We start from the raw sequence: 72,089 nt of genomic DNA, 5'->3' as shown, positions 1-72,089 counted from the left end.
GCACTGCAGGGTCTGTCATTAATAACAAGCCCATGTGCCTATCCCCAGCCAACATGGACAAGCTGTCATTCATAAAAATGAACCAGGTGTGGATCTCACAGGACTTGTCATGACCTTCCTGACTGAGGACACAATATATAAATCTATAGTGTTGGCAATGTTCAATGCATTAGAAATGACTATCACAGCATTTGGTGATACTATATACCTCAGCACTTAGCAACTCCACCTGGAAGCATTATGTCCCTGTGTTGTATCATAGTGACCTACTTACATTCTGCAGGTTGTCTTGAGTGGCCGAGCATTGAAGGTAAGTTTTTGGTAGATCATGTCAGCACTAATAGGTAGCGTCATTCCTAGCATGATATCTCCGGGTTGTCTTATTCCTTCCAAATCTGACGTAGGTGGCAATTGGCACATGTGACCCATGGAGTAGACAACTGACAATAGGATCAGTAAAAGTAGTAGAATAACCTTTATGTACATATGAACCATATTGAGGCAGTCATCCACTGCCTTATATCTGTGAAGAGGAAAGAAAGATTATCAGCGATACATACATATTTGTTTAAACTGGGGATGGTCCTCTTTCCTGACCTGTTGTTAACTGCATTTACTGTAGGTGTTACCTGCCATGGTAGGTAATACAATTTGAAATTTATTGTAATTCATTGTGCCCAATTTACTTTTAACCAATACGGTAATGCCCTACGATATACAGGTTTTAATGGAAGTGAACTAGAATTTTTATAACCTTAAATAGTTTGATAACTTTTTTGGCATCATAGATGCAATCATGTTTGGGTTTATATAGTTTACATTTCTTATGTTATTTTAAAGACTCTTTTTTATTTTTATAATTGCAATAGTGTGGCTGTCCTTAATTTCCTTTCCGTTATGAATGCTTACTATATTTCTTGCAGTACAATTGTCACACAAGTCGATGCTTGTTATGTGGGTGTTGGAGGTTAAGTACTTTCACCATCCACAACCACCAGTGGCACCACCAACCAGCAACTACTGCCACCATCCACCACCACCAGTGATACCATTAAAATCCCATTACTGCCACCATCCACCACCAGTGTCACCAACCACCACCCACTACTGCCATCATCCACCACCAGTGTCACCATCTACCACCCATTTCTGCTATCATCTGGGTGTTGACTGTTTCTGTCCTAATACCATAACCCACCAACAACTTCTACCTTCACCACCAAAAGTCCACCATCCATAGTGCTGCTGCTGTCTATCCTGGTCCTTTCAAAAATACAATATCCTATGTATTAAAAACTCTTTGAGGGATAATGTTTTCAAGACGTTTAATTTCTTCTTAACTGTACTAGGTATCAAACCATGTTGTTCCTCCCTGAAAGAGTCAATTTTTTTGGCTGCTTCATAAAAAAAAAAAAAAAAAAAAAACCTTTCTTCTCTACTGTACCGTGTTTCTAACCTGTTGCTTTAGAGTTCATTTTTGGCACTTTGTAAAAATCCATTTCACCTTCACCGTATCGGGTGCCACATCTGTCGCTCCTCCCTGAAAAGTGCAAATTTTACTGCCCTTTATAAAGAAACAATTTCTTCTTGACTGTACATTGTGTCACAGCTACTTTCTAAAAAGGAATAGAGATTCCATCAAATCCACCTAAGATGAATTGTTATTCCAGAGGAGTCTAACAATAAATAGGATGAACAGTATATTTGTATCTACCTTGTAAAACGAGTCACTTATAATTTTCCAGGGATCTCCTTATTTCTTCCAGCGCTGTAGCAACAATGAACAATTTACCATGAAAATGTAGAATGAGTCAGCGGTGACTGTAGAATTACGTACAGGATTATAGTAATACAGTCTTTGTATGTAACCAGTTGTAGGATTGATTGACTCACTCAGTCTTCTTCTTACAATTTCCCCAATGCTTCAGTTTTCACCATCATCCCCAATCATTTATAGACAGAGGCATCTTATACACTGGAGATGAGTAATTGTAAAGTATCCCCATAAGGGCATTGTATGATTGATCTATCACAGTGATAATATATAATAGTCCCTGAGATTTGAGTTTCTCGTAAGAAAACTTGTTACTTGCTCGCTAGGAAAATGCGATAAGTAAACAGATGTGACCTCCCTACTGTATAATTCTGCTCTCTAACCTTAAAGCTGTAGTCACAAACTGTTATGTTACCAAAAATAAATAAATAAAAAAATAACAAGGAAAATAAATTCATACAGAGTCTGATTGCTATTGACCTGGCTTCTGAGACCCCCAATAAACATATAATGATGGGACAACCCAATTATTGTATCCTATGGCTGTTACCTAGCAATTAGAGATGAGCAAACCGGGTTCGGTTCGAGTCGATCCGAACCCGAACGTTCGGTATTTGATTAGCGGGGGCTAGTGAACTTGGATAAAGCTCTAAGGTTGTCTGGAAAACATGGATATAGCCAATGACTATATCCATGTTTTCCACATAGCCTTAGGGCTTTATCCAACTTCAGCAGCCCCCGCTTATCAAATGCCGAACGATCAGGTTCGGATTGACTTGAGCATGCTCGAGGTTCGCTCATTTCTACTAGTTATAGGTTTGTGAATAAATATATTAACCCCTTCACGTCAGTGACATGAATACGTTCTTGCACTGACGGGGTTATTGATTAGAGCGGGAGTGCTGCAGAGAGAGCGATCCTGCTCTCATCAGTCTCCGGGGTCGCAGGTAATGAAAGTCAGCTGCGATCCCGCAGCCGACTCTCATTAACCCCTTAACGTTTCAAGTTTTACAAATTTTTACACATTATGCAACAGTGAAAATGGACCAACTTGGAGTACAATGCAGGGATATAAGGCAGGAGCATAAAGCAGGAAAAAGCTGGGCCATCGATTATGCAGGAAGAGATGTAGAGAAACAACAAACAAGCGGTGCAGGAATCTACAGGTAAGTACGCATAAACCAACAAAGAACAAACAGTGCAGAGCTACCAATAAAACCAATGCTGGCGTATATAATGCAGGAGCTTGCAGAAGAAAACACAAGGATAACCAATGTACAGCCGAGAATGTAGTGCTAGAGTCAGCTAGGAATCACATATGCAGTTGAAATGAAATACGCATGCCTAAGATACTGCTGGGAAATATCAGGGTAGGCTAAAACATGACCATAAGTAATCAGCAGGATGTAGAAAGCAGAAGCTCGCAGGTAAACTAGTATATAACCAACATGGGAAGGGGCTGCAGATCTGGGACAAGCTGAAAAGCATGCAGGTCACACAATACACCTGGAAAATGCAATGTAAGAAAAATGGCATAAAATAAGTAAATAGGTAGAAATAAATAGTACAATGCAAGATTGAGCAGAGAAAAGATAAGCAAACAATATATGGCCATGGGCAAAACCTTCAAACATGGTAGCTCAGGCAATGCGTATCTGCAGAAAAACATTAGTAGACATGTAGGCTTGGAACAGAAAAACAACTATTCACGCTGTGGGTGAGGGCTCAAAGTCCAACCCATGTCGAGGGGACATAGGAAAATGTAGGTCAGAAAAGTAAGTCAAGCACTCCATCTGTCCAAAGACACTTAAGATCAACCTGAAGTAAAGCGCCAAGACTTTAGCAGCTGCATTCCTTCCTCCGGGCTGATAATACGATGCTTAGTATCACCATAAAAGCATACACAGAATTTTTCCATTTGTATGGGATGCTTTTAGCTCTTAATACCTTGGTGAAGTCGACAAAGGATTTCCGCCACCGCAAAGTTCCAGGGGAGAGATCAGAGAACACACATACGACTTGGTAATCACCTGGAAGTTTCTCCAACTGCCTCGTTGTTGACCAGGACTATGACATCCCTAGGGGTATCTTGTGAGAGATGTTTGGGTTTGGGGTCCCTCCGAACCCAATGATCACTAACTCACGGTTAACAGAGGTGGGCAGGATATGCTTAATAAGTCTCTGAATATATGAAGACAAGTCAGGTGGTGGAATGGACTCTAGAGCCATATTTTTGCTTTTCAAATAATTTGCTTCCTCTTCCAGTTTCTGACAGGTAGCAGTGAGAGAGTTATAGGAGTCAATCAACTCCCCTAATTTTGTTTCCGCCAGTAGAACTCTGTCTTCCAGTGCTCTCACAAAAGATTGAATGGAAAGGACAATGCGATATAAGCCAGCTAAAAATGAAGCACAAAAAGAGGCCAGAATCTTCTCCAAAGATGCACTAGTTAATGGAGTATCAGTTAGTTGTGGCAAGTTACAGTGACCATCAACACCCAGACTCATGGAGGTAGTAGCTGTGAGAGATGAAGAGGATGCATGATCCAGAGCTGGGAGAGAGTTCGATGAAGGCTGTGATGTAGCAAGAGAAGGTTCAGATGCACTTGGGAGAGGAAGAGAAGATGAACAGCTAACACTAATGGCCAGTCTGCATGTGGAGCTGACAAAGACCGGTGCTGTAGGAGAGAGAGTGCCAGTCTCCCCAGTCTCCCCAGTCTCAGTGCCAAAACATGATATCGGAACAGTGTATGGGAATCTCCGGACAGGACAAGCCAGGAGAGGAAAGAGAAGGTGAAGGGATTCAGGTTGTAGTCGCTGTGGATTACAAGGACAGACAGGAGCGCTATGAAAACGCGTCTGTCCCCTTCGGCTTCAGGTCTCCGCCCCCCTTATTAACACCCTAAATGCCGCGATCTACAGCGATGGCGGCGTGTAAGTGCTCAGTGACAGTTCAAGCATCTGTCACTGAGTGATCGGGACCCCTGCAGTCATGCTGCGGTAGTCCCGATCGCATGTGCCGACAGATGGGGGTAAGCTTCTTAATAAAAAAGTTTTTAAAAATACAGTGGCACTTTGGATTAAGAGTAACTTGGTTTAAGAGCTCACTGTTTTTCAAAATTTTGACTTGGTTTAAGAACATTGCTTTTTTTAAGAGCTCCCGGTACTGGGTGGGAGCGCGAGTTATTAAATTACATATCATAAAAAATTCATAAAGAGCAATCAAAATTTTTCAGCTACACCAATATTTTATTAGTAAAAACTAGAGATCATGGTGGAAAAGTACTATGGGTCTTAGAAAGCGGGGAGGAACATTGCATTAATTTGACCCGGACTTTTGTGCATCAAAGGGCTCTGTCTTGAAGGAGTTAAACTTTGAAATGGAACATAATAACTAAACACATAGTGCAGTAGTAATCGATGGGTACCACCAGTCATGAGCAAAGCAGCTGAAAATCCATTTCCCGAGGTTCACGAATATTGGGTCAGAATCGCAAATATTTGCAAATCAAAATCAACCAAATTTCATTAAAACTATAGTAGCTACAATAGTGGGACTTTGTATTTATTTATTTATTTATTTTTGCAGATGTTCCTGTGGCAAAAATTGGAAAACAGCAATTTAAATAAAAAGTTAATCAGCCTGTAAATCCTTCAATTTTCGCCATGGACAGTGGTGGATCAACAGCGTAATATATTTTTTTTTTCCAGGACAGCACTGGATATGGATTATGGATAATCTGTTGCTCCCGCCAAGTGACAGTCATGTAAGATAACATGTGTGGCGGCCATTTTTAACCCTGCTGTTCTGTTCGGTTCTACTATACACATATAATGTTTTGGTCATATTTGACCGGGCCTATTAAGGTCTGGATTTTTAACTAACTAGTGTTTTATTTGAATGTCTTTTGCATTATTATACTGTATGTGAACATGGTTGTTTATAAACAAATGAAAAAATGAAATAAAAAAACTTAATTTATATATTTTTTGTGTAAAAAAAAATGTTAGGTGGCCTTATTGCATTATTCATGCATATTGCACATTTGCACAAAAAAAGTCTTTATAAAACTGTAAACTATAACTAGTAACATAAAAACTGCAATAGAATGCCGAGCCAGGATCGGCTCCATTATGGCGCAGGCCCCGGCGGGCACCAGACGCGGGGATCGCTCCTACGTGAGGTCACGGGTGGACGATCTCCCCACTAGACACCAGGTATGGGCTGCAGTAAGTCTTCAGATGCAGCTGTCAACATTGACAGCTGCATTTGAAGACTTAATTAGTGGGAACGGCGATCAGACTGTGCCCGCTAATAGCTGTGGTCCCGGGCTACATGCCGCACCAGGGACCACGGCAGTTCAGAGCGGGGTTGCCGCGCGGCCCCGCTTTGAACTCCCCCACCCGCGCGAGGACGTACAGTTACGCCCTTGTGCTGGAACGGGTTAAAACAAGTTTTTATTATAAACATATTTTAGCTATGTCTTTTCAATTGTTCCCACTTTACTGTTGATTTTATAAAATAATTGTAAAGTCGGGCAGATTATGTTCTGGCCACTAGGCAGGTAGCAGGGATTGGAGCATCACTAACTAGGCCCCAATACTGTATGCCAAATGGTTAGACAAAAGCAGGTAGAGACTTTGCTTGATTTCATGGCACAGAGTACCTCCAGTTCCACGGAGTTGTCTTCCATACACTACTCTGCTGTTGAAAGCATGGAAATGGGCAGGGGACCATCACGGGACATCTATAGTGATGATGAAACACAATTTCCAATTGCTGCAACTTTCTGCAGTGTGGAGACAGTGGCGGAGGGCAATGGAGAAAAGTGGGTGGAAGAGTATGAGAGGGGTCATGACGAGGTCCTAGAGCTGACATGGACTGAAGGACATGACAGTCTGAAGAAAGAGGTTGTGGTCACTCAGCCACAGCAACAGAGCAAAAGAGGGAGCAGGGGGCAAAAGCAAAGTGATAGGCCTGTGGTCAGTCAGTGCCTAGGCTAGTACTGCTCAATGCGCTAAGGGATTTTTTCCCATCAAACCATCATGGACATAACACAGGTCATTTGCTCACATTGCCACAAAGGAGGATGTTGCAGCACCACCAGCATTACCAGCTCCCATTAAGGCTGGTGGAGATAGAGAGTTTTAAGAAACTGATAGTAGCGGCTGTCTGACAGTACATCATTCCCAGCCACCAGTACTTTTCTAGACAGCCCATCCTTCATCTACACCAACAAGTTGTGGAGGAAATACAGTGTGCGCAGTTCAATGCCAACAGTGCCAAGGTCCACATTACCATTGATACGTGGACCAGTAAGCACAGTCAGGGACATAACATCTCCCTAACTGACCACTGGATGAATGTAATTGGCTGGGTCTGACACTTGAATGGTCTTAGCACATGTCTTACCATCTCTTATTATTACTGGACAGCAATCTTTGCCCCGCATGCCATCTCCTCCTACTCTGATTCTTTTTCTGCCACCTCCTTATCTGGAAAGTGAGGCCTATGTGTGTTTTCCCACCACTGGTGTTTTTGTCTCTCCTGTGCACCTGTCGAAAAGTCTTCTCCCTCAAGTAAAAATGGTGGTGAGATACTGTAAAGTTTCACCACTAGATGTCAGTGTTCTCCATGTATAAGTATTCCTATGTATAGCACAGCTGAAGTCAGTATTGGGTTAAGGATTTCCTATACTATGTGTTTTATGCTGACCAATAGGAGGTATTGTTTAGTTTAGTTGCAGTTTAGTTCTAGTCATATTCTCACAGAGAGAGGACACAAAGACTACAATCCTTGCTGTAGCTAAGCCAGGGCCTGGCTGATGCCAGGACCCCTAGCAGGAACCAAGCTCAGATGCAGCTAAAGACAAAGATTTATTCTAAGCAAGCAGCTAGTTCCATTATGCAGTGCTAAACAACAGGGAGGGAGAGGAGCCAACAAGGAAATCCTTGGCCGATGCCAGAAACTCCAGAGCCACTGCTGAGGGACTATTCTCTTCTCAAAACCCTGTATGAAACAGGAAGAAAACACTGCACAAAGCAGGAGGTATGTCTTTTCAAATCTCCAGCTGAAGGAACTTAAACAAAGCCCTTTATTCTCACAGTCTGGTGAGACAAAGTATATACACAAGTACAAGTAAGTTTTCACTACACAGATATCTTCAGGTTCCGGCAGAGTACATAGCTACGTTGGGTTGGGGCTCCTCTGGCCAACTCCTCTCCTTTCTGCTACCCCATTCTACTCTTCAAGCACAGCTACAACTACCTCTCTTACTTCTTCTAACACACCTTTACCAAGCACAAAGGTCAAGCACTAAAGTTCGTGTAAAGATTTATCTATTCTGGGAAACGTGTACTGTTATATTGAAAAGCTTGTCAGTAAAACTGTTATATTTTTTATACTACCGGGACTCTGTCATCTTCTGTCCGCATCGGCACCTATACACACAGCACCGCACACCTTGGGTCATTTTCCCCCTTTCTGTGGGTGGTGGTATTGACAGTCTGGGTGGGTCAGTTGCCACTCAGGACTGCTGTGACAAGAGCTTACGGGTCCCACAACAACCTGGCAGGTTACTGACCCTTTGGGGAGCACTACCGGCCTTATACAAAGCAGGTATCAACATCACACTTGTGTGCTGGACTTGCACTGCTGTCATGACAATTAACATCATTAGCCGCACACAACAGAATCTCAGGATACCCAGGCATCTCAACTACTGACTGAGTACCACATATGCACCACCGATTTCTGCACAGCTAGGGAGAGGCTTCACCACAAACTTTACATACACTGTATACTGTATATTCACCGGCTATACACTGTGGGGGCTATACTATGTGAGGGGGTGTATGGAGACTGTATATATACTGGCTATACACTGTGGGGGTTATACTATGTGAGGGGGTGTATGGAGACTGTATATATACTGGCTATACACTGTGGGGGTTATACTATGTGAGGGGGTGTATGGAGACTGTATATACACTGGCTATACACTGTGGGGGTTATACTATGTGAGGGGGTGTATGGACACTGTATATACACTGGATATACACTGGGGGCTATACTATGTGAGGGGGTGTATGGAGACTGTATATATACTGGCTATACACTGTGGGGGTTATACTATGTGAGGGGGTGCATGGAGACTGTATATATACTGGCTATACTCTGTGGGGGTTATACTATGTGAGGGGGTGTATGGAGACTATATATACTGGCTATACACTGTGGGAGTTATACTATGTGAGGGGGTGTTTGGAGACTGTATATATACTGGCTATACACTGTGGGGGTTATACTATGTGAGGGGCTGTATGGAGACTGTATATATACTGGCTATATGCTGTGGGGGCTATACTATTTGAGGGGGTGTATGGAGACTGTATATATACTGGCTATACACTGTGGGGGCTATACTATGTGAGAGGGTGTACGGAGACTGTATATACTCTGTGGGGGCTATAAACTATCTGAGGGGGTGTATGAAGGCTGTATATACACTGGCTATACACTGTGGGAGATATACTATGTGAGGGGGTGTATGGAGTTTGGTAATTTCCCCCCTAGGTGTGTGTATGTGTAGGGGGGGAAGGGGCATTTGCCTTCTCTGCCTAGGGCACCAAAACTCCTTGTTCCGGCCCTGGTCAAAAGGTTATTAGCAGAATTTAGGTAACCACAAAATAAATGCAGAGAAACTCTAGGTCAAGTAACTGGTGACTAGGTACTTTTTGAGCCTGTAGTCCCAGTCCCAGGTGTGATTGGGGCTGAGGCTTTGGGTCCTGCCCAGATACCGATAGCTAATTGGTGAGTAAGCTGTCAGTCAACAATCAGTGAACACACAATACACCTTATGCTGATCAACCAGGGAGAGCATACTGCTACAACAAGGAATAGCAGAGCAGATTAGAACTAAAACCTGATAAGTATTCTGGCTGCTATGGATGCCGAGCCGAATGCACGGCCTGAGTCCTAACACTCCATATGTCTTTATTATAAAGTCTCCTTAACCCCTTCCCTACCAGGCCAATTTTCATTCTTGTGTTTCTGTTTTTTCCTCCTTACGTATATTAGGCCATAGCAGTTGCATTTATTCACCTACAGACCCACATGAGCCCTTATTTTTTGCACCACTAATTGTAATTTGCAATAGCAGACTGAATTTTTGTATAAAATACGCTGCAAAATCAGAAAAAAATTACATGTGTGGTGAAATTGAAAATAAAATGCAATAATTTTTATTTGGGGTGGTTTTGTGTTTACATCATGCGCCCTATGGTAAAACTGACATGTTATCTATGTTCCTCAAGTTGGTATGATTACAACGATTGGCAACTTGCATAACATTTATTTTATTTGACAACTTTTAAAAAATGTAAACCTTTTAAAAAAAAAATAAAATTAACTTAACCTCTTAAGGACATATGCCATACCCGTATGGCATATATCCACAAGAGGAGTTCAGAGGGGGACCGCACCGCGATTCTGACTGCTATCTGCAGCACGGGACCGCAGCTATTAGCGGGAGCGGGCCGATCGCCGCACCCGCTAATTAAGACTGTAATGCTGCATTTACACAGAACGATTATCGTGCGAATTTGCACGATATCAATTGAATTGGAACGATAATCGTACGTGTAAACGTAGCGAATGAACAAACGACGAACGAGAAATCGTTCATTTTGATCTTTCAACAACTTCTCAAATCGTCGTGGATCGTTCTCAAAAAATTCGAAGATCGTTCCGTGTGAACAGTCGTTTGCCGATTTAACCAATGTGTAAGATAGGCTTAAGTGATCGCAAAACGATCGCAAAACGAATTTTCCATACGATATATCGTACCGTCTAAGCGCTGATCGTTATGAACAAAAAACGTTACTCCGACATCGTTAATCTTACAATCGGGCGAATTATCGTTTCGTGTAAACGTAGCATTAGATGCATCTGTCAAACCTGACAGCTGCATCTAACAGTCTTATTTGCAGCCCATCCCTCGTGTCTAGTGGAGGGATCCCTTCATCTTACTGAGCCGGGCGTCAGCGTCGGAATGACGCTAATCCCGGCTCGGTATTCTATTACAATGGTCTGCTGCAGACCAAAGCAATAGAGCACCGATCTAATAGATCGGAGTTGTATTATACAGCTACACTGATCTCTATGGGAGATCAGTGTAGTTGTATTAGGGGGACTTCTAATTAATGTAAAAGTGGAAAAAAAATGTCTCCATTTATAAAAAGCCCCCTCACTAAATAAAAGTCTGAATCACCCCCCTTTTCCCATTTTATAAAAATAAATAAATAAACATGTTTGTTATTGCCGCGTGCGTAATTGTGCAAACTATTAATTTATAACATTCCTGATCTCGCACGGGAACCGGCATAAGCGCAAGGACCCCCCCAAAATGCAAAAATTGCACATTTTTGGTCGCATCAAATCCAGAAACACTGTAATAAAAAGAGAGCAAAAAGTTGCATATGCGCAATCAAGATACCAATAGAAAGAACACATCAAGGCTCAAAAAATGACACCACACAAAGCCCCATAGACGAAAGGATAAAAGTGCTATGAGCATGGGAATAGAGCATTTTAGGGTACTTTTTTTCTGTAGAAGGTTATATTTTCTTAAAAGCCATCAAATAATTAATAATTTTAATCGTACCGACTTGAGGAACATGTATAACATGACAGTTTTTCCATAGGACAAACGGCGTCAAAATGAAAAAACCCCAAAGAAAAAGAATTGTGTTTTTTCACCGCGCATATAATTTATTTCTGGTTTTGAAGCATATTTTATTCAAAAATTCAGCCTGCCATTGCAAAGTACAATTAGTGACGCCAAAAATAAGGGCTCATGTGGGTTTCTAGGTGGAAAAATGCAAGTGCTATGGCCTTTTATGCACAAGGAGGAAAAAACGAAAATGCAAAAACAAAAAGTGGCTCAGTCCTTAAAATAGCTCTATTCTGATGCCTATAACGCTGTTATCCTTTGGTCTATGGGGCTGTGTGAGGTGTAATTTTTTGCGCCATGATCTGTTATTTCTATCAGTACCTTACTTGCGTATATGCAACTTTTTATGCTTTCAAAATTTTTTGCGCCTACGCCATATACCGTGCGAGATCAGGAACGGGACAATTTAATAGTTTAATAGTTCGGGCGATTACACAAACCGAGATACCAAATACATTTGTTTGTTTGTTTGTTTATTTTTATTTATAAAATGGGAAAAGGGGGATGATTCTGACTTTTATTAGGGAAGGGGATTTTTTTATTAATAAAAACACTTTTTTTTTTTAATTCTCACTAACATTAGTTAGAAGCCCCCCTGGAGTACTTCTATATACACAACACTGATCCCCCTGGGGACGTCTATATACACAGCACTGATCCCCCTGGGGGACTCCTATATACACAGCACTGATCCCCCTGGGGGACTCCTATATACACAGCACTGATCCCCCTGGGGGACTTCTATATACAAAGTACTGATCCCCCTGGGGGACTTCTATATACACAGCACTGATCCCCCTGAGGGACGTCTATATACACAGCACTGATCCCCCTGGGGGACGTCTATATACACAGCACTGATCCCCCTGGGGGACTCCTATATACACAGCACTTAACCCCTATATACACAGCACTGATCCCCCTGGGGGTCTCCTATATACACAGCACTGATACCCCTGGGGGACTCCTAAATAGAAAGCACTGATCCCCTATATACACAGCACTGATCCCCCTTGGGGACTTCTATATATAGAGCACTGATCCCCCTGGGGGACTACTATATACACAGCACTGATTCCCCAGGGGGATGTCTATATACACAGCACTGTGTCCCCTGGGGACTCCTATATACACAGCACTAATCCCCATGGGGGACGTCTACATACACAACACTGATCTCCCTGGGGGACTCCTATATACACAGCACTGATCCCCCTGTGGGACTTCTATATACACAGCACTGATCCTCCTGGGGACGTCTATATACATAGCACTGATCCCCCTGGGGGACATCTATATACACAGCACTGTGTCCCCTGGGGACGTCTATATACACAGCACTGTGTCCCCCGAGGACGTCTTTATACACACCACTGATTCCCCTGGGGGACATCAATATACACAGCACTGATCCCCCTCGGGGACTTCTATATACACAACACAACATCTCCCATTGAGATCAATACTGTGTATATAATAGAGCACTGATCAATTAGATCAAATCAATGCTCTATTATACTGGCCTGCTGCAGACAAGATACATGGAGTGCCGAGCCAAGATCAGCGTCATTCCGAAACAGTGTAACGGATACCCCCCCCCCCCGCCCCCCCGCCACTAGACACCAGGGAGAGCGGCCTTGCGGGACAGTTAAATGCAGCTATCAATGCAGTGGCCGAGGCAGAAAGCAGCCGGGATCGCAGCGGCTCAGAGCGAGGTCGCAGCGCCCCCCCTCTCTGAACCTCCCCACCCCCTACAGGACGTGCTGGTACGTCGTGCAGAGGGAAGGGGTTAATGAGAGTTAGTACCCCTTTATTGCACAGTGTCTAATAGAGATTGGTTCTGAGCAGAGGCCTACCTTCATGAAATCCACTTATCCTAATAGAGCACTCTATCTTGTAACAGAAACATAGAAACATAGAAGATTGCCGGCAGAAAAAGACCACTGGGTCCATCTAGTCTGTCCTTTTAGTATATCCCTTCTTATTATCTTAAGATAGATATATGTATATACCACACAGGCTTACATTGTGTTATTGTGGATTTACCTGCCACATCTGGTGGAAGTATGTTTCAAGTATCTACTACTCTTTCAGTAAAGTAATATTCTCTCCCAATCCTTCTGATCTTTCCCCTAACTAACCTCTCACTGTCTCCTCTTGTTTTTGAGTTTAGTTTTTTACTATAAACACTTCCCTCCTGAACCTTAATTGACCTGTAACATATATAAAGGTTTTAATCATGTCCCCCCCTTTCCCTTCTTTCCTCCAGTCCAAGTCTTTCCTAATATGTTTTATGTCTGACACCATTTATGACCTCCACCATTTTTGTAGCCCGTCTTTGGACCCGTCCTATTTTATCAATGTCCTTTTTTAGATGAGGTCTCCATATCCGGACATAGTATTCCAGATGTGGCCTCACCAGAGCTCTATACAGCGGGATCACAATCTCCCTCTTCCTACTGGTTACACCTCTGGCTATACACCCCAGCATACGATTTGCTTTCCCCACCGCCTGGTTGCACTGGTGACTCATGTTAAGGCTGTCAGAAATCACTACCCCTAAATCCTTTTCTTGGCAATGACTTCAGAAAAGGAGGATTTAGGGGTAGTGATTTCTGACAGCCTTAAAATGAGTCACCAGTGCAGACCACTTCCAGTCGGCAGAACATCTGAATTTTTTGCCCTTAAGAAACATTTCAAAAAACGAGTTAAATTTCATTGATAGATGAGGATGGACACACTCTTCCTGCTGAATCTCCGGATCACAACACATCTCAGGAGTGAGAGTCGGTGTGATCAGTAATTTTGTCAAAAGTTACTGCAAATGACAGCGTTGAAATGTCTTTCAGTGATCATTTCAGAATGTTAAGATTTTTTTTTCTAAGCACAATAACCATCGTATGTGTATATGTTTATCCTGTCTATAATTTGTTTGCTGTTTCTTTACCCTTATTATTTCTCATCATGAGGTATTCCCTGGAATTAATCTCCGGTCTAAACAGTAAAATGAAACATTTAGGGTAAAACATACAAATCACCAATGCCCAACTAGATACCAGGATGGCAAATACCTCCATGGTGACTGTATACTTGCCCTGGGTGCTAAGATAGGCTGGAATAAAAGATATCCAGACACACAGGAAGGCCAACATACTAAATGTTATATACTGGGCCTCATTAAAACTGTCTGGAAGTTTCCTAGCCAAGAAGGCCACTATAAAACTAATAGTAGCCAGAAGGAAGAGATATCCCAGCATGGCCCAGAAGGCGATGGGTGACCCATTATTACAGTCAGCAATGATAAGTTCTGGTTTATCTTCTGTGTTGTATTGTGGGAATGGAGGAGCCACCGATGTCCATGTAATACACAATAATAATTGTAGGAGGAAACAGATAGAAATGATTGAGTAGGAGACACTTGGAGTCGTCCATTTTCTTAGACTGCTACCAGGTCTAGTGGCCATGAAAGCGAAAACCACCATGATTGTCTTGGCCAATATACATGAAACACAGATAGTGAAGACCAGACCGAAAGACACCTGACGTAGACGACATTTATCATGATCAGGGTAACCGATAAATCCTAAAGAGCAGAAGAAGCAGAGACTGAGGGACATCAGGAGAAGACAGCTTAGGGAGTAATTGCTGGCCTTCACAAGTGGAGTGGTGTTGTGATAGAAGAAAAGTCCCAAGATAAAAGCTGGGACCATTGAGGACACGATGCTGGTTGCAGCTAAGCTGGCTCCTAATATATCTTCGTAAGACAGGAACTCTATGGGTTTAAGAAGACACCTGGATTTTTTAGGATTCGGCCAATGGTCCCATGGGCATCGAAAGCAGCTCAAGGAATCTACAGAGGGAAATAAATAAAATATTTTTTATGTTTGACCCACCTCAAGTCCATTGGCTACCATTGTGTTGGAGTTACGTGGGAATATACAGACTGTGTTTACTTATCCCCAGCTTTGTGTTTGTTTAGTTGTTTATTTCACATTTTACCACCGGTTATTCCCTGCTCTTATGGCGTTCTTTTTTCAGTCCCTGTTAAAATGTAAGACCTGTGGGAACCTTTGGGCCTGTAACCCTTATCGGCCTCCCTGCAAGTGACATTTAACTCTGTAATGACACCATATACTGTAGAAAATATGGCAAAGTTGGCCAAACCCTTTGATGTCAGCCAAACTGACCAACCACCATATGGGAATACTGGTAGTGGTGTTGTCCCGCTTTATTCAGTGATTGGTAGAGGGCAGTCACTGCCTATACAAGTATGTCTCAGAAGTAGTGGACAGAGTGTTTAACAGGGGACCAAAGACATGACAGGAAGACTCACTTGGGAGAATGTTAGTTGAGAATAGTATGAATGACCCTTTGCTTGGAAAATCAATAAAGCGGGTATATTGATAAGGTGACTACCAAATTACCTTTATTCTATAGATTCGAGCTGCCCCCCTACAGTTGATACACATTAATGGTTTATAGAGATGAGCAAATTGCTCATCTGAACAAAGCATATCGATTCTTTTAATCTGTGCTCCACTCATCAAGCTACCGGCCCTTCAGAGCTGCTCCGCTCCCTGCCATTCCTCCCAGGATGCTGGGAAAAGCTGGATCCAATCCTGAGTACCTTCTCCCAGTTTCCCAGGATTAAATCCAGCTTTTTCACGCACCCCGGGTGGAGAAGGCAGGGATCGGAACAGCACTGAAAGGCTTGGTGATCGGACCGCAGATCAGATGATCAGCGGTTCTCTTTGTTTATATGAAAGATTTGCTCATCTCTAATAAATTAATAAAAACTAGTTAAAATATTTACACAGTTCTTGTTGGGAATTATCCACTTTTTTAGACTTAAAGCGACTCTGTACCCACAATCTGACCCTCCCAAACCACTTGTACCTTCGGATAGCTGCTTTTAATTGAAGATCTGTCCTGGGGTCTGTTCGGCAGGTGATGCAGTTATTGTCCTAAAAAAATACTTTTAAACTTGAAGCCCGTGCTAAACGGGAGTATCCGTGCCCTAACTTTGCACCACCCCTCCGACTCTCCTCCCCACCCTCTATTAGAAATGCCACTGAAACATTTTCTCCATGCTGAACATTGCACAGGTCCTTAACGATCCAGCCCATGTGCCATGCTGCCATAGGTGGGAAATAAGAGGCAATCTGCCTGGAGCTTTCCTAATGATGAGGAGGGCGGGGAGGAGGGACGGAGGGGTGGTACAAAGTTAGGGCACAGATACTCCCACTTGGCACAGGCTTCAAGTTTGCAAGTATTTTTTAAGACAATACCTGCATCACCTGCCGAAGGGACAACAGGACAGATCTTGGATTGAAAGCAGCTATCCGAAGGTACAAGTGGTTTGGGGGGGGGGGGGGGGGTCAGATTGTGGGTATAGAGTCGCTTTAAGTCTGGGTTAGGGAGTTTCTGATTGGAAATACACAATTACTATTGGGAATATCACCTGTCTGATTTGAGATCTCCCTTTGTAGACATGGAACACAGGCATAACAACATGGCGGCTTCCCTTGTACCGAGGCTTTCCTGTATCCTATGCTGCAGCCATCACTACAACTTGAGGAAGGGACCTGGAAACAATAAAAAATAATTTTGAAACATCATAAATTACGTATATAAAAAACAAGTATATAATCAAGTGGGGAGTACAATCTGTAGGTAAACATCCGAAGTAAGGAGGGGGGGATGTAAATTTACTACTCCGTATAATATTTGTCTATCTGCCCTTTTCCCTGAATAGTCAGATACGTCTGTAATTAATTTCAAGAAGAATTTTCTCTCTATAGCAATACCCTAGTAATACTGTATTTTTTCCCCCATACTTTTTTACCATTGTTCCTTTTCCTCTTATTGCTCCTTATTTCCTTTGCTGTCTTTCCATCCTTCTGACCCTGTGTTGCTTTCTACTTCCTTTATTTTTCTCATTCAGAGGCCCTTAAATCAAGACCCCCAAACCCTGAAGTCACCCCCATCCAGCTCCCAGGATTTTCATTATTATCAGTGTTTCTTCCCACCTGTTTACTCCCCAGTTTCCACACAATCAGACTTGAGTCCAGGGTCAGAGTCCGAGAAGGAGGAGCTGTAGCATTATAGTTTCCTATCTTTACATGTGTCAGGGTCCCATCTGCCTTCAGCTGCCAGTTGATTATGGGGTAGACTCCGGGAGGATCCCCGTTCTCATCAAAATATCTCCCATTCCCCACATTTAGGTTAGGCCGGACCCTCCTGATATAGTATGTGAGCTGAAGAGGGAGAGAAGATCTGATTAAAAATATGAATGACGTTATTGTGAATGATTGACGGTGACGGTGAGCATGGCAGTCGCTGGGAAGGCAGGGGGTCGTACCATAATACCAAGCAGGCAAGGAGGGTGGAGGTAGTTAGATGCACGGGAACCTCTTTCCCTCCCTGTTTGGTGCCGTCCATTTGAGGAGCAAGTGCCCTTTATCCCCAAAGTATTAAATAAAACTATTCCATCAGTAAAGCAAAGTGTACTGTAACTACTCACTAAAACCAAATTACATAAAGTTCCATACACAATACACTACATAGACTTCTACATTTAATGCGCCCCCTGCTGGACACTCCATGTGAATTTAACCTGATTCGTGACGCTAGTGATAAGCGAGCATGCTCGTCCGAGCTTGGTACTCGTTCGAGTATTAGGGTACTCGATGGTACTTGTTACTCGGACGAGCATATGCTGCACTGTTTGAAAGATTCGAGTTCGATAAAACAGCTAAACAATTGTTTAGCTGTTTTAATTAAGTTTCTGCTCCCTAGAAAAGCAGGGAAGTAGTATTACAGTGAACGGTATTATCTGCAATAGGAATTGCCGGCAATAATTCCGCACCCAGTAATGGTTAATATTTAATAAATAAAACTCATTTTTGTTTTAAAAAATATATTTTCATTGTTCAATAGCATAATTAAAAAGCATGGATTAGTTTTAATTAAGATATTAAACAACGAAAATATCTTTGTAAGAACGAAAATGTGCTTTATTAATTAAATATATTTACTGTTAAAGGGAGGTCTATTAATGCCGGCAATTCCTATTGCCGGTAATACAGATCAAATTAATACTTAATTAATACTTTACTTTAATTAAAACAGCAAATGTTTCTTCTAATTATTAATTTTTTTTTTTTTTATCACAATAGCAAAATTAGAAGAAACATTTAGATTTATATGTCTGCCCAGCTTAACCACCTAGGGGCCAGATTGTTCAGTATGGCACCCAAAGGGTTAAGGGGGATGCAATGGATCCTCCTTTAACCCCTTGGGGGCAACACTGTAAGCAGCGATCTGTAAAGATGCTGCATACTGTAAGGTGCACAAAACCGCTCACAATGATGGGTGTTGTGCTCCTGTTTGTGTGTTTTTTGTGTTTTTCTCACTTTTTGTTTTTCAGATATCGGTATCCTGTGGATTACGATGGCTGACCAGCGGTTGTTTGGATATATATATATATTTTTTTTTTAAAGTGATCAACAAGGGGTGTGGGGGTGTTTTCATTTGAATAAAAAATATTTTTCACTTGTGTCTTGTCTTTATTTCTTTACTATATAGACTTAGTAGTAGAATCTGACTAATAGACGGAATCCATAAGTCAGAGCTTAGTGTTAGCCGGTATAAAATGGCTAACACTAACCCCCCCCCCCATTATTACCCCAGTACCCAATGCCACCAGGGGTACTGAAAAGAGCCGGGTGCCAGTGATCCCGAAGCGTCAAAATTGGTGCTCCCGGAGCGTCAAAATTGGCGCTCCCGGACTGGGCGGCAGCAGGCCGTAATATTAGGCTTGTAATATTAGGCTGGGGAGGGCCAAAACAAATGGCCGTTCCCAGTTTGATGTTACTAGGCTGCTGTTACTAGGCTGGCTGGTTATAAAAATAGGGGGAACCCTATGCATTTTTTTTTTAATTATTTATTTATTTTTTAACACTATTTAACACTTGGCCCTGACTTAGTAATGGATTTCATTTATTAGACAGCTTCTACTACTAAGTCTGATAGTAAAGAAATAAAGACAAGACACCGGTGAAAAATATTTTGTATTCAAACAAAATCACCCCCACACCCCTTGTTGACCATTTTATATATATAAAAAAAAAATCCAAACAACCGCGGGTCATCGCCGTAGTCCACCGAATCCGCCGTAATCCATAGGATACCGATATTCGAAAAACAAAAAGGGGGAAACACACAAAAAACACACAAACAGGAGCACAACACCCATCATTGTGAGCCTTGTTGTGGACTTACAGTATGCAGCATCTTCACATATTTCTGCTTACAGTGTGGCACCCAAGGGGTTAAGGGAGGATGCATTTCGTCCCCCTTAACCCTTTGGGTGCCATACTGAACAATCTGGCCCCCAGGTGGTTAAGTAAGGGTCCCCACTAAACCCCTTGGGGGCTAGACTGATGTCAGACTGCACCCTTCCCAGCAAAGAAGGGGTTAAGTGACCTCCCCCTTCCTTGCTGGGATGGGTGCAGTTTAGGGGATGGGGAAGAGCTTTCTACTAACCCTCCCAGGTGTTGTCTCTTCTATCTTCTCTCTTCGCCGGTCCCCGGCACAATGAGCTCAGCATGACGGGACTGGATCTGCTTAGCCAATAAGCTGGGTGAACATATAAATTTAAATGTTTCTTCTAATTTTGCTATTATGATAAAAAAAATAGCATAATTAGAAGAAACATTTGCTGTTTTAATTAAAGTAAAGTATTAACTAAGTATTAAATTGAAGTGTACTACCGGCAATATGAATTGCAGGCATTAATACAGCTCCCTTTCATAGTCAATATTTAATTAATTAATTAAAAAAAAAAAAAAATATATATATATATATATATACACTTTATTACATGGAGCTGTATTATTGGCGGGGATCACGGCATTTGTGAGATAAGGCAGCCTCAGAGGCATGGTGCCACTGCTGTTTCCTTTCCATTTCCGTTGTGTCTCAATCATTTTCTGAGGTTCTCACACGACCTTCCCTCTACCGAACTTGGGTCCCCTGCAAAAATGCTTGAGTTTCCCATTTACTTCAATGGGGTTCGTTACTCGAAACGAGCACGCGAGTATCGGGAAATATTCTTCTCGAGTAACCAGCACCTGAGCGTTTTAGCACTCGCTCATCACTAGTGATGTAAGGTTTTTTAGAGAATCTGAAGATTGCCTGATCTACTAAATTAAGGGAAATAGCACTATATGTGTACGTGTGGTACGTGTGATCCCACCCTAAAAAGTTAGTTAGCATCTTTGGTCCCTGTACAGGGCCTTTGTGTTTGTTTACATTCAGTAGTTTACTAGCTGTGTGGAGAGAGAATTAGGCTCCTCCTTCCTGTGCCATCTCCTGCCTTCGAAATCCAGTCTCCATACAGTACACATCTATAGTCATACAACATGAGATATAAGAATATAACATGTTTGAATACTGCCACCCTTGTATTTCCCTACTTGTGTCCTAATACTCATAACTGAGTGGGACTTTAGGGGTTAAGTATCAGGGTGGTTTGGTGATCTCCCCACTGAGAGGCACCCCTTGGTAATGGGTTTCCTTCTCAGTAAGGATTTCTGACTATTCCCTTTATTGGCATTACATATAGTACATAGCTTTAATGGGAATATATTCAATAATCAAACTTTTCTTCTTTCTTTTTCCCTTCCCCAATATTATATACAGTGGTACCTTGGTTTAAGAGTAACTTGGTTTAAGAGCGTTTTGGTTTAAGAGCTCAATGTTTTTCAAAATTGTGACTTGGTTTAAGAGCATTGCTTTGGTTTAAGAGCTCCCTGTACTGGGTGGGAGCGCGAGTGGGGGAGAGGCATGGTCTGCAAAGCGGGGTCTACAGCCCTGTACTTTGACCCAGGAAGTCTCCCTCACCTTCCAAATCATAGCAGATCCACTTCAGGCTGGGGCTTACATCAGAGGACAGGACTGTGGAGGTGATCTCTCCATAGCTGTAACCTCTATCTCCCCAGACAGAGAGTGTTGCATGTATGTGCCCACATCTGTCCTGCTTATTCCTTCATGCTCCCTGCAGACTCTGTCCGCCATTGTGTTTCCCATCCTCTCCATTACTGTACAGCAACTTATGTTATCACATATTCTACTGTTTCTGATTTGTTTCATTTGTTTTACATATTATTCAGAATCATAAATCATTATTTTGGGGGTGTGGAACCTATTGTCTGCATTTCTATGATTTCTTATGGGAAATTTTGCTTTGGTTTAAGAGTGGATTTGGATTACAAGCGCCGTCCCGGAACAAATTATGCTCGTAATCCAAGGCACCACTGTACTGTCTTTTTCTCAGTTTGATCCTTTATCTCTATATGTGTAACGAACATTCATGCTTATGAGGAATAAATGTTCCCATTAAGTGTTTTGGAACCAGTATATGGCTATGTTCACACTACGTAAAATAACGGGCGTTGCCTGTGCCACAAAACTACTGCCGTTGTTTATACGACCCAGTGAAAAATGAACATGTCAATTATTTCCCGCCGGTAATACTGCAACAACGGCTGTGAATTTCAATGCGGCCGCGAACATTAAACTTACAGTGTATATCTGCCAAATTAAACTTGATTTTGATGTAAAATATTTTCTGAGTGGTTTCTCGGGCTGGGCGCAGTATTTAAAGTAAATGACCTGTTTCATCTCGTTTATAAACATGCTAGGAATCAAAATTAAACAACGGCCGTAGTTTCAAGACTAGCCCATACGATCGTAATTCTACTGCCGCTGTTTTGGTCACAAAAGTCTGTCCGGTAAAAACATTATACGTTATTTTACGTAGTGTGAACATAGCCTATATATGAATTTATATACAGGGGTCCTTCAACATACGATATTAATTGGTTCCAGGACGACCATTGTATGTTGAAAATATTGTATGTTGAGATCAAAATTCCAGTACAGGACATGTAGTATCAAATTATACTCAGAGAATCACTAATAGACAGCCAACCAGTGCAGGCATTTCCCTAATACTGGGGTTTCACCAGTAAAATAGCAGTTTCATTAGTCTATCATCTAGTTATTCACATGTTCCACAGATCCTGACTGTCTGTAGCATTGCACTGTATGTTGAGTCTGGTCTCAAGTTACAATGGTCCAGAAAGGACCATTGTATGTTGAAAATATTGTGTCTTGAGGCCATTGTAGGTTGAGGCATCACTGTATATAATTACCTGCCACGGTTTAAAGTTCCAAATGTTTGCACAGGTCCCATTAGAATATGGCCCTTCTCCTATTTTGCAGCTGCTCAGATCTTCCAAAGCTTTGGATAAGACTTTAACAGATGCAAATATATTATAAGTTGTTGTCAAGCTGGAAATAAAGATGGAGTTGTTCTTGATATCTTCAATATGTTCCGACCCCGTGCATATCCTTACTGAGTTCTCCAAAGAAACCGTTTGATTCTCTCCAAAAAATCTGCAGTTGAACACTGTCTCCCAGTACATCTTGGTCCACTTTGGTGTTATAGATGTAGATGGATGGATCTTGGCCAGGAATTGACTTAATCCTGGGACAACATAGTCATTGTTTCCTAAACTAAGACTACCAGATAAAATGGTGGAATAATCACTTATGGACAATAACATGGACCTGGCCCAACCAGCATTTCCAATAAAAATCTTCCCTGTGATATTCTGCTTCACCATCTCATTCAGAAGAGGAACAAATTCGACTTGCGTAGCAAAGACAACTATAACCGTAGCTGTGGACTCTTTTATGCTCTTCAATATGTTTGGAGCGTTGCGATCTGGTTGATTAAGACGAATATATTCCATGAAGGCCACACATGCTCCAGCCTTGACTATCTCTTCCCTTATTGGCTGAATTCCCTGAAGGCCATAGTCATCGTTAAGAGCCACAAGACCAATCCAGGTCCAGCCAAAGCTAAGTATAAGCTCAGCCAGTCCTTTAGATTGGAACTTATCACTCGGGAACGTCCTGAAGAAGGATGGAAACATTTTCTTGTTACTTAAGATAGAAGCACTGGAAAATGCACTGACCTGAAAAAACAAATAAACATAATATAATGCATATTGGCTTTTGAACAACTTACATTAGATGGACAGATAAAGGGTTTATCACAATTGCACAATACTTCTTTGTTAGATGGGTTTTCAGATGGGGAGTTACTCACAGGTTGTCCAACTTTGGGGATTCCTGGTGAATCAAGGATTCCTGTATACGTGAGCAAATTGAAACATCCAAACTCAGTTTTGAAGTGGAGTGGAAAGAAGCCCGTGATAGAGATGCCGTGGGCTGGGGTAGCTGCGAGGTGGTGGTAAAACAAGGAGGGCTTGGGTACACTTGGGCACTTGTCGTGGTGGCCAAAAGTGGTGTTGGAACCCACCCCCAGAAACACAGGCACTGCACTTGAAAAAGTATTAGACCAAGTGCAGAGTGTAGATGCAGGTGCAGCGACAAGAAATAGAACAGAGTCCAGCAGTTATCCAGAATAACTTTTTACTTGAAGAAGCTTCAGTGAAATACAATACAGGCTCAATAGTAATAGCATCGAGTAGAGGTGCAGGTGACAGAAGTGGAGAAGAGAAGAGTGGAAGTTGAGCTTGCTTTAGACAATGGTGGGTGGAGGCTGCCTTGGGGTTGTGGGTTCCTATCTAAACTCTTTCAGCTGGGAGTGTTAAGTGGACTCACAGTTCTGTAGTACCTCCTGCAGACTCTGTGCAGTGTTATCTCGAGTACCTCCTGCAAACTTTGTTCAGTGTTTTCTTGAGTACCTCCTGCGGACTCATTGCAGTGTTTTCTTAAGTAATAAGTAGCCCTCAGCATAGACAGGGTAGTCCCTTTTGTCCCTTTTAGTGTAGCTACACTGACACTGGCATTAGCCTGACATGGCTGGGATACTGAGACTTGTAAGAAAAAGACCCCAGGTCCTCAGGTCCGGCCACAGCAGAAACTCTCTCCTGTGTCTTCTCCTCAATGCGGCTAACTGAAGACTCACTATGAAAATTCCCCCCACCAGGAATTAACCTCCCTTTTATAAGGTTACTTAGGCTTACTGTGATTGGATGGGGTGTACTACACAGGAGAGAGAAGAAGTGTAATAGGTTAAAAAGTAAGGGAAAGACACCTGCACCCGTGATTGGACAACGCAACAACACATTACAACTAAATATTAACTCATTACCTTTAGATGTGCTCATACAAAAGACAAAGAGTGACACCTAGTGGAAAAATAGAAATAAGCACCTTGATCCCCTTCTAGTGCAATACCTGACAAAGATGTACCCAGGTGCAATAAGACTTAGTGGAACACCTGTACTAGGACAATACAGAGAGATCACCCATAATTTTCAGCAGTGAACCAATCCTCAGTTAATCCTATCCCCCCCAATGTCACATACTATACATGTCATGCTGTTAGTAATCAGGGACAGGATGACACAAGGACAGGTGAGCCCTGACACTGGCACTCGCCCCTCTGTCCCTGCTTTCTTGCCTCTTTCCAAAGGGCAACACAGAACAAGACAAAAACACACAATGGGAGCGAGTCAATAACAGCCGAGCACTGCAGTACAAAATCGTGACCAAGGGGGTAGTCAAATAGTTAGAAGGCAGAAGTCAGGTAACCATAAATACAATGCAGGATAAACACTTTGTCAAGATACACTAGCAAGCTAGCCTCTATCACAGGCAAATAACATGAGACAAGTGAGAATTGGGGCTGAGGATCCAGGTCCTGCCCAGATGCCAACAGCTAACTGGTGATTCAGCTGTCAGTCAACAATCAGTGAACACACACTACACCTTATCCTGATCAGCCAGGTAGAGCACACTTGCCACTGCTACAACAAGGAATAACAGAGCAGAGTACCTGAGAAGTATTTTGGCTGCTATAGAAGCCGAGACAAACGCATGTCCCGATTCCTAACAGAACCCCCCCCACCACCACCACCCCCCCAGGAGGTACCTCCGGACCCTCACGAGGACCACCAGGCTTATCAGGATACAACAAATGAATTTTTATTTTTTTTTATTAAATCAGGTGCATGAAGATCTTGTGCCATTACCCATGTACGCTCCTCTGGGCCATACCCCTTCCAATGTACCAGATACTGTATGGTCCTACGAATTCCTTTTGAGTCAAGAATCTTTTCAATCTTGTACTCCAGTTCACCTTGGAGCATAACTGAAAGGGGAGAAGGACAAACAACTGCTGGAGGAGTGTACTTCTTAACCCCTTCCCGTCAGTAACATGTATATATACGTTCCTACTGCACATACCCCGTGCAGTAGGTATGTACATATACTAGCTTGGCTTCTAATGAGTATATATTTTCACTAGTAATGAGCGAGTACTAAAATGTTCGGGTGCTCGTTACTCGTGACAAATATCTCCCTATACTTGAGTGCTCGTTTCGAGTAACGAACCCCATTGAAGTCAATGGGAAACTCGAGAAATTTTGCAGGGTCGTTTGAAAACCTGTCAACCTCAGAAAATGATGGAAACACCACGGAAATGGACAGGAAACAGCAGGGGCAGCATGTATGGATGCCTCTGAGGCTGCCTAATGGCACCATTATGCCAAATTCTGGGCAACAGCTGTGGGATACAATCTGTTGGTGGCTGCACGGCCCACTAGTTTTTAGGGGACTGTGGGATACAATCTGTTGGTGGCTGCACCTATATACACCCTGTTACATCCCCTTTACACTGAGCAAGCAGTAGTGAACTTAGATATGCCTTGTGTAAGAAATACAGAAATCAGAAAATATAGTAGAGGTCCCAATAAAATAGCACTGAGAACTCCTTAGGGGTTTGTATGCAACACCTAATGTCCCCTTTCTGCCAGCAGCCGATCACCACAGTAAGCTGCTGAAATCGTGGCTGCACTGCAAGTCCCAGCCAGCAGTCTGTAGTTATACAATTTAAAAACGATTTGAAGCCCTTACAAGGGCTGTTTGGTTGTTTCACTAGTATTCCCTGCCTACTGGAACGCTAATTTTCTCCCTAACGCTCTCCCTGACCAGCAGCAGGTCTGTCCCTAATCTCTTCCAGCATGCATGTGAGCCGAGCCTTGGCGGCCGAGATTTTTATATGGCAGGGTCATCTGATCTGGCCAACCAATCGCTGCTATCGACGTGTACAGGTCCCACGTGATCGCAGGATGTACCAAAGAGTGTCCTGCATGTTTATTGTCTGAGGAAAAAGCGCCAAAACTTACAGGAAACGGATGATGAGATTTTTGAGTATCGCAAGATGCTTGTCCGAGTAACAAGTACCCTAAGGCTGGGTTTACACTACGTATATTTCAGTCAGTATTGTGGTCCTCATATTGCAACCAACCAAACCAGGAGTGGACTGAAAACACAGAAAGGATCTGTTCACACAATGTTGAAATTGAGTGGATGGCCGCCATATAACAGTAAATAACTGCCATTATTTCAATATAACAGCCATTGTTTTTAAAAAAAACAGCAAATATTTGCCATTAAATGGCGGCCATCCACTCAATTTCAACAGTGTGTGAACAGATCCTTTCTGTGTTTTCAATCCACTCCTGGTTTGGTTGGTTGCAATATGAGGACCACAATACTGACTGAAATATACGTAGTGTGAACCCAGCCTAATACTCGATCCATTACCAAGCTCAGACGAACATGTTCGCTCATCACTAATATTCACACAGTGCACTGTCCCAGTGGAGTACATCTATCCCAAATATACAATATATCAGTGTCGATCGACCCAGACTGCTTTCCCTCCAGAGAGATGAACAGCTATTAATTCCCCATTATCACGATTGGGAGCCTCTGAATCTAAGGTAACATAGCACTTCTCTAGCGACCCCCCCCCCCCCCCCCAGAGTGGTGAATATATTATATATGCTATGCATGAAACACATCGCTGATCTCAGGTAGACCAACCAAACGACAACACCGCTGGCTGATAGTGAAAGCACTCAAAGCAGTAAAGTCCTAGGTGCATTGCCCCCTGGGAAACGTGAACATGCAAAAGAAAAGCCCGTGGAGCCTCATCAAAGAGTCTCGAAACACAGGACTAGCCAGATATCCCTCTTGCTCTACTAGGCATTGCTCCCACCTAGCCAGAATCCTGCTCCAAACTGATAAGGGGCAACACCCCGAGACAGCTGAATGTGTATGGTTACCTGGCCTTGGTTTTTCCCTTGTCATTACATTGACTTATTGGGCCACTTAATATGGTTTTGGTGATTTCCTTACAGTAGCCACCCCTTGGCTGGGTCCTTCCCGGAGGCATATCTGGCTAGTCCTGTGTTTCGAGACTCTTTGATGAGGCTCCACGGGCTCTTCTTTTGCATATATTATGCATGGTTATAATGAAGTCCGAGACTCTGCCATATCGCCACGGAGTCCTAGGAAACACAGTTACATGCTTCCACCAAGACATCTGCAGACACTTGGGTAATTGTTTTCATACATCCTGTGCCAAAGGATGTTAGATGGGAAATACTTGGATGCTTCATTTATGTACACTATAACCACTTTTAGGACATCTGCCTTTCATCTATAAGGACAGCCAGGAGGCTCTCTTAAAACTGGAGGTAACTATATTTTTACCACACAATTAGGAATAACTGTTCTCACAAGATAACATAGGGGTGGAATTAACATTCTCCTTCTCTTGTCCCTACTAGACTACTCCCCATTCTAGTGCTAATACGCCCATAGGAAGTCCACATTATCTCTGATGAACCTCCATGTTGTCATCACAACTGAATAATACAAGGGGGAGAACCATATTGGAAATCAAGTGGACCCCCAGAAAAAAACTTACACTTTGCTACTTTGGAGTGTCTTATCTCCTATCACCTGTGATTTATCACTTAGACTGGTGGAATTCCTTGACTGTACTATAGAAGAGTTCAGGGCAAGTTTCGCTGGCTGTAGGGGACGCCTGACTCCAGCGGCTCCTACTTAGTGAGGTAGGGTTTAACAGCCCATACTGTACCCGACTGAAACACCCCCATCCCCAACCCCCTTCCCCTGCCAATAAGACTAATCATTTGTCTATTTTTATACCTTTTCCTGATGCATTGATATATTGTCCTTACACATTGGAATATTTTGTTATCATAATAAATACTTAGTCTAAATCGTTACTGGGTCTGTCTACCACTACCGTTATTACTAGAGATGAACGAACCTCGAGCATGCTCGAGTCCATGCGAACCCGAACTTTCGTCATTTGATTAACACCCTCCGTGCCAGAGATCGCTGTTGTTGGCTCATCAGTTCAGACCAGCCAATAACAGTGATTTTTAGTTTTTCCAGGTCATCGGTGACCCAGTGATCCAGAAAGCAATGGCGATTGGTGCTGTCCAACACAGCACCAATCACTATTAGTGTTATATGTACAAGTGGTCACAGTGCCACTGTCCCAATCGCCGCTTCCCACTGCTGGCTAAAGGTCACCACCTGTACATGGATAACTTTTATACCAGCATCCCTTTCTTTCGGTCCCTCGCAGCCCGAGCTACTGTAGCTTGTGGCACAATCCGAAAAAATCAGAAGCGGTAATAAAGCCTTAGTATTCAGCAACCATGGAGCGGACCCATGGCTTCTGGATATGAAGGACCCCATATCGCACCAGGACAACATTTTCCAGATGTTGTTTCCAACACTGGAAAACAGGAGATCTCAAAAGAAGTGCAGAGTGTGCCATAATAATGGGATCAGGAAGGACACCATTTTCCAGTGTGATACCTGTCCTGATCATTTCGGCCTCTGCATAAAGGAATTATTCAAGGCGTAGCACACGTCACTGGAGTTCTAAATTTTCTAAATTCCTTCCCTTATTCCTATTTTAGGTCACGTTGATCCAGGGATTATTTTGATTGCCATTTTGGACTGGGGAAGAAATTTTTTCCTTGTGATGAGGCTACTGTCGTGTGCCTCACAAGGTTTTTTTTGCCTTCCACTGGATCAAAAAAGGTTGATTTTGATGGACTCCTATCCTTTTCAACCTTAAAGAGGACCTGTCACCCCCCGCGGTGACAGGCTCCCCACCCCCAGATAGATCCCCTTATACTTACCTCATGTCACCGAGTCCCGCTGCCGGAGCCGGTCCCGGGACGGAGATATCCCGGTGAGAAGCCAGCGTGCGCGCTGTTGAGATGAGTCCAGCGTCCATAGAGAATGAATGGAGCCGGACTCATCTCTGCTGCGCGCACGGCTCCTCATACTTACATGAGGTAAGTATAAGGGGATCTATCTGGGGGGGGGGGGGTGACAGGTCTCCTTTAAACTAATAATTGGCATAATACCCATATATAAATTAAAATTGTCCCTTTTCCCCAACTAAATAGGCATGGCCCCCATTCCCATTAGAGGCAAGCTCCTGTGCTACCAGGACAGTGGAAACCAACCACAATTGACCCCATTCTGAAAACTACACCCCTTAAGGAATCTAACAAGGGGTGCAGCTGGGATATAGACCCCTTGGTGATGGGCACATTTGCGCCGTGAAAATAAGTATGGAAATACCCCTCATGTGCACTGTTTACACAAGGCGCAAGATGAGCTTACAAAGGGAAGGAGCGCCATTTGGCTTTTGGAGGCTGGATTTGGCTGGAATAGATTTTTGAGGGCCATGTTGCATTTAAAAAGCCCCTGTGTTGTCAAGACAGTTGAAATCCCTCACAAGTGAACCCATTATTGTACCTACACCCCACAAGGAATCTAACAAGGGGTGTACTGAGTATATGGACCCCACTGGTGACGGGCACATATGTGGAACAATGTGTCGTGAAAATGAAATATAAAATTTTTACAAAATGTATAGAGCAAAAGTCCGTAAATACCCCAAATGTGGACATAAAGCGCCATGTGGGTGCAGGGCAAGCCTCCGAAGGGAAGGAGCGCCATTTGGATTTTTGAGGCTGGATTTGGCTAAAATAGATGATGAATGCTATGTCACATTTACAAAGCCCCTGTGCTGCCACAACAGTAAAAAAAAAAACATGAGTGATCCCATTCTGGAAGCAAAACCCCTTAAGGAATCTAACAAGGGGTGCATTGAGGATATGGACCCATTTATGATGGCCACATTTGTGCCGTGAAAGTGAAAAAATTACACATTTTACTTTCCTGTCACATTGTTCCACATTTGTGCCCATCACCAGTGAGGTCTTTATGCTCAATGCACCCCATGTTAAATACCTTAAGTGGTGTAATTTCCAGAATGGGGTCACTTGTGTGGGGTTTCCACTGTTTTGGCTGTATAGGGGCTTTGTAAGTACAACATGGCCCTTGAAATCCATTCCAGTCAAATCCAGCTTTCAAAAGCCAATTGGCGCTCCTTCCCTTTGGAGAATCATCCTGCGCCCGCTTGGCACTTTATGTCCATATGTGGCGTATTTTCATACTTGGGAGAAACTGCGCTACACGGTTTGTGGTTTTTGTTTTTTTTTCCCCTGTTATTCCTTTGTAAAAATAAAAAATTGAAGACAAGAACGTTTTAGTGTAAAAAATGTCATTGTTCATTTTTCACACCACATTGTTCTGAAAATCTGTGAAGCACCTGTGGGGTCCAAATGCTCACTGCACCCCCTCGTTACATTCCTCGAGGGTTGTATTTTTCTAAATGGTCTCCCTTTAGGGGTGTTTTTTATGTTTTGGCACCCCAGAGCCTCTGCCAACCTTAAGTGGTACAGTCAAAAATGACCAAATATAACGGAGGCGTTGAAATTCACTAGGCACTCTTTATATCTGAAGCTTGTGGTTGCATCAAATAATGCAATAGGGCCACATCTGGGGTATTTCTATAAACTGCAGAAACGGGGCATTAAATATTGGGGTGCATTTTTCTGGTAATAGGTTTATAATTATGAAAAATATTGGATTACAATAAAATTTCTGCATAGAAAATTGAAATTTTTTTACTTACACACTTAGGGGGACATTTATTAAGTCCTGCGTTTTTTAAGCCGGACTTATAAATGTCCCCGCATCTCCGGCGCTACGGGGATTTATGTAGAGGCGGACTGCCTCTACATAAACCCTGTGTGCTCTGGTGCGCAACGCCGCAAACCTACGCCAGCTGAGGACTGGAGTAGGTTTTCGGCATATCTTTTGGAGGAACGGATGGTGAATCGCGCGGACTCTGAGTCCGCGCCCTCCGTTCCGCCCCCTTCACACCCCCTCCCCGCCCCCCGGCGTACTCGGCGGAAAGTACAGATTTGCGAATATTTTATTCGCAAATCGGCCATTTGCGAATAAAATAATGCACAAATCGGCACTTTCCGCCGAAAATCATCCGTACGCCGGATGATACATGTCCCCCTTAGCTTCTATTTCTGTGACTCACCTAAAGGGTTAAAAAAAACCTTTCTGGATGTGCTTTTGCGCAGTTTGGGGGGGCAGTTTCTTAAATGGGTGTTTTGTGGGGCTTCATAAAATTCAGTTCCCTCAAATACACTTCGAACATGAACTGGTCCTTTGAAAAATCAGATTTTTAAATTCTTGTGAAAATTTGGATAAATGCTGCTAAACTTTAAAGCTTTCTATTGTCTTAAAAAATGAAAGAAAGTTTAATGATGCCACCAACATAAAGTAGACATATTGCTAATGCTATTTAATATATGATTTATGTGGCATAACCATTTTCAAAGTTAGAAAAATGCAATTTTATACATTATTTTGGGGGTTTTCATAAAGATAGGCTGTAAGTATCGACTCCAATTTACCAGAAATATAAAGTATAACATGTCACGAGAAAACAATATCAGAATCAGCAGAATAGTTAAAAGCTTCCCGAAGTTATTAATGGATAAAGTGACGTCATATTCCTGAAATTTGGTCCGGTCCTTAAGGCCAATTTGGGCTCCGTCCTTAAGAGGTTAAGTTCTTTGGGTCAAATGTGACCTTCTCGTCTAATTCCTTACTCTTAGTAATAACCTCCATCATATAAAAAAAAAAAAAAAAAAAACTTTCAACCAGCCAATGATCTTATGGAATGGCAGAACAACTATTTAAAGACACTCATAGTTCCCCAGATGTCATGCAGACCCTTCCTATTCACTTTGCCACTTCTTACTTTACATCCTTCACCCAAATGTTCTTGAAATTTTATGAAAGGGTAAAAGACCCAGATTAACACACAAACTGCTCATACTTCACCCCAAAGATAGCGGTTTAGATTCCCCATGCTCATATTTTAAAGAAATCCACCTTGCCAGATAGATATCCCTAACAAAACCTTCAGCCTTAGATCTGTATACACATGTTAAAATTTATACCCTCTATTTATTTATATTCAACCACTCACATGGTTTCTCTTGGTGTTTGAGGATACAAGAAAACCACTAAACCTTATCCCTAAAAATGTGGTTTGGGGATGCAAAGGTGACCCATCTACGCTCGCAAATATTTGGTTTGCATGTCCACCATTGAAATCCTTCTGGGACAAGGCTATAGATCGCAATAAGTTATGATTCGCACTGTGAATCCCCCAGCACCTCTAAAACTGGTATGGGTCCCCGACTACTTCTTACATCCCCCCCCCCCAAGAAAAAAAAAACACGACTTAGTTCCACAAATGCTTACTGTTGCAAAGTTCTCCTTTCAATATTGGCTCTCGAAAGTTGAAAATCCATGCAGAATGGAGGAACTGGGGAGATAGGAACAGTTATCCTTTAGGATATTCTTTAGAAAATTGTTGCACACCCTGATTTTGCCCCGTCCTTTGTCATCCAGGTCAACAGTTATTCCAACTTCTGCAACTCCTGTTCTAATCCCCACCTTAGGGAACCACTCAACACAATTGTGCTGATATGTTTCCCAGTAGCAGAGTATAGACCTAGTGTGCAGCTCGCGGAGCCTACAAGCAGTAACTGCACAAAGCAGAAAAAATATTTTTATTCCGACGCGAGAATTAGGGAGAGGGGAAGCAACTAGTCATGTGAGTGGGGAGCTTCACAGCTCTCTTCTTGTCAGCACGCAGAGCGGGCATGAATGACAGGCAGAGAGAACCAGTAGTGGCCTCCCTGCTTGTCAGTCATCTCAGCACTGCTGGGAACTATATCAGCACGTGTGCTGATTGGTTCGCTTTTAGCCATAGACAACATACTGTAACTTATGCAGTAATCTTAAGAAATTCATGTGGTTTAAATGAGTAGTTTAGTAAAAACACCAAAAGAATACATATATTGATTAACTAACAAGTTACTATATATTTGTCCCACCGACTTTGTTATATTGTTCATGAAAAAAAAAAAAATCTATCAAATTTGAAAGCAAAAAAAAAATCTATTTCCAATACTTTATACACTTTTCTCTACTATTGCCAGAAATTCTTTTTTTTTTTTCTTTTGTATAACGTAATTGTATCTTCTTACCTGGGAATATCTGAAGGTTCCCAAAACATGAGCCAAGATAATGGAGTTGGCCGAAACAGAGCTCCCGATGGCAGCTGAGAAGGATGGTCTAGTCTGACACTGGTTGTTGGTGAATGTGATACTAGAGTCCGTCAGGAACTGTAAAGCTCCTTGTAATTCATACTGAGGTATATTACATGTGTCATACATCTGGAATCCTAATGTAATGTTTGGCAAAATTAGAGAATTGTTATTGATCTCCTCAATGGTGAACATCAAGGTCTGAAGCATTTGATATGAGGCCGTGCCAAACCTGGAAAATACACATATTATTTAATGTTTAAGATCATTTGACATACATTTTATCATTTTACAGTACATAGTTTGGTCTTATCCCCTTTTTTTTACAGATGCCTTTTCTGCTTTCAAAGGCTACATCAGGAACTGCAGGGCTGCACAAGTCCTCATCCCAAAACAGTTACACTATTTCTGCTGCATACAGCTTATATGAGCATCTCATTTGCTTCTCCCTCCTCTGATGTCTATATAATACATGTTACCATTAGAATATTTATTACGCTAGGGGAGCTGTCTGTGTCACTAGTGCTGCAGCCTCCCCTGATGTCTATATATTACATGTTACCATTAGAATTGACATTACACTGGGGGAGCTGTCTGTGTCACTAGTGCTGAAGCCTCCCCTGATGTCTATATAATACATGGTACCATCAGAATAGACATTACACTGGGGGGAGCTGTCTGTGTCACTAGTGCTGCAGCCTCCCCTGATGTCTATATAATACATGGTACCATTAGAAAAGACATTACACTGGGGGAAGCTGTCTGTGTCACTGGTGCTGCAGCCTCCCCTGATGTCTATATATTATATATTACCATTAGAATAGAAATTACACTCTTAAACCAAAGCAAATTTTCCCTCAAGAAATCATAGAAATGCAGACAATTGGTTCCACACCAGAAAAATTATGATTTATTATTCTGAATTACATATAAAACAGATGAAAAAACATTCAGAAACAGCAGAATCTGTGATATTATAAGTTACTGTACAGTAATGGAGAGGATGGGAAACACAAGGGCGGACAGAGACTGCAGGGAGCATGAAGGAATGAGCAGGGCAGATGTGGGCACATACATGCAGCACTCTCTGTCCGGGGAGAGAGGGGTTATAGCTATAGAGAGATTACCTCCACAGACCTGTCCCCTGATGTAAGCCCCAGTCTGAAGTGGATCTGCTATGATTTGGAAGGTGAGGGAGACTTCCTGGGTCAGAGAACAGGGCTGTAGACCCCGCTATGTAGACCATGCCCCTCCTCCATTCCCCCTCCCACCCAGTACAGGGAGCTCTTAAACCAAAGATTGCTCTTAAACCAAGTCACAATTTTGAAAAACTGTGAGCTCTTTAACCAAAACGCTCTTAAACCAAGTTACTCTTAAACCAAGGTACCACTATATATATATATATATATATATATATATATATATATATATATATATATATAGCATCATGAAAATAAATATTTTTCTATGCCGCTAGATTATTCCTATGCCTATAAATTGTGACCACTCCAATCTAGTTTAATTATTTCTAAACCTCCAAAGAAGGAATGACTTGGAGATCCATGATGTTTTTCTTGATAATGCCTGGACAAGGGATATCCATCAAATCTCCTCTCAATGTTGTAGACATGTTTGCCAATCCTAGTAGAGAGAGCTCTTTTTGTTTGGCTGATATAGAGATTTTCATAAAGTAAATGACCCTCTTGGCTCTGCATATTATTTCCCAAGCCTAAAGGACAGAAATGGCTGCACATCACACCCATGGTTGACATGAAAGCTTGTTCAGCTACATTAAAAATCAACATCAGAATTTAGTTTATAATTTGATCAAACCCTATTGCCTCATGTCCCACGTGCAGGTCTCTGATACACATGAGCCTCCTATTCTTCACATTCTCCCTGCAGGAACAATAGTGAGTAGCAAGACCATGTTAAAACTTGTGTTGCTTGGTGGCAGCTTTCTCCGCTGGCAGCACCTGTTGGGCCTGGGGGGGCCCTTGGGGTTTGGTCCTGTGACATTGGGGTTGCAGGGCCATTCTATGGCCTTCCTTCCCTACTTTGCGAGGTTTATGGTCCCTGACCGACACAGTGTTGAGTTAGTGTAGGAACTTATGTGATCCAGGGGACCTGCACGTGTTACATGAGGCAGTATGGTTTGATCAAATTATATACCAAGATCCTGGCGTTGGTTTTGCAACGTAGCCGAGAGGCATTAGTGTCAGCCATAGGTGTGAGGTGCAGCAGCTACTTTCTCTCCATGTCGTTTATTATTATTTCCCTTTTACCCCTTTTTTTGTTTTGTTTTTGCTTTATTTTCTAATTTTGTTTGTATTTGGCACCTCCTTTATATACTGCTTATTAGTAGAGATGAGCGAACACGCTCTTAAGAGCTAACCATTTGCTCGAGTATCATGGTACTCAATACTCAAACATATACCGCTTAGTGCTCGAAAGAAATTGATAGTCTCCTCCCCGCATGTTTGGCGGCTTTAATTAGACAATACACTTGCTAGGAAGGGGCTAGGAGGTACTGCTACGTATCAGCTATGTTAGCTGCTGTCATAACAGTGATTGACCGGCTGCATCAGGTGACCTGAGTGTATATAGAGCCACGTATGTTTCAATCTATGCACATGAGTACAGAATGCTAGGTGCAAAGTGTATATTACTTAGTTGCATACGTTCTCAAGTTCAAATAGGTTCGAAAATGATGGTTATATCCATTTCAATCATCAAACAAATTGTTAGTTATCGGTGAACACGAACAATTAGCATCATGTTCCTACAAACATACAAATATTTCCGAGCATGTTTGCCCATCACTGTTCAAAAGTCCTTTAGGACTAGAAAAAAAAAATGTCTGCCACACAGACCAGTATCAGTCAACAGCGTAAAGGTGGTGACAGAGTATACACCGCTGTATACTATGCTAATTTTTTTGCACCAGAGGAGATTGTGTCTACCAATCCCCCAGGCGTTAACCTTCCACTATCTAAGGGTAGTGAGGAGCGGGTGAACGAGGAAGCGACTGGTCCATCTGGTGAGCCGACTGGAGCCAGTGTTTCTGAGGGAAAGGATCTGCAGCACTGACTGTTAGACGCAGTGGTGTGGCCAGAGGGAGAAGGTGGACCATACCAAGTGGTCCTGCAAGTGTTCCCAGGAGCACCCACTCATGAAGGAGGAGGACTTCTGCCATGTGGCATTATTTTGATAAAAGAGCCAAAGACAAATCACCCACAAAATTACTTAGAGGGTCACAACAGGCTTCTGTCCACAATTTTTAACAGGGTCACAATAGACACTTACCCACAATTATAAGGGGTGTCACAACATGCTCTTATCCACAATTCAATAATACACCATAATACACCAATAGTCTGTACTCAGCACCAAGATATATTTTCACACAATTAGGACGCCACTTGTTCCATCAAGGAATACAACATACACACAATGGGGGGGGATTTTCAACGCCGGTGTACTCCTACACTGATCTTAAATTAGGTCTTGTCCCCTTTTACCCAGCCACATTCACTAGGAGGCACAATCCGGCCGGCCGGATGCCTGAACCTACACCAGGCGTAACGAATCTACACCTGCTGGAAGCTCTGTGCTCGTTACTTGTAACTTCATGTAATTCAGCTCTTCCTTAGTTAAACCAATAATCACGATAGTGAACTTGAATACAAAAAAAAAATCTTTATTTTGTGTATATATTAGATTCTTCTCCACAATCATGAGGTGAGTCACAACAGGCTCTCACCACCAATTTTTTTGGTGGATTGGAGGTTACCACCAGACTCTCTCCCCCAATTTAAAGGAGGGTCATCACCAGGCTTTCACACAAAATCTTTACAGTGTGTGCATGAGGCCCTGTCTACGAGTCCATGCTTCAAAATTTAAACAGGACCAGGACAGTCTGACCATGTCCCGCACAGACAATGACAGTTACCAGTGGGTAGTTTGAATTCCTCCTTGTCTACGGTATCTATGGTTGTCAGAAATGACGGGAACTTAGACGAGAGATTGGCCAGCTATTAATGGGTGTAGGAGAATATTCTTTTCCTGTTTTGTTTCTCTACAAGTTTTTTTTTTATAAGGTCACATTTGTTTTTCTCCCCGATCGGTTGCATAATATTTTCTTATTGTTGAATGTTTTTGTACAAATTTTACTTTTCAAAGTTCTCCATATTTTCCAGAGGACCAGGCCCACCCCAAGATGGCCTCGCAGCTGGTGAAGATAAAAAAGTTTATAGAGACGGCTTTCTCCAGTGTAACATCTATTTGTCATGCCAAGGGAAGCAAGCAGGAACTATCATAGGCTGCTCTAGAGCAAAGTTGTCTGTTTCTAAATCCCTCCGCAGAGTTATCTGCAGGAGAGCCGGGTCAAACAATTGGCCCAATGTATGTGCAGTACTGGGGCTAACAAGCCCCAAGGGACGGTTAAACTAAACTCCCCCCCAGTTCAACACGTAACTGCAGGTCAGCTCCGCATCTCTGCACCAAGGTCTGTAAGCCGTTCTAGAATAAAAGAATAACATCATAAGACACATAGAGGAGGCTTTACCCTAGCAGCACCAACCTGGCATTGAGCTTACTTACAATCTGCAGGTGGTCCTGGGCGGCTTCACATTGAATGTCAGTGTTTGGTAGATCTTGTCCGTGTTAATAGGCAGTAATACTCCTATCATGATATCTCCAGGTTGTCTGATCCCCTCCAGGTCGGACATAGCTGGTAATCTACATATCTGTCCTGAGGAGCAGATCATGGACATGAGACATAACAGGAGGATCTCCAGAAATATTATAGATGCATGAGGCATATAACAGGGATTGGCCATAGGATGAGCTGGAAACACAGAATATAAAGATTACTGGAATAGAGAAAGATATAGATGACATCATATGATATGAAATATATACAATGTACCAAATATGGGATGGGACTGATGACTAATGCTGATTGATTGATAGATAGACAGACAGACAGACAGACAGACAGATAGATAGATAGGAGATAGATAGATAGATAGATAGATAGGAGATAGATAGGAGATAGATAGATAGGAGACAGACAGACAGACAGACAGACAGACAGACAGACAGACAGACAGACAGACAGATAGATAGATAGATAGATAGATAGATAGATAGATAGATAGATAGAAAATAAATAGGATATAGAACGTCCTGTGACATTAGATATTGGAGCCAAGATCAGGTTCTCCATCAGGTATACAGTATGTACTAGTGACTATATATCATCTATTACCTGGCTGACAAGTGATATTGGCCTGAAATGTATTACCAGTGATGGTCGGTTTGTATCATGTATCGGATCCTATGATTAAGGGTCTGAAGGTTCTATTGGACACAGGACCCTTCTTGTCATTGATCACAACAAATTTTTTGACCATGAACAATAGAGGTGGACATTGAGGTGTCCAGACAGCTACGAGAATGTATAAGTGTAGATGAACCAGAATAGAGGAATAAGATTAGACCATACATGTAGGTGTACTATGAGGGTGCAGTGACTGCCCAGTCATCTATTGTAAGTTCTTAGAACCCTTTCTATTCTTATGGCTTTATAGCTGTTAAGGGTATCGGCAGTCTATATGTCTATGTGTGATATATATGGATGGTCCCACTGATAATGTATGTGTATCATAGAGCTGTGATATACTGTATATAAGGATGTCTATAGCTATATGGTACTTACAGTCAGAAATGTCCATTCTAGAACATCTACAATATCAACTACGCTGAGCCCGATGTATACAGTATAGTCCTGGGAGCGGTTTATATAAGGACACAGTACTGGTAATTGTCGGTAATATCCTCACCCCAGGTGCACTTGTAAATGTTTCTCAGAAGACATTTATCACTTTGGGACCACCGGTCTGTAATGAAAGATAATTGTCCTGATACATGGGCTGATGACATTTTGCTGTACGCAGATATTTCTTTGTTTCATCAAGATGAGGGCATAAAAAAGTCACTTATATAAGGTATCAAAGGGTTAAAACATACAGATGTACTGGCGTGGCAACTAAGTGCACCATAGGCCATGGAGTGGAGCACTAGAATGGTCATCACACTGCTTAGAGGCCCCCTTGGGGTGTTACTCCTCACCTGCATTATTTGAGGGCTGAACAGAAAGGGACTATAATATATAGAGAGCTGCACAAAGTGGCCTATACTATTTGGGGGATACACAGATGGGGTCTATACTATATCGGGGGTGGGGGCTTCATAGAGAGGGGTCTCATATTCTCTAGGAGGTGCTTCGCAAGGCTTATACTATACAGATTCTGCTGGGGCCTAACACTATATGAGGACTTTGCAAAGTGGCTTATACTATATGGACACCTTACTGCTATATAGGAAGTAATACATACAGTAATTATATGTGGGGGCACAGGAGGGGCCTTAAAGGGAACCTGTCACCCCCCGTACCGGGGTGACAGGTTCCCGACCCCCCGTTAGAGACCCCTATACTTACCTCATCCCGCCGGGTCCCACTTCTGGATTCGGTCGGGTCCCGGAGATCTCAGCCGCTGCAGCCCGGCGCGCGCGCTGAGAGATGAGTCCAACACCCATAGAGAATGACAGGAGAGTCCAGCGCTTCGTCATTCTCTATGAGCGTTGGACTCATCTGTCAGCGCGCGCGCCGGGCTGCAGCGGCTGAGATCTCCGGGACCCGACCGAATCCAGAAGCGGGACCCGGCGGGATGAGGTAAGTATAGGGGTCTCTAACGGGGGGTCGGGAGCCTGTCACCCCGGCACAGGGGGTGACAGGTTCCCTTTAAAACTATATGGGACACAAAGGATCCTATCTACTGTATGTGCTGTAGCAAGGAGCCTAAAATGTCACCCATCTATGATGGTAGGGACACAGAAGCTTATGATGGAATTGAAATATGTATGCCCCATGGTCCGCTGGAGGAGACCAAGGACACTGCTACTATGCAACAGATATCTGTTGAGTTTATGGTATACTCTGTGCTAACTACGTTATTACAGTATATGCTTTAGCGGTATGTCAGCCCTTGCCCCATAGCTGTGTATGGGATCCGTTTGAGTACTTGCTAGGTCTCCATCTAACCTGCAATCCCCTCTGCGAATTTGATGTGCATATGCGTTTACTATGTACCCCACTATAACTGCAACCTTTGCCAGGGAAGTCGCTGACATGATACTTGTAACATGGGCTTCCTTACTTGTATTTTCCTTGCAACACTGTATCTTCTACCTTGCCTTAGTGTGATGCCGGGAATGGGCCGGAGTTTCCCTATGATCCCATTTATGTATTCATACAAGATGCATGCCTCCCCAGCCCGGAGACCAAACGTCACTGACACGTGCAACCCGGAAGTATGTGACGTGCAGACTGGGCGGAGTAGAGGCTGGGACCTGTTCATTTAAAATTGTACCGTGGGAATCAGTGCACGGCCGCCATTAGAGCCATGCAGATATTGCTCCATATTGCTCCTATCACCACTCCTGATAAATGCTTCTAGCAGGAAACGCATTGAGTGACGGAGAACTGACTGTCCACTTATACAGCATACATCCTTGAAAGCGAGAGACTGGAGTTGATCTGTTATTATGCACTTAGGGACCCGTCAGTTTCCACAAAGGATACATAGTTACTAGAGATGAGCGAGTAGTACTGGTTCGAGTAGGTATTCGATCACACACTACGCTATTCAAAATACTCGTTTTCAATCGAGCATCAGTAAAAATTTCATTCCCCTCCCACCTTCCCTGGCGCCAGTTTTGGACCAATAACTATGCGGGGGGAAGTCATAGGCCCTAGGAGCATGCTGACATCGCAAGAACAGCGTCCACATTCATTGGCCGGCTTACTCATATGACCTCCAAAGTACAAAAACTTGGGACTTCCTGCTCGTTGTCAGATGCCATGTTGGACCTAGACAGGGAGAGAGGCTGCTGCAGGGAAACGGAGGTTTTAGCTGATTTTAGGCAGGAAAGACCCCACTAGCCCTTGTTCGGGCTACTAGAAGACACAGCCCAGTATAGTCCCTCCGTATATATAGAGAGAATCGGCCGGCTAACTGTACAGCAGCTGCTTTACTCACACAGACAGGCAGCTGGTGTGTATACTGAATGAGCTGCACTGGGTTTAGTTGCTTCTACAGTATAATTGTTACAGGACAATCTCAGGGATAGTTTTTATGGAGTAGTTAGTGTGAATTTAGCTAATTGTAACAAGGCAAGACCCCACAAGTCCTTTCCAGGGGTACTACAATACACAGCATAGCGTATACATCTGCATATACAGGGGTACCTTGGTTTAAGATTAACTTGGTTAAAGAGCATTTTGGTTTAAAAGCTCATAGTTTTTCAAAATTGTAACTTGGTTTAAAAGCATTGCTTTGGTGTAAGAGCTCCCTGAACTGGGTGGTAGGGGGAGGGGGAGGGACATGGCCTGCACAGCGGGGTCTACAGCCCTGTACACTGACCCAGGAAGTCTTTCTCACCTTCCAAATCTTAGCAGATCCACTTCAGGCTGGGGCTTACATCAGGGGACAGGACTGTGGGGGTAATCTCTTCATAGCTGTAACCCTTCTCTCACGGGACAGAGAGCGCTGCATGTATGTGCCCACATCTGCCCTGCTCACTCCTTCATGCTCCCTGCAGTCTCTGTCAGTCCTGATTGGTCTATGCTAAACACACACCCCTTTGTTGTCATGTGACCACACAGACCTCTAACAGCAGCCCTGATTCTCTATTCTAACCTGTTGTACTAGGCTACTGCATTATGGGGATCTGCAGCTCCATCCTGTATCTACAAACTGCAGTTTTTTTCAGGGTTATGCAGTTACTATACATTATACACCACATGCTGATTGCTATACTGTACAGTAACTTATATATCACATATCCAGCTGCTGTTATCAGGGTTATACAGTTACTATACATTATACACCACATGCTGATTGCTATACTGTACAGTAACTTATATATCACATACCCAGCTGCTGTGTTATCAGGGTTATACAGTTACTATACATTATATACCACATGCTGCTATACTGTACAGTAACTTATATATCACATATCCAGCTGCTGTGTTATCAGGGTTATACAGTTACTATACATTATATACCACATGCTGATTGCTATACTGTACAGTAACTTATATATCACATATCCAGCTGCTGTGTTATCAGGGTTATACAGTTACTATACATTATATACCACATGCTGATTGCTATACTGTACAGTAACTTATATATCACAGATTCAGCTGCTGTGTTATCAGGATATACAGTTACTATACATTATACACCACATGCTGCTATACTGTACAGTAACTTATATATCACATATCCAGCTGCTGCTGTGTTATCAGGGTTATACAGTTACTATACATTATACACCACATGCTGCTATACTGTACAGTAACTTTCATATCACATATCCAGCTGCTGTGTTATCAGGGTTATACAGTTACTATACATTATACACCACATGCTGCTATACTGTACAGTAACTTATATATCACATATCCAGCTGCTGTGTTATCAGGGTTATACAGTTACTATACATTATACACTATATGCTGATTGCTATACTGTACAGTAACTTATATATCACATATCAGCTGCTGTGTTATCAGGGTTATACAGTTACTATACATTATACACCACATGCTGCTATACTGTACAGTAACTTTCATATCACATATCCAGCTGCTGTGTTATCAGGGTTATACAGTTACTATACATTATACACCACATGCTGCTATACTGTACAGTAACTTATATATCACATATCCAGCTGCTGTGTTATCAGGGTTATACAGTTACTATACATTATACACCACATGCTGCTATACTGTACAGTAACTTATATATCACATATCAGCTGCTGTGTTATCAGGGTTATACAGTTACTATGCATTATACGCCACATGCTAATTGCTATACTATACAGTAACTTATAATATCACATATTCTGCTGTTTCTCATTGTTTTCTTTTTTTCATCTTTTTTACATGTTATTCAGAATATAAAATCATTATTTTTGGGGTGTGGAACCAATTGTCGGCATTTCAATGATTTCTTATGGGAAAATTTGCTTTGGTGTAAGAGTGGATTTGGATTACAAGCGCGGTCCCGGAACGTTTTATGCTCGTAATCCAAGGCACCACTGTACATGCAGAAATTTAAGGGAAAGGAAAAAAAATTACTGTGGGTACTGTAACCAAGTTAGAACAAACCACACAAGGAGTGATTTATAGAGAAGCGGTGAGTCACATGATGCCAGGAATGTTACCCCAAATTCAAAAAGTAGAGGGGGGGGGGGGGGGGGGTCATGCCATGGTCCTGCTCAGTCTAGTAACTTATAACGATGCAAGTTATTGCGTTATCTGCGGCTCACAGGATTAAGTGACTGCCCCTCCTGCGCCATCCTCTCCTACCTGTCTCCACCCTGGGTTGAGCCTTCCATAAATCATGTTTGAGTCACTTTACATCAACTCTCCAAACATTGAAATGGACACCCCTGGGTTGGGTCTTGTGTCATTTCACCTCATTTATTTATTTATTACACTTTAGAGATGAGCGAATAGTGAACTAATAAAAAAAAAATCTAAATTCGATTCAAATAGCCTGTGTTATTTGTATATTCGATAGAATGTTGAATCCCATTATTGTCTATGGGAGAAAAATACTCAGGAGTTTATAATCAATATTTGACCACTTGGAGGTCACCAAGTTCAAAATGACACCTGTGGAAATGATGCCAACACCATTGGAATGCAACTGGGACAGCAGGGGAAGCATGGCTGGGTGCATCTAACTTTGGGGGTCCCTTTCTGCCCAAGGCCCCTATTACACGGGACGATTATCGTTTGATAACTATTGTTCGCTAATCTTTTGCTATTATTCCACATTCGTTCGCTCAAATTTCCGCATTTGTTCACTACTTGTTCTGTGTAATTGCACATTGTTCATTGTTTTGCTGGGATCAGATGGAGTAAACAATTGAAGTAACGTTTTCAATAATGATTGGAACTAACGACTATAGTTCTGTGTAATATGGTGAACGATTTCAGGTTAACGATAAACAATCTTGTTTATTGTTTGTCGGTAAATGTTAAACATCAGCTCTGGTAGAATAAAAGAGGAGCTGTGATTGGTTGCTGTGGACAGTTTACACCAGGTGTATATTTACACCCTTTCATAAATCTCCCCACTGTCTCAAAACACCTTCTAAATCTCTGCTTTCTATACAACAAGAGCTATTGGGAGTCCCTTCCTATCTAACTTCACCTAAAAGATCTCTCTCCTTGGTCAACAGTCTGTCCCTCTCTAGCTCCAGTTTCAGCTATGTGCCCCCCACCAGAAGGATGACTCTCCATCTCCTCCCGCTCCTCTTCGCTCTACCGAGCTAAACCAATTCAATGGATCCATCTCGAGTGCTACCCTCAATAGTTTTAGATTGTATAATGTTGAGTCCCTTTTTTTTTTTTTTTCAACTTGTTGTTTCTGTTTAATTCATTTTTAGGTCATTCGTGCTTGGACTCCCTTCGAAATTTTGCTTGTTTGCTTGTTGTAAGTACAACCCTAAGAACGCTGTCCTATCTGTGAAGCATAGGGTTGGAAACTTCATTTGGAGGGGACAGGACAACTGCATCATATTAAAGCGATGATGGATTGGGTCAAGTATTGCAAGGTTTTGACCAACAATCTCCTTAGCTCAGTAAGAGCATTGAAGATGGATCGTAGCTGGGTCTTTAAGGATGATAATGACTCGAAACAAACAGCTGGGGCAACTAAGGAATGGCTCCGTAAGAAGCATTTCAGGGTCCAGTATCCAGACCTGAACCCAATAGAGAATCTTTGAAGAGAGCTGAAAATCAATGTTGCCCAATGACAGCCCCAAAACCTGAAAGATCTGGAGATGTATATGGAGGAGTGGGACAAAATCCCCGCTGTAGTATCTGCAAACCTGGTAAGGAACTACATGAAACGGAGGATTCTGGACCAAATATTAAGTTATGTTTTTGTTTTTTATTGTATCAAATAATATTTAAAATTCAAACAATGTGATTTTTTTTTATTGTTCTGTCTCTCACAGGAGCAGTGTGAAGTGATAAAAATTACACACATCCCCATTCTTTGTAGGTGGGAAAACTTGCAAAGTATTATATACTTTTTTACCATTGTATATCATATTTTTTATTGCACTTTTTAATGTTTATTTTTAGATTCATAGTAAAATAGGAATATGAAAATTATTTATGTATTTGGTATAATTCTTCAGAAACTATTAATCTATTTCTTCAATTATTAACTTTCTTAAATTCACTTATAGAGATACAAATTCTTAATAAAAAAGTGGAATGATGAGAAAACTAACTAACTAACTAAGCTAAATAGCAGCATGCAAGCAGACAGACATACAGAGAACAGTTTGTACAGCACAGTGAGTGAGCAGAAAATGGCATCCAGAACACATCACAGTGATATATATATACACATATATATATATATATGATGGTCATGTGATTTTAGCAGCCAACGAGACCCCTACACCTCAGCAATGCCGTTTCTCACACTTCTATGTGCTCTGCAATTATTGGTTGGCAAAATGGGGCTCAAACTTGAACTCGAATTTGAACACTAACTCGAATGAACAGTAAAAAGTTAATTTTGGTTCGAGTTTTAGAAAATCGAGGTATTCGACTAGAACTTAACTTTTCTCGAAAGGTTCGATCAACACTGGTCACAAGCCATTAAATAAACCCAAGCTTGAATGTCTCAACCAAGAATGACATAAAGTTACTGAACAGTAATGCAAAAGCCAGGTGGGAAGCGTCCAAGACGTATGAGAGCTGAGAACAAAAGTTAGAACTATTTAACCACATATTTTTCAGGAACTTACCTGACCACATTCCAGTGACGTCCTCCTCTGCTAGAGTGCAGCGCCGTCTTCCCGGCCGGGGCCGTGTGACTTCACGGATACCCAACAGCGTCCCTGGTTACCAGGGGCACTGCGGGCTCCAGTGACGGACGGCCGACAGTATCAGCGTTCAGGGTAAGTGGCAGACGTCTCTGCCACTCAGTCTGCAGCGCTGCAGCTGATTGTGGTCAGGACTCAGGAGTCCGGACCAATTACATTCTGGTCTGAGCTCCTGGTCCTCTATTAAAGGGCCAGTGGTCATTCACTGATCGCTGGCTATTAGGTTTCATACCCTGGTCTCAGCTCCCGTCTATTCCTGCGATCCCCGTCCTAACTCCTTCCATTTGTTTGACTTTGTTACCTGACCTCTGCCTGACTTTTAACTATCCTGACTTTTCCTAGTTTACTATCAGTAATTTTGTTTGTCTGTCTGTCTCGTTCTGTGTTCACATAACCAGTGCAGGGAATGTCTTTGTGGTTGACCACGGCTGTCTAGGGCCGTGTGAGGCAAGTAGGTAGGGACAATTGGTGGGTTCAGTGTTAGGGCTCAATGTTGTGTCTTGTCCCTACCTGCCCCGTCCTGACAATATTAAGATGAAATATTATCCCTGTGGTGTATAACAATGAACAGAAGCTTCTGTTCTAACCATTATAAGGGCCTGGGATGTTACTGGAACAGTTTTTTTTTTTTATTTTTATCAGTTGTCACGAAAATAAAAAAGGGATTAAAAAATATAACTCTAATTTCAGTCAAACACATTTACATTATAAAACTAGTTACTGATGATTTGGCAATGATCTCTTAATTACCTCTGTTGTACAAACACTGAACAATTTACATGAAAATGTACAATGAGTGAGCGGTGATAGTAGAATTACATATAGGATTACAGTAATACAGTCTTTGGATGTAACCAGTTGTGTGATTGAGTCACTCAGTCTTTTACTTATAATTCCCCTGATGCTTCAGTTTTCACCATGATCCCCAATCATTTATAGACAGAGGCATCTTATATACTGGAGATGAGTAATTGTAAAGTATCCCCATAAGGACATTGTATGATTGATCTATCACAGTGACAATATATAATAGTCCCTGAGATTTGAGTTTCTCGTAAGAAAACTTGTCTCTTGACCGCTGGGAAAATGTAATAAGTGAACAGATGTGACCTCCCTACTGTATAATTCTGCTCTCTACACTAAAGCTGTAGTCACTAACTGATACGTAACAAAAAATAAAAAATAAAAAGGAAAATAAATTTATACATGATTGTTATTGACATGGCTTTTGAGACCCGCAATAAACAGATAATAATGGGACCACTCCATTATTGTATCCTATGGATTTAACCTAACAATAGGTTTGTCAATAAATATATTAATTTAGAAATGGAACATAACAGCTAAACACATAGTACAGTAGTAACCGATGGGTACCACCAGAGATGAGCGAAGCAGCTGAAAATCTATTTCCCGAGGTTCACGAATATTGGGTCAGAATCGTGAATATTTTCAAATTCAAAGCAAACATTTTTTTAATAAAAACTATAGTGGCTACAATAGTGGGACTTTAACAGAGTTACAATTTTATTTTTATTTTTTTCAGATGTTCTTGTAACAGTGACAAAAATTGGAAAATGACAATTAAAAAAAAAAAAAAAGGTCAATTAGCCTGTAAATCCTTTAATTTCCACCATGGACAGCGGTGGACCTTCGTGGATCAGCAGCGTAATATAATTTTTCTCCCAGGGCAGCAGTGTATACAGATTATGGATAATCTGTTGCTCCCGCTAAGTGACAGTACTGTGAGCTAACATGTGTGGTGGCCATTTTTAGCAACTTCAGTACGAATTACCATGAATTTGCTTTGCTCATCTCTAGGTAGCATGTCTATTAATTTAAATGGAGTTTCAGACTTTTAAACTAGACTGTATATTGACCGAGGGCAGGATTTACACGAGACTGTGGACTATCCTCTAGTGTGGACAGTTTACACAAGACTATAGACTAGCGGCATCTATTATTCTAGACTGTGGACTGACTGGGGTTAGTGTTCATAAAGGGCTTAGAAGCTGCTTTTGCGGCAACTCCACACAGGAAAGAACCAGTGTTAATTTGATTTTCTCATCCGCATCCAAATTCGCCACTGCACACAATGAAGCGTGCGGCCGGAGCCGGACGTTCCATTGTGCGCACTGACAGGTTCTCTGCTAATTATTTCATTTCGGCCGCAGAAAACTGACATATTTGGTGAAGGATTAATCATGGTGTTGCAAATCCCGGAAGCTGGGATATTGCTCAAAATATTATTATTATTTTTAACCCCTTCATGACTGAGACCATTGATGCACGGATGTCCAGGTCAAATTAATGCAATGTTTCTTCCCACCTTCTAAGAGCCATAGCACTTTTACTTTTCCACCTACAGAGTGTGGTTTCTGTGGTTATCTATCATTTAATCAGAAGTCCCCTCAGAAGACAGGGAGTGCAGTTAGTCCTCTTCACAGTAGAGATGATGAACTGATTTTAAAGTTTTGGAAACAAGCAACTGTTCAGAATATAAGTTATAGAATACTTTAACCAGCCCTCATGCTAAGCTTCTTTTATACTTAAAGGTGAGCATGGAAGTCTGGTTTCTCTGGGAGTCAAATGTTTTGTCAGGGATTCTAAGGAAACCTTTATTATAGCGGTTAAAAGTTTCTGACAGCTGAGACCTAGTGTGAGTCCAAGATATAGCTAGCTCTAGATTACAACAGAAACAGACCACTCCCAGTCGGCAGAACATCAGAATTTTTCAAAAAACAAGTCAGATTTAATTGATAGATGAGGATGGACACACTCTTCCGGATCACAACAGCTCTCAGGTGTGAGAGCCGGCGTGATCAGTAATTTTTAGCATGTTAAAATTTACTGACAGTGTTGAAATGTCTTTCAGTGATCATTTCAGAATGTCAAGATTTTTTTTTCTAAGCACAATAACCATCGTATGTGTATATGTTGTGTCTATAATGTTTTTGTTGTTTCGTTACCCTTATTATTTCTTAGCATGAGGTATTCTCTGGAATTCATATCCGGTCTGAACAATAAAATGAAACATTTAGGGAAAAACATACAAATCAGCAATGCCCAACTAGATACCAGGATGGCGAATACCTCCATAGTGACTGTATATTTGCCCTGCGCACTAAGATAGGCTGGAATAAAAGATATCCAGACACATAGGAAGGCCAACATACTAAATGTTATATACTGGGCCTCATTGAAACTGTCTGGAAGTTTCCTAGCCAAGAAGGCCACTATAAAACTAATAGTAGCCAGAAGGAAGAGATATCCCAGCATGGCCCAGAAGGCGATGGGTGACCCATTATTACAGTCAGCAATGATAAGTTCTGGTTTGTCTTCTGTGTTGTATTGTGGGAATGGAGGAGCCACCGATATCCATGTGATACACAATAATAGTTGTAGAAGGAAACATATAGAAATGATTGAGTAGGAGACTCTTGGGGTCGTCCATTTTCTTAGTCTACTTCCTGGTCTAGTGGCCATGAAAGCAAAAACCACCATGATTGTCTTGGCCAATATACATGAAACACAGATAGTGAAGACCAGACCAAAAGACACCTGACGTAGAAGACATTTATCATGATCAGGGTAACCGATAAATCCTAAAGAGCAGAAGAAGCAGAGACTGAGGGACATCAGGAGAAGACGGCTTAGGGAGTAATTGCTGGCTTTCACAAGTGGAGTGGTGTGGTGATAGAAGAAAAGCCCCAAGATAAAAGCTGGGACCATTGAGGACATGATGCTGGTAGCAGCTAAGCTGGCTCCTAATATATCTTCATAAGACAGGAACTCTAAGGGTTTAAGGAGACACTTGGATTTTTCAGGATTCGGCCATTGGTCCCACGGACATCGAAAGCAGCTCAAGGAATCTACAGATGGGAATAAATAAAATATTGTTTATATTTGACCCACCTCAAGTCCTTTGACTATTATTCTGTTAGCTATGTAAAAATATACAGACTGTGTTTACTTATCCTCAGCTTTGTGTTAGTTTGATTGTTTAGTTGTATATTTCACATTTTACCACTGGTTATGGCGTCCTTTTCCAGCCCTGTAGAAAATAAGGCAAAGTAGGCCAAACCCTTTGATGTCAGCCAAACTGACCAACTACCTTATGTGAATACTGGTATTGGTGTTGTCCCGCTTCAATCAGTCATTGGCAATACAAGTATGTCTCAGAAGTAGAGTACAGAGTGACCCAAAGACGTGACAGGAGGAACCACTGGGGACAATGTTAGGTGAGAATAGTATGAAAACGCTATGCTTGAAAAAACAATAAAGTGGCCACATTGATAAGGTGACTACCAAATTACCTTTATTCTGTAGATTTGAGATGCCCCCCCCTACAGCTGATACACATTGAGGGTTTATAGGGATGAGCGAATCGTTCATCTAAACAAAGCAAATTGAATCTATTGATCTGTGCTCCGCTCATCAAGCCACCGGCCCTTCAGAGCTGCTCCGCTCCCTGCCACTCCTCCCAGGATGCTGGGAAAAGCTGGATCCAGTCCTGTGCACCTTCTTCCAGTTACCCAGGATTGGATCCAGCTTTTTTACAGCACCCGGGTGAAGAAGGCAGAAAGCGGAGCAGCACTGAAAGCCTTGATGATCAGAACGCAGATATGGCGATTAGTGATTGGCTTCATTTAGATGAGCAATTCGCTCATCTCTAATGGTTTATCCTAAGAATCGTCCATTAATAAAAATATTTAAACAGTTCTTGATGGGAAATATCCAGTTTGGTAGACTTAGGTCTGGAGTCTGGGTTAGGGAGTTTCTGATTGGAAATACAACAGTACTATTGTAGAATATCACCTGTTTTATTTGAGATCTCCCTTTGTAGACATGGGACACAGGCATAACAACATGGCGGCTTCCCTTGTACCGTGACTTTCCTGTATCCTATGCTGCAGCTCTCACTACAACTTGAGAAAGGGACCTGGAAACAATAAAAATGTATTTTATGACATCATAAATTACGTATATATAAAATAAAGTAAATAGTCAAGTGGGGAATTCACTCTGTAGGTAATCACCAGGTGTGTGTGTGGGGGGGGGGGGGGGGGGGGGGGCGGGGAGTAAATTTACTACTCAGTATACTATTTGGCTATCTGCCCTCTTCCCTGAACAGTCAAATATGTCAGTAATAGTGATGAGCGAATACTGTTGGATCGAATAGATATTCGATCGAATAGTAAGGTACTCGATCTATCGAATATTATCGAATAGTTCGCCGAATATTCGATAAATATTCGATAAGCGTTCAAATCCCCCTACTTCCGTTTTTTCCTCCAAGTGGTCGAATAGATGTTTTTCAATAAACAAATACTTGTTCCCATAGACTTTAATGGGATTGTATATTCAATATTCGAATATCAGGGAGATGTTCGTACGAAAATCGAATATTCGAATAAAACACTATTCGCTCATCACTAGTCAGTAATTAATTTCAAGAAGATTTTTTTTCCTTTCCTCTCTATAGTAATACCCCAGTTGTTTTTTTTTTAATACTTGTTTTATCTCATCATTCTTTCTCCTCCTATTCATGTCTCCTTTGCTGTGTTCCCATCCTTCTGACCCTTTGTTGCTTTCTATTTCTGTTCTTTTTCTCATCCAGAGGCCCTTAACCCCTTCTGGACCAGGCTAATTTTTGTTTTTGCATTTTCGTTTTTTCATCCTAGTGTTCAAAAGGCCATAATTGGCCTTTGCAGTGACAGGCTGAACTTTAGCATAAAATATGCTGAGAAAGCAGAAAAAATGTATAAGCGCTTTGAAATTGAAAAAAAAAACAAAAAAACAACACAATTATTTTTCTTTTGGGGGACGATTAAAACAACATGCAACTTACATAACTTTTATATTAATTGATGGCTCTTAAAAAACTAGAACCTTTTACAGAAAAGAAACGTTCCTTTAAAATGCTCTATTCCCAGGCTTATAGCGCTTTTATCCTTTGGTCTTTTGCGCTGTGTGAGGTGTCATTTTTTTGCACCATGGTGTGTACTTTCTATCGGTACCTTGATTGCGCATATGCAACTTTTTGATCGCTTTCTATTACAATTTTTCTGGATTTGATGCGACCAAAAATGCGCAATTTTGCACTTTGGAATTTTGTGCCGCTTATGCTGTTTACCGTGCGAGATCAAGAATATGATAAATGAATATTTTGGGTGATTAGGCACTCGGCGATAGCAAACATGTTTATTTATTTATAAAATTGGAAAAGGGGGGTGATTCAAACTTTTATTAAGGGAGGAGATTATTTATTAATAATACATTTCTTTTTTTTACACATGTACTAGAAGCCCCCCCTGGGGAACTTGTAGTATATTTACACTGATCTCTCATAGAGATCTATGCAGTATAGTTATACTGCATAGATCGATGAGATCAGTGTTCTATTGCTTTTGGCTGCTGCAGCCAAAGCAATAGAATGCCGAGCCGGGATCAGCGCCATTACGGTACAGACTCCGGATGGCACCAGACGCGGGGATTGCTCCTCTCTGACAACGTCGCGCGGGGGGGGGGGGATCTCCCCACTAGACACCAGCACAGCCCCGCTCTGAACTCCCCCACACGCGCGAGGACGTACAGTTCCGCCCTCGCACGGTAAGGGGTTAAATCAAGACTCCAAACTTAAGTCATCCCCATCCAGCTCTCAGGATTTTCATTATTATCAGTGTTTCCTCCCACCTGTTTACTCCCCAGTTTCCACACAATCAGACTTGAGTTCAGGGTCAGAGTCCGAGAAGGAGGAGCTGTAGCATTATAGTTGCCAATCTTTACATGTGTCAGGGTCCCGTCTGCCTCCAGCTGCCAGTTGATTATGGGGTAGACTGCAGGAGGATCCCCGTTCTCATCAAAATATCTCCCATTCCCCACATTTAGGTTAGGCCGGACCCTCCTGATATAGTATGTGAGCTGAAGAGGGAGAGAAGATCTGATTAAAAATATCAATGACGCTATTGTGAATGGTGGAAATGAATAATCTTAACTAGGGATGGTCCAATTCCCGCTGTCTGCCCGCTCCGTGCAGCGGATACAGCGGGAGGACCGCCTGGAAAACTGGGATATAGCCTATGGCTATGGCTGTATCCCAGTTTTCCAGGCGTTCCTACCGCTGGATCCGCCCGCTGCACGGAGCGGGCAGACAACGGTAATCATTGTGGAGGGTTCGGGTTCGTACGAACCCCGTCAGAACCAGGTTCGGACCATCCCTAATCTTAACAACCGAACTCATACAGTTATGACCATATAACAGAAGCAATGGATCTCAAAGTTAGGAGTATATAGAAGTTTATGACCATTTCCCAGAGTGACTAGTGACATGTGAATCAATTCGGAACAAATGTGATTTGTTCCAAGTTTTTATAAAAACTCAAATTCATATTAATTCAAAATACAAATTCTACTCCTTCTCATTCAAAGAGTTTTCTGTATTTTCATGACTATGAAAATTGTAGATTCACACTGAAGACATCAAAACTATGAATTAACACATGTGGAATTATACAGTATACTTAACAAAAAAGTTTGAAACAACTGAAAATATATCTTATATTGTAGGTTCTTCAAAGTAGCCGCCTTTTGCTGTGATTCCTGCTTTGCACACTCTTGGCATTCTCTTGATGAGCTTCATGAGGTAGTCACCGGAAATGGTCTTCCAACAGTCTTGAAGGAGTTCCCAGAGATGCTTAGCACTTGTTGGCCCTTTTGCCTTTACTATGTGGTCCAGCTCACCCCAAACCATCTCTTAGCACCCCATCACTCTCCTTCTTGATCAAATAGCCCTTACACAGCCTGGAGGTGTGTTTGGGGTCATTGTCCTGTTGAAAAATAAATGATGGTCCAACTAAAAGCAAACCGGATGGAAGAGCATGCTGCTGCAAGATGCTGTTTTAGCCATGCTGGTTCAGTATGCCTTCAATTTTCAATAAATCCTCAACAGTGTCACCAGCAAAGCACCCCCCAACACCATCATACCTCCTCCTCCATGCTTCACAGTGGCAACCAGGCATGTAGAGTCCATCCCTTCACCTTTTCTGCGTCACACAAAGATACGGTGGTTGGAACCAAAAATCTCAAATTTGGACTCATCAGACCAAGCACAGATTTCCACTTGTCTAATGCCCATTCCTTGTGCTCTTTAGCCCAAACAAGTCTCTTCTGCTTGTTTACTGTCATTAGCAGTGGATTCCTAGCAGCTATTTTACCATGAAGGCTGCTGCACAAAGTCTCCTCTTACCAGTTGTTGTAGAGATGTCTCTGCTGCTAGACCTCTGTGTGCCGGCATTGACCTGGTCTCTAATCTGAGCTGCTGGTAACCTGCGATATCTGAGGCTGGTGACTCCGATGAACTTATCCTCCACAGCTGAGGTGTCTCTTGCTCTTCCTTTCCTGGGGCGGTCCTCATGTCAGCCAGTTTCTTTGTAGAGCTAGATGGTTTTTGCAACTGAACTTGGGGACACGTTCAAAGTTTTCCCAATTTTTCGGACTGACTGACCTTCATTTCTTAAAGTAATGATGGCCACTCGTTTTTCGTTACTTAGCTGATTTTTTCTTGCCATAATACAAACTCTAACAGTCTATTCAGTAGAACTATCAGCTGTGTATCCACCTGACTCCTCCACAACACAACTGATGGTCCCAACCCCATTTATAAGGCAAGAAATCCCACTTATTACACCTGACAGGGCACACCTGTGTAGTGAAAAACATTTCAGGTGACTACCTCATGAAGCTCATCAAGAGAATGCCAAGAGTGTGCAAAGCAGTAATCAATGCAAAAGGCGGCTACTTTGAAGAACCTAGAATATGAGACATATTTTCAGTTGTTTCACACTTTTTTGTTAAGTATCTAATTCCACTTGTTAATTCACAGTTTTGATGCCTTCAGTGTGAATCTACAATTTTTTATAGTCATGAAAATACAGAAAACTCTTTGAGAAGGTGTGTCCAAACTTTTGGTCTGTACTGTACATTAGAAATTTGAATAACTTTCATTATGTAATAACATATTTAAAAAAATGTTTTCGCCAAAGTTGTCCTTTAAAGGGAACCTGTCACCCCCCGTGCCGGGGTGACAGGCTCCCGACCCCCCGTTAGAGCCCCCTATACTTACCTAATCCCGCCGGGTCCCGCTTCTGGATTCGGTCGGGTCCCGGAGATTTCAGCCGCTGCAGCCCGGCGCGCGCGCTGACAGATGAGTCCAACGCTCATAGAGAATGACGGAGCGCTGGACTCTCCTGTCATTCTCTATGGGTGTTGGACTCATCTCTCAGCGCGCGCCGGGCTGCAGCGGCTGAGATCTCCGGGACCCGACCGAATCCAGAAGCGGGACCCGGCGGGATGAGGTAAGTATAGGGGTCTCTAACGGGGGGTCGGGAGCCTGTCACCCCGGTACGGGGGGTGACAGGTTCCCTTTAAGTCCATATATGCTTTACACTTTGCACCTGGACCAGGAGAATCCCGCTGCAAGTAGGTAAATGCCGGCCCCCTAACCCACCGCCGGGAGCATACTGTACCTGGTCCACTTTCCGTCCGAATCTTAAGCTCCCAGCTCCCGTAGACACCACCCAGCCAATTAGTAACCGCTGAAAGGCCGTGCGCTGAATGGTTAAGCAAGACTTACGGGGATTGGGAGCCTCAGATGCAGCCAGAGCGCGGACCAGGTACAGTATGCTCCAGGCAGCAGGTTACGGGGGCCGGCATTTACATGCTTGCAGCGGTGTTCTCCTCGTCTAAGTGCAGAGTGTAAAGTAGATAATCCACTGCGGATCTTGTATGTGTCATCCCACCTTAAAAATTTAGTTAGCATCTGTAGTCCCTGTACAGGGCCTTTGTGTTTGTTTATATGCAGTAGTTTTTTTTACTAGCTGTGAGGAGAGAGAATTAGGCTTTACCTTCCTGTGATGTCTGCTGCCTTCTAAATCCAGTCTCCATACAGTACACATCTATAGTCATACTATATGAGATATAAGAATATAACATGTTTGAATACTACCAATATTTCCCTACTTGTGTCCTAATACTGACAAATTAATATGTATCAGGGTGGTTTGGTGATCTCACTGGGAGGTGCCCCTTGGTATTGGGTTTCCTTCCCAGTAAGGATATCTGGCATCTGGCTATTCCCTTTATTTGCATTACATATAGTACATAGCATAAATAGGAATATAATCAATAATTATACTCTTCGTTACTATATATTGTCTTTTTCTCTGTTTGTTTCTTTATCTCTATACTAGAAAATGTACCCGGCGCTGCCCGGGTATAAAGTGTGTATAGGGGGTGCTGTATACCTGTAGTATAGAGTTGGACGAGGTCTTGTATACCTGAAGTCTATAGTTCGGGGTTCCTGTATACCTGTAGTGTATAGTTTGAGGGTCCTGTATACCTGTAGTATATAGTTGGTGGAGTTCCTGTATACCTGTAGTGTATAGTTTTGGGGTCCTGTATACCTGTAGTGTATAGTTTGGGGATCTGTATACCTGTAGTATAGAGTTGGTGGAGGTGCTGTGGCAGTGTTATCCAGTCACAGTATGGTGGTATTGGTCAGGTCTAGTATGGCAGTGTTATCCAGTCACAGTGTGGAAGTATTGGTCAGGTCTGGTGTGGCAGTGTTATCCAGTCACAGTATGGTGATATTGGTCAGGTCTGGTATGGAGGTGTTATCCAGTCACAGTAAGGCGATATTGGTGTGGTCTGGTGTGGCGGTGTAATCCAGTCACAGTGTGGTGGTATTGGTGAGGTCTGGTATGGCGGTGTTATCCAGTCACAGTATGACAGTATTGGTCAGGTCTGGTGTGGCGGTGTTATCCAGTCACCGTATGGTGGTATTGGTCAGGTCTGGTATGGCAGTGTTATCCAGTCACAGTATGGTGGTATTGGTCAGGTCTGGTATGGCGGTGTTATCCAGTCACAGTATGGTGGTATTGGTCAGGTCTGGTATGGCAGTGTTATCCAGTCACAGTATGGTGGTATTGGTCAGGTCTGGTATGGCGGTGTTATCCAGTCACAGTATGGCAGTATTGGTCAGGTCTGGTGTGGGGGTGTTATCCATTAACAATATGGCGCTATTGGTCAGGTCTGGTGTGGCGGTGTTATCCAGTCACAGTATGGCGGTATTGGTCAGGTCTGGTATGGCGGTGTGATCAAGTCACAGTATGGTGGTATTGGTCAGGTCTGGTATACCAGTGTTATCCAGTCACAGTGTGGCCGCATTGGTCAGGTGTGGTATGGCAGTGTTATCCAGTCACAGTGTAGCCGTATTGGTCAGGTCTGGTATGGCAGAGTTATCCAGTTTAAGTATGGCGGTTTTGGTCAGGTCTGGTGTGGCGGTGTTATCCATTCACAGTATAGAGGTATTTGTCAGGTCTGGTATGGCGGTGTTATCCATTAAGAGTATGGCGGTATTGGTCAGGTCTGGTATGGCGGTGTTATCCAGTCACAGTGTGGCGGTATTGGTCAGGTCTGGTGTGGCAGTGTTATCCAGTCACAGTGTGAAAGTATTGGTCAGGTCTGGTGTGGCAGTGTTATCCAGTCACAGTATCGTGGTATTGGTCAGGTCTGGTATGGAGGTGTTATCCAGTCACAGTAAGGCGATATTGGTGTGGTCTGGTGTGGCGGTGTTATCCAGTCACAGTGTGGTGGTATTGGTCAGGTCTGGTATGGCAGTGTTATCCAGTCACAGTATGGCGGTATTGGTCGGGTCTGGTGTGGTGGTGTTATCCAGTCACAGTATGGTGGTATTGGTCAGGTCTGGTATGGCAGTGTTATCCAGTCACAGTGTGGAAGTATTGGTCAGGTCTGGTGTGGCAGTGTTATCCAGTCACAGTATGGTGGTATTGGTCAGGTCTGGTATGGAGGTGTTATACAGTCACAGTATGACAGTATTGGTCAGGTCTGGTGTGGCGGTGTTATCCAGTCACAGTGTGGTGGTATTGGTCAGGTCTGGTATGGCGGTGTTATCCAGTCACAGTATGACAGTATTGGTCAGGTCTGGTGTGGCGGTGTTATCCAGTCACAGTTTGGTGGTATTGGTCAGGTCTGGTATGGAGGTGTTACCCAGTCATAGTATGGCGTTATTGGTCAGGTCTGGTATGGCAGTGTTATCCAGTCACCGTACGGTAGTATTGGTCAGGTGTGTTATGACAGTGTTATTAAGTCACAGTATGGCGGTATTGGTCAGGTCTGGTATGGTGGTGTTATCCATTCACAGTGTTGCGGTATTGGTCAGGCCTTGTGTGGCGGTGTTAAATGTGATGTCTGGAGCTATTACCTACCAGTCCTGAGTGCTAATTGGTGAGTGAGGATGGGGCATCCTCAGGTTTAGTGCTTAGGGCAGCAGCAGCTGGTAATACTGTCCTGTCTACATGTACTGTATAGTAGGAGTAGGGGGTCATGTATACCTGTAATGTCCTGTATAAATGTATTGTATAGATGGAGTAGGGGGTCCTGTATACCTGCAATGTCAAGTATACATGAACTGTATAGTTGGAGAAGGGGGTCTACCACTTATTTCTGTGGATATTTTGTGAGGCAGCTTCCCTAGCAACCACAACTCCCTGTGAAAATGAAAGTAGTAATCCTATTGGTTGCTAAGGCTCCAACTGCCGTTTTCTCTGGGCAGCTGCAGCTAATTATGTGTGTGCAGTGTGGAGATTTTCCCATTCATTTCTATGGGTCGCCGCTCTTCCCCCTCCCCCTCCCCTTCTGTACATCTGGGACGGGACCTTCGCTAAAACCTTCCCGGGCACCCACGGTATCTATGTGCCAAATTTGGGGTCAAACGGTTCAGGCGTTTGGAAGTCTATATGAGACAGACGGACATACTTTCATTTTTATGATATAGATGTGTAAAGAGCATACATGCTTATGAGGAATGTTCCCATTAAGTATATTGGAACCAGCTTATATATATAATTACCTGCCATGGTTTAAAGTTCCAAATGTTTGCACAGCTCCCATTAGAAAATGGCCCTTCACCTATTTTGCAACTTCTCAGATCTTCTAAAGCTTTGGATAAGACTTGGACAGATGCAAATATATTATAAGCTGTTGTCAAGCTGGAGATAAAGTTAGAGTTGCTCTGGATATCTTCTATACGTTCTGACCCTGTGCATGTTCTTACTGGGTTCTCCAAAGAAACTGTTTGATTCTCTACAAGAAATCTGCAGTTGAACGCTGTCTCCCAGTACATGTTGGTCCACTTTGATGTCGGAGATGTAGGTGGATGGACTTTGGCCAGGTATTCACTTAATCCTGGGACAACATAGTCACTGCTTCCTAAACTAAGACTACCAGATAAAATGGTGGAGTAATCACTTATGGACAATAACAAGTGCCTGACCCAACCAGCATTCCCAATAAAAATCTTCCCTGTGATATTCTTGTTCACCATCTCATTCAGAAGAACAACAAGTTCGACTTGCGTAGCAAAGATAACTACAACCGTAGCTGTGGACTCTTTTATGGTCTTCACTATATTTGGAGCATTGCGATCTGGTTGATTAAGACGAATATATTCCATGAAGGCCACACATGCTCCAGCCTTGACTATGTCTTCCCTTATTGGCTGGATTCCCTGAAGGCCATAATCATTGTCAAGAGCCACAAGACCAATCCAGGTCCATCCAAAGCTAAGAATAAGCTCAGCCATTCCTTTTGACTGGAATTTGTCACTCGGGTAAGTTCTGAAGAAGGACGGAAACATTTTCTTATTACTTAAGATGGAAACACTGGAAAATGGGCTGAGCTGAAAAAAACAAACAAACATAATATAATGCATGATGGATTTTGAACAACTTACATTAGATGGACAGATAAAGGGTTTATCAGACTTGCACAATTCCTCTTTGTTAGATGGGTTTCCAGATGGTGAGTTACTCACAGGTTGTCCAACTTTGGGGATTCCTATTGAATCAGGTATTCCTGTATAGAGCAAATTGAAACATCCAAACTCAGTTTTGAAGTGGAGTAGAAAGAAGCCCAGGACAGAGATGTTGTAGCATGGGGTAGCTGTGAGGTGCTGGTACAACAAGGTGGGCTTGGGTACACTGTCATGGAGGCCAGGAGTGGTGTTGGAACCCACCCCCGGACACACGAGAGAAAAGAAGTGTAATAGGAAGGGGAAAGAGACCTGCACTTGCAACACATTACAACCAACTATTAACCCTTTACCTTCCGATGTGCTTATACAAAAGACAAAGAGTGACACCTAGTGGAAAAATAGAAATAAGCACCTTCATCCCCTTCTAGTGCTATACCTGACAAAGGCATATCACCCAGGTGGAATAAGACTTAGTAGACCACATGTGCTGGGACACTACAGAGAGATCACCCATAATTCTCAGCAGTGAACCAATCCTCAGATAGTCCTCATTTGGCCTTGAAAGTGGAGAATCTTCTGGAAAAGTACCCTACAGGCCTCAGATTGGTATAGGGTTCCCTGTCCTAAAAGAGTACTGCCCCTACACCAGACTATGAGGCATCCACTTCTACCATGAATGGTAGTTCCAAGTTTGGGTGCACCAACACAGGGGAAGAGGAAAAACTTTGGAAACCTGGCCCCAGACACGAGATTGATGGCACAATCATACGGGCGGTGTGGAGGCAAGGCGTCAGCAAACGCCTCATCAAACACTTGGCCAAAATCTAAAATAAATTCATGGAGACTCAACACATTAGAAACAGAACACAAAGATGGACTAGTGTGAAATGTGACCCACAAGAACTACCCCACTGCATCTATTCTGTTATCTGTGGCCAGCTTTTCAATAACAAAAAAGGATATCTATTAATGGTGGAGATACCCAATCTCCATGGACACCTCAGGGGTACGTAACTTCTCTCATCCCTACCAGACCACCTACCCCTCTCCCTCTCCCTCTCTGTCTTTGCTCTTATATATCCCTATACTCTCCTCCCACTCTCCTCCCCTCTCCTCCCTACAGACCCTGTACTGAGATTTTAGGTATCCTGTACTGGAATAACCAATATGTTGGACATTGTTGTGACCACATTTAATGTCAAAGGCTTCAACAGCCCCATCAGACGCCACCATGTCATTTCTCTTATGCGTAAAATCAAAGGAAACACATTTCAAACATGGCAAAATCCCCAAGTTACCAAAAATATAATTCTCTTAGTTTTACCACTCCTGCCACCCCTTGTCGGCCTCCACGTATCTATCGCTCTCCACAAGAATCTTCCTCATCAGGTTTTACAGCAGCACACAGATGCGGACGGAGGAGTACTTTTTTTTTTTTTTTTTTTAAGGTATGCATAGCGTCTCAAACCTACATATTAGCTAACATTTATCCTCCAAATGTGGGACAGATTGTGTGGCTCCTTGGAGTCTTAGACAACTTGAAACTATTCGCCTATGGCCCAATTAAATTAGGCACTGACTTTAACCAAGTTTTGAATCCCCTCCTGGACTCATCCTCCAAACGCTCAGCTATCTCGTGTTCAGCTCTGGCCAAACTTCACTCCAAACTCCAGTCTCTTGACCTGATAGATGCGTGGAGATCCCTCCATCCCAATGCCATAGATTATATGTTTCAATCAGGAGTACATCATTCCTATCAAAGATTAGACTACATTCTTACCAGCAGCTCCCTGTTCCCATTATTTACTAAATCAACAATAGGCACAATTACAGTATCGGACCATGCCTCTGTCACATTATCTCTCTCCCTCCCCTCTATCACTACAAGAGAATGGAGATGGAGATTGAATGAAACTTTATTGGACTCGCCCCCCCCCCCCTTAGGGGAAAAGAAACCACACACTTACAGGAATTCTTCCCAGCAAACGCTAACACAGACACCCTGGCCCTCTTAACCCGGGAAACACACAAAGCATACATACGTGGGATTTTCATATTGTTGGCCTCTAAAATTAGTAGAGATAGGCAAAAGGAGACAGACACATTCTTGCATTGGATCTCCACTTTGAAGAGACTCCATAAACTCTCCAAGGTCAGATCAGCGCTAGATGAGTTGCGCTTCCTACGGGAGAAGCTGAAAAACCTCCTAAATCTTAAGTCTGCAAAATCATTCCTACACTTTAAGCAATCATTGTTTGCCCATGGTAACAAAGGTGGATGTCTCATGTCCTCTCTGATTAAAATGATTAAAGATAGTATGCACATTGATTCCACTAAGGACATTCATGGCCAATCCCACTCCTCTAAAGCAAAAATTGCTGAAGCCTTCCAATGCTTCTATTCAGACCTATACAACCTAAACGCCTCAGAGGGTCTCCCATCTTCTGTTGACCGGAAGCCCCTCATTAAGAATTTCTTATCAGATTTACAGTAAATATCCCCACACTCGCCCCACTAGAGATAGAACAAGCGCAAACACAAGAAGCCTATGTGACTTAAATCTGGAAAGAAGGAAAAGATCCCATAGCATGTGGCTGCTACAAGCCGATGTCTTTGCTCAATCTAGACTTAAAAATCTGGGCCAAGCTGCTATCCACACACATGAAATAGTTAAAACCTAAATTAGTCAGGTCAGACCAGGCTGGCTTTGTTTATGGGACAAAGGGTCACCATAATACTGCTAAACTATTCTGTGCTCTTCATCATGCTCATACGCACAAGCAAATGTCGGTCCTTCTCGGTATTGATGCCGAGAAGGCATTTGACAGGGTAGATTGGGCATTTATGAGAGCCACCCTGGTGAAATTTGGCTTTTCTCCCCTTTTATACAAGCTATCTTTACCCTTTATGACCAACCCCATGCAAGACTTAAAATAAATGGCACACTCTCCCTAGTCTTTGCCATAACCAATGGCACAAGACAGAGTTGCCCCCTGTCCCCACCCTGTTTGTGCTGGTAGTAGAAACACTCCTACAAAAAATTTGTCAAAACCCAGATATTTCTGGGATCCACATACATGACTCTGAAACAAAGATCCTAGCAATTGTGGATGTTCTTCTCTTTCTCCTGACCAACCCTATATCCTCCCTTCCCCAGGTAGAGCACACATTAATTCAGATTCATTTGGTCCCCAACTTCAAGGTGAACTTCACCAAGTCAGAATTGATTCAAATTAACACTTCCTCTCACATCCAAAAAAACAATAAAAGGCATATCATCATTCCCATGGACCCCCCCATGCCATAAAATTCTTAGGAATCAAGGTGTCATCATGACTAGAAGACTTATATTAGCTAAATTACATTCCCTTAATTGCATTCATCTCCACCATCCTGAAAGAATATGATCTCCCCCTAATTTCTTGGATGGGTAGGAAAAATCTACTTAAAACATATATCCTCCCCAAGATACTGTATATTCTCCAAATGGTCCCAATAAAACTCACAGTTACTTTATTTCACTCTATCCGACCCCTTTTCTCCCAATACGTTTGGAAGAACAATCAACTGCGAATAGCCCACATACTGCTAACTCAGCACAAGACCAAAGGCGGCCTTGGACTGCCTGATATCCACATGTATTATAAAGCTGTTCAATTACAAAACTGGATGAATTTGGTCTTCCCCATACCCTCTGAAAGCACCCCCCATTCCTCTGACACATCACAGACAGAGCTCAATGAATTAGCAGATCTCTGGAGCTCCCCGACACAATACATTCCTACCTCCTCTCATTTTCCGGTGCTAGATGGTATTAGAGCAACATGGAAGTCTTCCTCTTCTACCCTTCTACCCGCTGCTTTAGCCCCATATTTCACATCTGCCACACATGCTACGTATGCAAATATTTGGGCTAAACTCAGAAATATCCACTTAAAGGATCTGATTACAGGAGACTCTAAACTTAATACAACTTGTCTCTGGGAGCTTCTGGAGCCATGCAGTCTGTCCTTTCTACATAGGGAACATATCAGCCAGGTTCTTACTGGACTGCTGAATGACAACAAAATCCTAAGGGATCTCACAGGGTTTGAAAAGCTATGCTTAAAGACGTATCCAAAACACGGTCTGTTTTGGCTGTTTATAAACTTCTGGTAGAAAACTCATACACTTCCCGACCTATTTTTATCTCCTCCTGGGAGAAGGAACTTGATATTCAGCTAACTGACTCAGAAGTAGACATTATCCTTCAAAATGCTCATGGACACTCCCGCTGTGTGCTGCCCCAAGAAAACCACTATAAACTAATGACGAGGTGTTACAAAACGCCGGAGTGGTTGCACGCTAACAAACTCTCCCCATCCGACCGTTGTTGGAGATGCTTGCAACACAAGGGTTCGTAGTCCCACATTTTGTGGAATTGCCCTCTCATCTCCCCTTTCTAGAAACAAATAGAAGACACTATCCGCACCCTCACCACATCTGATCTAACTCTCTCTTTAGACAAAATTGCACTTGGCAGACCATCTACAAGCTATTCTCCATCTAAGAGAAATCTTGTGACTTATCTGCTGGCAGCTGCTAAAGCGTTAATCCCACTTAAGTGGAGAAAAACACTTCCCCCTTCCCTAGCAGACTGGGTTGGAGAAGTGAATCAAATTTGTAGATTTGAAGAACTATCCAGTTGGGCAAACAGGACCCATGACACTTACCTGACAGTGTGGCAGCCCTGGACAGGTTCACAACACTGTACGGCATGGTTGCCACCCCCACCCTCCACTCCTTCAAAGAGTTCTTCCCCTCCTCAACCCCCCAACTCACCACGGTAAAGGGTCACTGACGTACAGATGTCTACCTAGATCTACGCTCCACTGCGTAAATTCCGCAGAATAATCCTCAGCGGTGTGGCAAATCTTCTAAATGGACAACAAGTAAGATTCTGCCAGGGAAGCGCGGATGGGGTCATCTTATATTTGTCCCAGGGTCAAAAAGAAGCTTTGCAGTGAATTCCACTCAGGGGCACCGGGAGGTAGAGACAGGGCTCAATCCTGGGGTGCCCCCTGAAGGAGAGACACTACCATAGATATCCTCTCAGTATCACCAGAGAAGGTGTTAAATCTGAAATACAGATTACAAGACTCCATAAAAGTCCTAAACTTGTTAGGGTTCCTGTCAAACATCTTAGGAGTGGGAGTCTGAATATCCAAAAGGGTGGGTTTTGCAGTTGTCTGGGACGTTGATGGAGTCAATGTGTCTACCTGCTGCGACAACTGCATCATGACACCCGCCATGCCTTCCATCCATTTTAAATGTGCTCCAAACGGTCAGCTATTGACGGTTTAAAAGACATGTTGAACCGTCAGGATTGCTGGCGTGGGTAAGGGCCTGTGATAATGTTAGGATTAGGACAGGAAGACAAGGACAGGTGAGCCCTAAAGCTGGCACCCACCCCGCTGTTCCTACCTAATAGTGCCACATCTGCGGCCGCGGCACATACCTCTTGCCGCGGTCGTGCTGTCACTCCTGGTCATGGTGACACTCTCGTCCCCGGCAGGTTCTTCCGCTGCTGCCCCATCTCCTGCTCTGTGCCGGGGCTCCTCCGTCTCCCTGTCAGCTCGACGGGTGCGTTCCTGTCTCCTAGGGAGTGCGCGCCGGCTCTGCTTTAATTTAAAGGGTCAGTGTGCCTTTAATTGGCTGCTGCTCTGCAGCCCTGCCCCACAACAGGTGTTGGAACCTCTACATGCTTCCCATTAGTGTGTGGCCCAGCTCGCCTGTATCCAGCCTGTGAATCCTGTCCGTATACTCCTGCCTGTGTATCCTGCCAAGCTGTTCCAGCCATGCCTAGTCCCTGCCATCTGACTGCTGTCTCAGTTCCTGCCTCGCCACCTGCTGAGTACCTGTCTATCTGCCTACTAATCTCCAGCTGCACCACGCCACCACCACTAGCAAGCCAAGCCAGGGGTAGCAACCTGGGAGTTGCCTGCCGCAGAAAACCCATCCTGCCTTGCAGCGGGCTCTGGTGAAGACCAGCAGCCCCTTAGACTCTGCTTCCTGGTGCGGCTTACTTCATCGCTAGTGGTGGCACAGTGGAACCACAACTCCCAGCGTTACAGATACAATGGAAAAATGGACGTCAGTCCCTGATCTCACTAAGTGATACAAAAAACAAGACAATACACAACACAATATAGGGGAAGGCAGCCGATCAGCTGAGTACAAAATTGTGTCCAAAATCCAGTCCATCAGCAAAGTATCATGTCCAAAGGGGTAGTCAAAAGGTCAATAGCAAAAGTCAGGTAACCAGAGATAGGAGCAGGAAAAACGCTAGGTCAAGTAACACTAGAGACTAGGTTCTATCACAGGCACTGGACCTGATACAAGTGCAGGTACTTATGGAGCCTGTAATCCTAGCCCCAGGCATGATTGGGGCTGAGGCTTAAGGTCCTGCCCAGAAACCGATAGCTAATTGGTGAGTCAGCTGTCAGTCAACAATCAGTGAACACACTACACCTTATTCTGATGAGCCAGGGAGAGAACACTGCTTCAACAAAGAATAGCAGAGCAGAGTAGAGCAAAAACATGAATAGCATTCTGGCTGTTATAGACGCCGAGCCAAATGCATGGTCCGAGTCCTAACATTAACTTAATACAGCATATTTCCATTCTAACTTTGCTGTATTTAATTTACAGAAGCAACATTGGAACAAAAATATGATGTAAAAAGGCCAGCCAAATTGCTAAGATTTGCTAAATTTGGGGGCAGTGTTAAATCAGCCTAAAGCTTGTTGAAAGGCTTCTCAGTAGAGATGAGCGAACTTCAAGCATGCTCGAGTCGATCCGAACCCGAACTTTGGCATTTGATTAGCGGTAGCTGCTGAAGTTGGATAAAGCCCTAAGGTTATGGATATAGTCATTGGCTGTATCCATGTTTTCCAGACAACCTTAGAGCTTTATCCAAGTTCAGCAGCCACTCCTAATCAAATGCCGATCGTTCGGGTTAGGATCGACTCGAACCCGAACCCGGTTTGCTCATCTCTACTTCTCAGCAGTCTTTCAATAAGGCTTTTTTTTTACCTGAGCAGCACGTAGTACTTGCTCAAGTTTCAAGTACTTTTGAGTAGCCTGAAACTCAAGCCAATACTATACTCGAATGAGCACGCTCGCTCATCTCTAATCAGAAACCAATATTTTAGGGATCACTTTAGGTGACTTTACCTACAATATGGCAGCTTTCGCAGACAATTTTTTGCTAATAATCTCTGTTCCAGAAAAAGCAATTTCATATGTCCTCCACACCTTCAATAAATTTGATTTTCCTGATTTGTGGAACGATGGTCTCCCACTGTCACACTGTCCCCACCACTCACACCACCCTTTACTTGGCCAAATAGATCTATTAAGTTCTTTGGGTCAAATGTAACCTTCTCATCTACTTCTTTACTCTTGCTATTTACCTCCCTCAAATCCAAAATTAAAAAATAATCTTCAACCAACTAATGACCGATCGAATGGCAGAACAACTATTTAAAGACACTCATAGTTCCCCAGATACTATTTGTCATGCAAACCTTTCCTATTCACATTGTCACTTCCTACTTCTCACCCTTCACCCAAATGTTCTCAAAATTTTATGAAAGGGTAAAAGACCCAGATTGACACACAAACTCCTCATACTCTACCTGAAAGACAGTGGTTTAGATTCCCCATGCTCATATTTTAAAGAGAACCACCTTGCCAGATGGATATCCCTTGCAAAACCTTCAGCCTTAGATCTGTATACACATGTTGAAATTTATACCCTCTCACTCTGTCCACTGCTACCCAGATAACCTGTACTAAGGAAGATGTTGGATTTGTATTAATAAAAATTGTTGTTGTTATTATTATTATTATTGTTGTTGTTGTTGTTGTTGTTGTTGTTGTTGTTATTATTATTATTATTATTTATTATTATTATTATTATTATTTCGACTACTCTTGATTTTTTAAGTGATCTCCCTTTTGACATAAGTACTTTTGATAGCAATGAAAAATTATGGTTGGCCTCTGAGACCTCAACCTCTTAGATGTGCATAAAACAGACTTATTAGATACACCCTCCATAGCACATCAAAACACAAATTTAACTTTCGCACACTTTTTCACTGTTGACAAGCCATCAGGAAACCCCTAAATTTTTTACCCTCATTATGTAACCTCTTCTGGTTGGACAAAATACTCCCTATGTCTATGCGATCAAAAGAACTAATGTCCACTATCTATAAATTACTACTACTACTACTACTACTACTACTACTAATAATAATAATAATTACTATTATTTATATAGCACCAACAGATTCTGTAGCACTTTTCATTTCTGGGGTACATAATAGACAAAATATAGACATTACAGAGATATACATATAATTATCCATACATGAGGAGTGAGGGCCCTGCTCGCATGCATGAGCTTACATACTATCAGGAGGGGGTGCGAGACAAAATGGCAGAGGGGCAAAGTGGTTCATGGTTCTTATGGTCCGGCCATCTTTATAAATAAGGCGGTGCAGGTAAGTGTGGGTGAACCCAGGGCCGTAGCTAGGGGGGGGGGGTGGCAAAGGGGGCAGCTGCCCCAGGCGCCGAGACCAGGGGGGGCGCCATCACAGGGAGCAGAGAGAGGATGACAGTGGATGAGGCAGCCTGGAAGCATCCTGCCCTCAGTGTCAGTGTGAGGAGGCAGGGGATGATTTTTACTTCATCAAAAGAGGTATTTCCCATCCTGTCCTGTCTACTGGCTGCTGATTACCTATAATTTGCGCAAAATCGCAGCGTTTTTAGCGCGGTTTTGCGCAAATCAGGGCTAAACAGCAGACAGGAGACAGTACAGGAAAGAGATGGTGAAGGACCTTGACATGTGACTATGATGTCACCGCAGGTCCTGTTTGTACACTGCACTATGGAAGAGGAGGAAGAAAGAAGATACAGGTGTGTGGGAAGGGGAGGACAATCAGGGGTGCACAGTGTGGGGAGGGGGGTGAAGGTTGCCCAGGGTGGAGTGAGGAGGGGGGCAGGGGGTACAGGGTGACACCAGTCTGGGATGGGGGGCAGACACATAAGAGAGTTGGGGTCCAGTGTCTATTTAGGGGTCTGATCTGGTTGTACATTATTCCATACTTAACCCCTTAATAACTGCCCTCTCCAAATATATATCACATTTATATAAACCTCACCTACTATCTGCAGGGGTAGGGAACCTTGGCTCTCCATTTGTTGCAGAACTACAACTCCCATCATGTCTGGACAGCTAAAGTTTTAGCTTTGACTGTCCATGTATGATGGGAGTTGTAGTTTTGCAACGGCTGGTGAGGCAAGATTCTCTACGCCAATCTATAAAGCACTTGTATCTCTGTATACTGTGACCATGATACAAGAGTCATTTTTATAAATTATTTCTATTTTGAATTTAGTGATGGAATACGTTACTGTAGGTGATGGAACACCTTACTGGAGGTATTATTGCTGCTGTTGTCTCCGCTGCTGAGTAGAGTCGATAAAACCTCGGGAAATCCTAGGTTCAATAGAACTCTAGCTACACCTCTGGGTGAACTTGTCACCAACCAATGCCTGCAAGCACAGGTCTAAGTGCTTAAATGCTTGGCTTGTGTGTATGAATGTATGTATGTGTCTGTGTAGGTGTTCGCGTGTGTGGTGGAGGTGTGTGTTTGTGTGTGTGTGTGTGTGGGGGGGGGGGGGGGGTTGAGGGTAGTAGTCAAAATTAGGGAACCTGGTAAGCCTGCTTTAACAGATGAGTTTTGAGGGCACATTTGAAGCTTTGGGTATTGGAGGTGAGTCTGACAGTCTTGGGTAATGCATTCCATAGAACTGGTGCAGCTCGGGTGAAGTCCTGGAGATGGGAGTGAGAGGTGCGGATCAAGGTGGATGTTAGTCGTAAGTCATTAGAGGAGCGTAGGGCACGGGTAGGACGGTAGACAGAGATGAGGGAGGAGATATACGGAGGTGCAGCACTGTGGAGAGCTTTATGGGTGAGCAGGAGGACTTTGTATTGTATCCTGTGTTTAATAGGGAGCCAATGTAATGACTGGCACAGGGGGGAGGCATCTGTATAGTGGCTGGACAGGGAGCTGAGCCTGGCTGCTGTATTAAGAATGGACTGGAGAAAGGTGAGTTTAGAGGAAGGAAGGCCGATTAGTAAGGAATTGCAGTAGTCTAGACGGGAATGAATCAGAGCAACAATGAGAGTTTTAGCGGATTCGACAGTAAGGAAGGGACAGATTTTAGAGATGTTTTTTAGATGCAGATTACAGGAACATGAAAGGGATTTAATATGAGTGAAGGACATATCCGAGTCAAACATAACCCCAAGGCAGCGGGCTTGTTGTGTAGGGGCTATGGTCGCATAGGGTAGGAATCTACTAGTAGATTCATACCCAGAAACTCCAAGGTTTTTCTTTGCAAGGGGAAAAGAACTGGGAATTAGAGATGAGCAAGTAGTGAAATATTCGACTTTTGAGAATTCGAATTGAATAGGCACCGAGATTTGATTATTCGAACGAATATTCAATCACATTATAGTCTATGGGGAAAAAAAAATTGCGGCACTTGGAAATCCAAATTCATTTACTTGGAGGTCACCAAGTCCCCCATGAAACCTCCCTAGACGATGCAAACACCTCCGGAATAACACTGGGACATTAGGGAGAGCATGCCTGGGTGCACCCAACACCCCAAAATCGCAGTATAATGGCACTCTCCGCAGTAGTGAAGGAAAAATATTTGCGAATGCTTTATGAACGTTTAGGACAATGTTCACACACTTTGTTCGTATTTCTTGCACAGCGTTTCATACATGATTCCAATGTGCATTCGTAGAGTGTCATGTTATTCGCGCGTATCACGCGTCATGCTGTACGAATGTTACTGGAACAGTATGTATAACGTGCCCTTAGTGGGCTAAACCAGGGACACTATAAGTCACTTGTACACACAGGGTACTGGAATGAATACACATGCTGATGCTGCTGTTGTTATCACCTATTTCTTAGCACTGAGAAGTGCTTTGGATTCAGAGATGACTTTTTCGTCGGATCTTAGCCCTGAATAGGACTTTTGGTTCAGTAGTAAGCCTGCCTAACCAAAATGCTACTAAAACCTATCTCTCCCTGCTGCAAGATCTTTCCCTAGCTAGGTTGAAAGCTCATCTGCGCTCGAGAGGTGGGAGCCGAGTATTTAAGATTTGAGGTCATGTGGTTCAGCCATCTAATGAGGGTAGACGCCGTTTCCGCGCTGTGTGCGTACTCTCAGGGTCC

This window comes from Dendropsophus ebraccatus, chromosome 1 (assembly GCF_027789765.1).
Source record: "Dendropsophus ebraccatus isolate aDenEbr1 chromosome 1, aDenEbr1.pat, whole genome shotgun sequence".
In the NCBI taxonomy this organism is placed as follows: domain Eukaryota; kingdom Metazoa; phylum Chordata; class Amphibia; order Anura; family Hylidae; genus Dendropsophus; species Dendropsophus ebraccatus.
This window is presented reverse-complemented; position numbering follows the sequence as displayed.